General features: G+C 45.0%; 1 protein-coding gene, 2 long non-coding RNA genes and 1 pseudogene across 3 annotated transcripts; 1 reads left to right on the forward strand and 3 right to left on the reverse strand.

The window, feature by feature from the left end:
• Positions 1-3,328: 3,328 nt before the first annotated feature.
• LOC118472160 (uncharacterized) lies at positions 3,329-10,037 on the reverse strand. Its single transcript, XR_004850076.1, has 3 exons — positions 9,112-10,037; positions 4,457-8,045; positions 3,329-3,391 (listed from the first exon to the last, which is right to left on the reverse strand). It is a non-coding gene; the product is annotated as an uncharacterized lncRNA (long non-coding RNA).
• Positions 10,038-10,630: 593 nt separating this feature from the next.
• LOC103629070 (uncharacterized) lies at positions 10,631-12,441 on the forward strand. The gene is made up of 2 exons (XR_554095.3): positions 10,631-10,804; positions 11,824-12,441. It is a non-coding gene; the product is annotated as an uncharacterized lncRNA (long non-coding RNA).
• Positions 12,442-13,603: 1,162 nt separating this feature from the next.
• Positions 13,604-57,890, reverse strand: LOC103630882 (probable serine/threonine-protein kinase PBL28; annotated as a pseudogene).
• A 7,924-nt stretch (positions 57,891-65,814) lies between these two features.
• On the reverse strand, positions 65,815-66,691 carry LOC103629071 (Bowman-Birk type trypsin inhibitor). The gene is made up of 2 exons (XM_008650267.3): positions 66,562-66,691; positions 65,815-66,346 (listed from the first exon to the last, which is right to left on the reverse strand). Exons 1-2 carry the CDS (start codon positions 66,626-66,628, stop codon positions 66,114-66,116), a joined length of 300 nt encoding a protein of 99 aa, XP_008648489.1. The 5' UTR covers positions 66,629-66,691; the 3' UTR covers positions 65,815-66,113.
• Between the last annotated feature and the right edge of the window lie 5,398 nt (positions 66,692-72,089).

Genomic DNA, 72,089 nt, shown 5'->3' on the forward strand with positions numbered 1-72,089 from the left:
GGTTTTGGCTTGGATTTTCATCATGTGCCTCTGCTTTGCGATAGCACGAGTGCCATAAGTGTTGCCAAGAATCCTGTGCTGCATTCGAGGACCAAGCACATTGAGGTTCGCTTTCACTTTCTTCGTGATCATTATGAGAAAGGTGACATCGATTTGCGACACGTTGATACCCATCGACAGCTTGCTGACATCTTGACCAAACCCCTTGATCAAAAAACATTTGTTCATTTGCGAGGGGAATTGGGTGTTTATTTCCCTTTTTGATTTGAGGGCACCCTTTTTGGTCTTTTCTTCTTTTCTTCTGCTTTTTCATGTAGATTTTAGTCTTTCATTTTCTTTTGTATTATATCTGCATATCATATTATTTTGAGCTTCACTTGTATAACTGCTAGAATGTGATTATGCTCCTAGTAGTATGTTCTTTGTGTTCATGATGATGCTATGGCATGCTTAGGCTCCTTTTGCTCATGTTGATACAATATTGTTGAGCTAAGCCGTTTTCATAATTGTGAACTTGACTATTACTTGCTCAATTTAAAATTGTTCACCATTGAGATTGGCACCTAGCATGTGTAGGATGTGTTGAAATCCTTTTTGCTATTACTAGTATGCTAGGTGGCTATGTCTCATGCTTTGAGTCATTTACTTGTCTTGATTCATTTATTCTGTGCTTAAATTCAAAATCAAGATAAGTGAAAAACAGCAAGATCGAGATGGGTTTGCATTTGTCACCACATCACTGTATCGAGACTGCTTCCATTTGCACGTTTGGATGAACTTGAGCAGTGTAGTGGAAGATCGAAACCGGTGTTTTTAGCTTCTGATTGCTTTTCTGCATAGGCTACACCCGGTTGAAAAGTTAGACAAAGACAATACTTACAACCTCTCGCACTCACATGCTTTTCAATGAATTTGGAATCCGCTGCCAAATCCGATAAATCATGAAAATTTCAAATGATATCAATTTCAGATATGTTTCTAGCATGATGAGTGACCGCTGTTTGGGGTAGTTCACCTTGTTTACCTGTGACTTGCACTTAGTTGATTTCCTGCTTACTATATGCTTAGTGCTGTCTTTGTGGTGAATGCCTCTTCAAAATGCTTAAAACTGAATCAAAATGCTTACACTTCACATATCTTGTGCATATGATCAGTTTGAGCATCTGCTAGCACGTGCATTTATTGCTGCACACTTAGCACAGCACCACTTAGAGCATTTTTACACTCTGACTGGTATACCCCTGAAGCTCCTGCATTTTCTCCATATTCTTCCCTTCTTTTGCATTTCTGCATTTTCTCAGAGGGAGTTCTCTTATTAAGGGGGAGTCTCTTTTTCTACCCTTATTTTTGCATGATGAGTTCACTTGTCAACAAGGGGGAGAGATTTTGGAGAGATTTTGAGATTTTCCGGATTTTAAGATTTTTCGGTTCCTCTGTCAAGGGGGAGAAATTTGGTCTTTCGGTCTTCCTCTCATTCAAGGTGGAGAGATGTGTTATTTGGAGCTATTGGTCTCTGAGAGAGATTTTAGGGAGTATTGAGACAGGGGGAGGAGATTCGAGCCGCTTTGAGCTTTTTGCTAGTTGTGTTGAGCCGTTTGCCTCTTTCTGGAGGAACTAGCTTTGTTTTCAGTTTCTGTGCTGATTTTATGCTCTAAATTGGTTTTTATGCTTCGACAAAGCTTTTTAAGTTCTGATGAGTTTTTGGCTGCTGGCTAGTGGTGTTGAGCCCTACTTTTGCCTCTTATTGAGGGCTAGCCTTTTCCTGCTTGGTCGTGTTGAGCCGTTGCCCATGTCTTTGGGGACCAAGCTTTGCTTACTCTAAATGACTTGATTTGGCTTTTATCTGGCTTTTGGTCATTTGAGTGAGTTTCTCTTCTTCTTCCTCTTTCTGCTTTCATATGCTCATATGGTGGCGTTGACAATGCACTCATTAAGGGGGAGATTGCGAACACAAGGTTGATGTGTCCCTTGTGGTTCGGGTTGATGATGAGTGATTGTCAACGGGTAGCACTCTGGGGTAGTCAGTGGACTGACCAGAGTGTGAGATTATGCTTGTGCAACCATGTGGGTCGGCTTGTGGTGTGCAGGTGTGGAGCACATGTCACACCCGGATTTTAGGGATCCAAAGCCCGGGCGCAAACATAATCACCAGGTGTGCTGGGACCAAGTCTCACACATATGATGAATCATGGCACATGATCGAATGTCACATCTTTACTATATAATCAGAGTTTTGTACAAAATAAATAAATAATTACATTATATGGAGACAACGGTCCAGCAACCCAAAGTTGACTGGGAGACGACGACCTAGACCTCTCACGAACACATCGCAGCATCCTCCACGCGCCTCATCCTGTGGTACCTGTTCTTGACCTGTGGGGGGTGTGAGACAGCAAGAGTGAGCTCACATACGTTCATCGCTCAACAAGTTGTGGGGAATAATGTGAATGAACTCGCCAAAGGTGGGAGTTCATGTGAAGTGTAAGGCTTACCAAAGAGGATGGTTAGAGCTGAGCATTGCTTTTAAAGTTGGTCAAAATTTTATTAGCAATTACTAAGTATAAGTAAATACCAACCCAATTAAGCAGTAGAACCAAAGTAACAACATCACCTGCGATGCAATGCATATGACAAATTGAATTTAGTTCCATAAATTAATCATGTGAGGGTCCGAGCTGCTCATGACCGTGAGCACGGCTAGTATACCAGTTTTACACTCTGCAGAGGTTGCGCATCTTTACCCACAAGTCATGTTACCCATCTGCCAAGGGATCGCGACTTCCCATACACCTCTACCGAGGAGGCGAGGCAGGGTAACACTACGAGGCCTTTACAAAGTTCCACTAGCTTCAGAAAACCCGCTACAGTTTATAGGAAGCTCCAATGCAGGAATCCCTTGCAGGACCGCCATCGCAGCAAAATCCTCCCGAGGGCCTCCCTACACTGACCACTCCCCTACTGCCCTTGCCCCTTTCGGGTAAGGTAGTCCTCCACTAGCTTTCCTAATTAATCAGCCAAGGGCGTCCCATTATACCCTTGTGGTAGCACTGTTTTCCCGGGTGGTCGCTCCATGTTCCAATTAACATAATGATCTTATCATGAACAGTAAATAACAACGGATAACAAAAGTATAATCTTGAATAATGTATCTTCATACCCAAAACCACATAAAGCACTAGCAAGTACTACCCAAAAAGTTCAGTGGTAAACAAGGTATAAAGATAATCAAACTAGGGTAACCTATTGGGTCCCATCAAAATTAACCTATGTAGATCATTATGATTAATCAGAACATGAGTAGGTAAAAAGAAGTGATCAAGGGCACAACTTGCCTGGGACTTGAGATTCCAGGTACCAGGATGATCTTCGGATGACACGTGACCTCGCACTAGTCGTAGCAATACAGACAAACATGGTGTAGGCAAAATTAACATCACACCAAACATGTAAACAAAATACATAATAATAATCTACACATTAAAATAAGATTCTAGGAACAGGAATCGTTAATTTTGGAGTTATAGATTTTAAGTTATGGATTTTAAAAGGTTTTATGTGTTTAAAATAAGATTAAGTGTGGGATTAATTTTATTACTGTGGTTATGATAAAACAGAGACACTAAGTGCTAGAGAATAAAATTACAAAATTTTAGGAACTGGAATGAAGTAATTTAGAGTTCATATGCATTTTCTATGAATTATTGAAGTTCCAGCAATTATTTTCCTATTAAAAATCTATTTTCTATTTCATTTATTCAATTTAAACGATTTCTAGACTAGGCCTCATTTTCCAGAAAACCCAGGGGCTATTACAGAAGAATTCCTGAGACTCAGAACCTAGCTAAGTGGACGGCGGGTTCATTTACAAAAAGAACAGGGGCTCTTTTGCAATTGATCGGTCGCGAAGGGGTATCAGTGGTTTCTGGCCGTTAGATCACCAACCGATGGTTAGGATTAGATCACTACGGTAATGAAACGGTACGCAGTGCAGACCATCAGATTCTAGATCGACGCACACGATTTAAAATGTGGACCCGAAATCGTGGCGCGGACGATCACCATCCGACGGTTCAACTACGGTCGCGAACCGATCCCCCATCCTCTAATCGTGGCCCTTGCTTTCAGATCAAGCGACCCAGACACCACCCATGCCCCCCCGGCGGCGCAGGCCACTACGCCAGACCCACCCCGGCGGCGGCCATGGCCGGAGTTCGCCATTAACGCCCACCAGGCTTCAAAGCGTGATCCGGATGGCTTATATGCGTAGCCCTATCAACTTCTAACTTGATTACGACCCTTTCTTCACAGGATTTCGCACATAGAGCACCGGCCGCAGCACCTGGCGGCAACACGGCGGCGCCCATGACCGGAACTCACCACGCCGGCCCCCAACGCTCCAATTCTTACGCGAACGAGCGAGGTTGATCGAGCGAAGTCTAGGAAGTTCTCGTACCTTGGATCGACGAGTCTGGGGACGAGTACCACCGGACCGCGGAGAAATCGCACCAATTCACCCAGTCCGGCGAGCAATTTCCCAATTCCTATACGGTTCATGCGCCGAGCCCAAGTTGACAAAGACAACCACACGCGACGGCGAGTCCCGCGAGCTCACGCCCGAGGACGAGGCAGCGGTGCGGACGGACTTCACCGTTCTCTCTTCTCTCTCATGTTTCTCTTTGTGTGCTCAGCGATACGGATCACGGCGGCCCTCCCTTTCTTCGCATACTCAGCTCACCGCACCCCCAATACGCGGCTGCAACGGCGTAATAAGTCACGATCCTATTTATAGTTGAGGGCGGAGTCACTATGACCGATCCCCGCGCTGAGAAGGTCGGTTGCGAAGGATTCGGGCAGAGCCTAGACGTCTGGTCGCGAGATTCCTGGCCATGCATAATTGTGCAGGCACCGGACCTGTAGGGATAAGGAGAGCGCAGGAGATTAAGCCGCCGGGGTCCCATGTGTCAGCATGGTTGAGCAAAGACGCTAGCGCGTGCGGAAGCACATGAGGCTGCGATACAACTGTTGGTTAATTTGCATGCTTATGTCATGCTGATGATATGGTGACACAGGTTCTGGCAAATGAATAAAGAAAAGGGATTTTGGAGGGGGTGGCCGACGGAATGGGATGAGGTGATGGGCTGAGCAATTTTGGCCCATACACAATTATGCTCTTTCTTTTTTTTTAATTTTCTATTTCGTTTTTTTTGGATTACTATATTCAAATATGATATGAATTTCAAGTCTGAGATTAGATTTTAAATAAAACTAGATACACATTCAAAAACCAGCATGATGCACAATTTAATGGCATGACTTTTATTAATCCTTTGTTTTTAAATGTGGTGTTCACATGAGATGGTGAATAGAGATGGCACATATAAAAAAATAATATAATTTCCCTTTTTAGACTTTTCTTACAAAGTGGGTATTACAAATCCTACCCCCCTTAAAAATAATCTCATCCTCGAGATTTGTAAGAGGATGTAGAAGAAATTGTTTGTTGTCTATGGGTTAGTTTCTAATTGATTTTAATACCAAAACTCTTCTCTTTTTTTATCGCAAATTATCAGGTGATTAGAAAAGGCATGGGTATATGGGTATAGCCACTTTATTATGCAGGATAAAAGATATCTTTAAAGCATTTATAGGTTTGGGTAAGAAAGAGTAGGATAAGAAAAGACTCCATCCAAGATTGTGGCTCTTGATTCTTTTGAAGATCTGGCTTGAATCTTATCCTTCCATGCTTGATTTGATGTTGATCTTTTCTTCTCCAGTCTTGGTCTTACTGATTCGACATTAGTGTATATTATCGGAGTGGGTAGTATGGTTAAGGTAGATATAGGTGAGATAGACTACATGATGTTGGTCAAAACTTGTTTGATGTTAGGTGGGGTAGACAGATTATGCAATCCACCATGACACTATTGGTTGGGTTAGCTCTCATGCTCACGGTTGAGTTGGTCTAATGCACTAATTTAGGTTTAAGTGCATAAGGGGAGAACAATGTTCATAGGAGTAGAATCCAGTTTATTTCTCTAGTGTTAACTTGTTAAGTTACTGTCCTTAGGTTAGCTCAACTTAAGGTTAGACTTCGTTAGGTTAGATTAACCTATTAGATTGGATCAGATCTAGAATAATTGATATGACTATTTTAGAATAGATAAGATCTAAATAAATTCTTTGGATTAGCTCACGGTTGTTACTTTAGGATGAGATAAGTAAGGTGATTAGGATAAGATGAATCTTTCAAGATAAGATGAATCTATTAAGATAAGAGAGAATCTTTTAAGATAAGATGGATATTGTTAGGCTAGATACTTTAATGAGGGATAATCTAGTTTGTCTAGTTATTTTAGGAATTTTATTTATTTATATTTATGCCTATATGTATATGCAAATGTAATTGTGGACATTACTCCACAACTCATCACACTCAATCAAAAATCCCAATCAAACATGTATCATAAGAACAAGCATTCAAACACATAGATACCTATAAAAATAGTTTTGTTTTTGTTCCTAAGATTAGGTCTCCTATTCCTAAAGTCACCTTAGTTACAGGATTTCAAAGTGTGAAATCCAAGTTTGTCTTTAGAAGGAAAAGGTAAGGATAATCAGAGTAAAGCGGAAATAGATGAGAAAAGATTAAGATAAGTTTAGAAAAGAACCAGAGTAGGGTAAGTAGATAATGGTTGTCCAGTTCTATCTAGGTTTCGTCCTACAGTCAACATTCCTCTGATACCACTTCTGTCACACCCGGATTTTAGGGATCCAAAGCCCGGGCGCGAACATAATCACCAGGTGTGCTGGGACCAAGTCTCACACATATGATGAATCATGGCACAGGATCGAATGTCACATCTTTACTATATAATCAGAGTTTTGTACAAAATAAATAAATAATTACATTATATGGAGACAACGGTCCAGCAACCCAAAGTTGACTGGGAGACGACGACCTAGACCTCTCACGAACACATCGCAGCATCCTCCACGCGCCTCATCCTGTGGTACCTGTTCTTGACCTGTGGGGGGGGTGTGAGACAGCAAGAGTGAGCTCACATACGTTCATCGCTCAACAAGTTGTGGGGAATAATGTGAATGAACTCGCCAAAGGTGGGAGTTCATGTGAAGTGTAAGGCTTACCAAAGAGGATGGTTAGAGCTGAGCATTGCTTTTAAAGTTGGTCAAAATTTTATTAGCAATTACTAAGTATAAGTAAATACCAACCCAATTAAGCAGTAGAACCAAAGTAACAACATCACCTGCGATGCAATGCATATGACAAATTGAATTTAGTTCCATAAATTAATCATGTGAGGGTCCGAGCTGCTCATGACCGTGAGCACGGCTAGTATACCAGTTTTACACTCTGCAGAGGTTGCGCATCTTTACCCACAAGTCATGTTACCCATCTGCCAAGGGATCGCGACTTCCCATACACCTCTACCGAGGAGGCGAGGCAGGGTAACACTACGAGGCCTTTACAAAGTTCCACTAGCTTCAGAAAACCCGCTACAGTTTATAGGAAGCTCCAATGCAGGAATCCCTTGCAGGACCGCCATCGCAGCAAAATCCTCCCGAGGGCCTCCCTACACTGACCACTCCCCTACTGCCCTTGCCCCTTTCGGGTAAGGTAGTCCTCCACTAGCTTTCCTAATTAATCAGCCAAGGGCGTCCCATTATACCCTTGTGGTAGCACTGTTTTCCCGGGTGGTCGCTCCATGTTCCAATTAACATAATGATCTTATCATGAACAGTAAATAACAACGGATAACAAAAGTATAATCTTGAATAATGTATCTTCATACCCAAAACCACATAAAGCACTAGCAAGTACTACCCAAAAAGTTCAGTGGTAAACAAGGTATAAAGATAATCAAACTAGGGTAACCTATTGGGTCCCATCAAAATTAACCTATGCAGATCATTATGATTAATCAGAACATGAGTAGGTAAAAAGAAGTGATCAAGGGCACAACTTGCCTGGGACTTGAGATTCCAGGTACCAGGATGATCTTCGGATGACACGTGACCTCGCACTAGTCGTAGCAATACAGACAAACATGGTGTAGGCAAAATTAACATCACACCAAACATGTAAACAAAATACATAATAATAATCTACACATTAAAATAAGATTCTAGGAACAGGAATCGTTAATTTTGGAGTTATAGATTTTAAGTTATGGATTTTAAAAGGTTTTATGTGTTTAAAATAAGATTAAGTGTGGGATTAATTTTATTACTGTGGTTATGATAAAACAGAGACACTAAGTGCTAGAGAATAAAATTACAAAATTTTAGGAACTGGAATGAAGTAATTTAGAGTTCATATGCATTTTCTATGAATTATTGAAGTTCCAGCAATTATTTTCCTATTAAAAATCTATTTTCTATTTCATTTATTCAATTTAAACGATTTCTAGACTAGGCCTCATTTTCCAGAAAACCCAGGGGCTATTACAGAAGAATTCCTGAGACTCAGAACCTAGCTAAGTGGACGGCGGGTTCATTTACAAAAAGAACAGGGGCTCTTTTGCAATTGATCGGTCGCGAAGGGGTATCAGTGGTTTCTGGCCGTTAGATCACCAACCGATGGTTAGGATTAGATCACTACGGTAATGAAACGGTACGCAGTGCAGACCATCAGATTCTAGATCGACGCACACGATTTAAAATGTGGACCCGAAATCGTGGCGCGGACGATCACCATCCGACGGTTCAACTACGGTCGCGAACCGATCCCCCCATCCTCTAATCGTGGCCCTTGCTTTCAGATCAAGCGACCCAGACACCACCCATGCCCCCCCGGCGGCGCAGGCCACTACGCCAGACCCACCCCGGCGGCGGCCATGGCCGGAGTTCGCCATTAACGCCCACCAGGCTTCAAAGCGTGATCCGGATGGCTTATATGCGTAGCCCTATCAACTTCTAACTTGATTACGACCCTTTCTTCACAGGATTTCGCACATAGAGCACCGGCCGCAGCACCTGGCGGCAACACGGCGGCGCCCATGACCGGAACTCACCACGCCGGCCCCCAACGCTCCAATTCTTACGCGAACGAGCGAGGTTGATCGAGCGAAGTCTAGGAAGTTCTCGTACCTTGGATCGACGAGTCTGGGGACGAGTACCACCGGACCGCGGAGAAATCGCACCAATTCACCCAGTCCGGCGAACAATTTCCCAATTCCTATACGGTTCATGCGCCGAGCCCAAGTTGACGAAGACAACCACACGCGACGGCGAGTCCCGCGAGCTCACGCCCGAGGACGAGGCAGCGGTGCGGACGGACTTCACCGTTCTCTCTTCTCTCTCATGTTTCTCTTTGTGTGCTCAGCGATACGGATCACGGCGGCCCTCCCTTTCTTCGCATACTCAGCTCACCGCACCCCCAATACGCGGCTGCAACGGCGTAATAAGTCACGATCCTATTTATAGTTGAGGGCGGAGTCACTATGACCGATCCCCGCGCTGAGAAGGTCGGTTGCGAAGGATCCGGGCAGAGCCTAGACGTCTGGTCGCGAGATTCCTGGCCATGCATAATTGTGCAGGCACCGGACCTGTAGGGATAAGGAGAGCGCAGGAGATTAAGCCGCCGGGGTCCCATGTGTCAGCATGGTTGAGCAAAGACGCTAGCGCGTGCGGAAGCACATGAGGCTGCGATACAACTGTTGGTTAATTTGCATGCTTATGTCATGCTGATGATATGGTGACACAGGTTCTGGCAAATGAATAAAGAAAAGGGATTTTGGAGGGGGTGGCCGACGGAATGGGATGAGGTGATGGGCTGAGCAATTTTGGCCCATACACAATTATGCTCTTTCTTTTTTTTTTAATTTTCTATTTCGATTTTTTTGGATTACTATATTCAAATATGATATGAATTTCAAGTCTGAGATTAGATTTTAAATAAAACTAGATACACATTCAAAAACCAGCATGATGCACAATTTAATGGCATGACTTTTATTAATCCTTTGTTTTTAAATGTGGTGTTCACATGAGATGGTGAATAGAGATGGCACATATAAAAAAAATAATATAATTTCCCTTTTTAGACTTTTCTTACAAAGTGGGTATTACAGCACAGGGACGGTGGTCGATGGCTGAGGTGAAAGTCATGTGGGCTCGTGCTGATGGACCGGGAGCGGTGAAGGGCGAGTGCTGGGTCTTGACTGACGGACCGGAGCAGCCGAGTGACTAGCCGTGGTGACTGACACCTAGGACACGCACTCGTGCGAGGACGTGGTGGAGTGGACCGTGTTGCCAGCGTGGTCGAGGACTAGCGGGACACGAGTCTGGTCGTGGAGATGCGCACGCGGTGTGGTACTCACGATGGGTTTGGTGATTTGGGTCTCAAAACCACCCAGCGCTACGGATGGCGGGTTTTGCTGAGTTTGGGCCTCAAAACTCAGCGGCGGCGGTTCCGGAGGGAACCGGTGGCGGCACGTGGCATGATCGCGGAGGGTGCGTCAAGGCGAAGCAACTCCGTGAGAAAGACGTGGCCGTCGGATCAATTATCCAGGAGTTGGTCCAGTTCGCCCTCAGTGGAGTGGATAGACTCTATGTAAATAGGGTTAGTTTAGGAAATAGAAATAACCCTCTATGGTCTATAAATAGAGGGGTAGGGCTGATTATTTCAGCATCTCTTGGCTGCCATTTGTTTTGGCTTAGGGTTTTAGTGCTCTCACATCTTCATCCCTAGACTGCTCTAGTTTAGCCAGGGATCCGCAGCGATTTTGTACTTCGACTGTGTTCTTGTGATCTGAAAGTTTAATCTGAGGAAGGGTCGCCGGTATGGCTCACAGCGTTTGTTTACATCTCAATCTCAGTTTTACATACTTGCTGAAATTTGGAGTTGTTTTGGTCACTTGTTCTTCCGTTCCCCCTCTCTTGTGTTTTTGGTGGAAAATCTTTGATTCTTTTGAGAGGATTTGGTTTGGGGATTGATTGGTGGTGAGTTGCAATTCTCGGATCACTACATACGCCCACTCGGTGCAGTTTTTGGTCGTGATTTGAGAAGAACTCAGTTTGAACTCGTTCTAGAAAACCCCAATTTCTGGCTGTAATTTTAGATCTGCGGTTGACTCACAAGTCCGATTGAGTTCAAAATTTGTGGAGACCTTGGAAACATATTTGCTCAGGTGTGTGCAAAATTTAATCTCAATCGGAGTTTGTTTGGTTCAGTTTTGGATCCAAGAACAGAATTTCATGCTGCTGAAAACAACACTTGTTCGCGATACTGTTTTGGACCGATTCGGACTTTCTGGTGTCCGATTTGCGATCCGTTTGCTTTGCTGGTCTCATGTGAGTATAAGAAACATTTTAAAATCATGAGATCACTGGTTCGCTGATGTGTTCTTGGTTTGAGCGCTTGCTTCATGTCAATTGAAGTGATGCGTTTATTTTCAGTGTTTGGAAGCAAAATTTGATTAGCTCCCATTCACCCCCCTCTGGTCGCCTCACCGGTCCTACACAGAGCAATGCATCTTTGTTTAACATGTTGATGCTTAAAGTATAAAGTTTAGTGGCAGATCATATATATACAAATAACCATATTCTAGCATGCAACAAACTGGTTTAGTTGTGAATCTTATATAATGCCCTGTTAGGTGCTAAATACTTGTCCAGCTCCGGCATATGGCTACATGAGTGACTCCAAAGACCAAATACAGGGTTTCGTGGTGCTGTTTGCTGTGCTTGATTTTGCTATATATCCGTCAAAACCATTGGGGGTTCTATTTCTCATTAAGGTTCCACTTGTTATTGTTGGCAACATTTTATCATATTTGTTTGTTTGTTTGTTTCTGGTAGGCAAAATAACTATGTGAAGAATATATGACGAGGAGCAACATTCAGAAAAATATTTTCATGCAATGATGGAGGTGGAGAGTGGCACAATGGTTAATGATCTTCATGTAGCTTATGAGACGAGGGAGCCTTAAGATCAGTGGATGCACACGCACTGGAGCAAACAGCAGCGGATAACTTGGATTATTGGTAGCTCATTACTGTTAACCTAACGCTTGCTGCTCCACATGGTTCCCTCAACCTCAAGGACCAGACTCGCTTTGCTTCCTGAAAGTCCAAGAAGAGTCGGTACAACTGCTATGGACATTTGCAATGTACTGCATGTATGTTCTCGTGATTTTTGAGTCATGTGCGAGAGAATAATCAAGTGCGGTTCAGGTAGATGTAAAGTGCAAAGGCAAGTAGTGGTTGAATGCTTTCCGTCGACGAAGAATGAACTCTCATGATGCCAGATACAATGTGCACTGAATACAACTATCATCCTGGACTCAAATGTTGTTCATTTTTTTTTTACCGACACGGTGGCACTTGTTACCCATGCATGTTCTCCGCATATACATGCCGTTGCTAACTAAAGAGTCATCTCTCTCTCCCTCATGAATAAACGATAAGTTTGTATTCTCCTCTGAGAAAAAAAAAAGGGACTGACATTCCCAAATACTAACAATTCAACTATTGCGAATGGGCCTGTGGTCCAGTGGTAGAGCAGTCCAGTGGGACGCTACCTAGGGTTCAAACTTTGTATGTTTCATCTTTTTTTGATTTTTTTCATAAAATTTAGGGTACGCACATGTGTGTGGTACTGCGCATTTTTCGCGCACTAGAGGCTGGAGAAGCCTTCCAATCTCTTCTTTGCATGTGTATGGACACGCACACATGTTTGTGCGTGTGGTGTGAGTATAGAGTGTGTGAGTTGTGTGCGTCCAAATTGTACCCGATAAAAAAATAATTTAAGTGCATGCACACTACACATGACAATGAATTAGTTTTGGGCTTTTCATAGATGGGCTGGTCGACTTATCCACAGATGTTGCTTCTAGCCTAATTTGTGTGTACGTGAGGTCCAATTAAGTTTGTGATTCAATAAAAAAAAAAAGGCTCAATTAAGTTTGGGCCGGTATTGGGCCTATTCCGTCAAGTGATACTGACATAGGTTGGGCTGGCCTTCTGGCTTGTATAGCCCGTACTTATTATGAAGCCTAGTTACTTGGTCCTTACTTGATTTGATGATCGATGCCCCAGTTTGATTAATTCGACTACATTTATCTGACCGATTACTTGAGTTAATAATACTTTGACAGGCTACCAAAAATCTGTGTTGGAATCAAGAAACAATAGACCAAAGTAAAAGACGACTGACAGCTCATCATCACAAGGACAGGTTAGAACATTAGGGTGCTAACGCACAGAAATGTGTTAGAACTCATCATTTAACCAAAATAGGAAAATCTATAACAACTGATCTACAACAAGATGCTGGATTAGTGGTTACCTAACATACTTATGCGAAGTTTGCAGAACGTGACTCTGAAAAGCCAAAATTCTGAATGAATTATACATCTATGTTCCTGGAATATGATTTTTTTAATTATTAAAAGTAACTACAAAAACATGTTAATACTAATGTTTGCACCCACCTAACCCAAAATTTGACTGAATTTTACATATAGGTTCTTCACTTCATTTAATTACAAGAACCTTAAGTATCAACATTGGGCAACCGCGCAAGGCAGTTGTTATCGTAGAACTAATAGTGTTGTAGGTACATCAATGCAACCACACCTTTGTCAAATCTGTTCACCGCGGAGCATCTGTGTCAGAACCTTTTTAGCCATGTGATGAAAGTATGGCCATGGAACTTCCATGCGGTTGTTGTAATATCTGAAGGCATAATGCGATCTATACATCCACCACTTTTGCATATTGACCAACCAAATTTGCTGCATTCATCTCCTTCCTTGCTTTGGTCTGCAAAATGACAATATTAATATGGCCCATCGTAGCTAGAACGCAAGGATTTTGTAGGCAACAGTGTTACTCCAGTGGGAGTAATGTGAGACTGCGAGAACAAAAAATAAAAAATAAAGAAAAGAAAGATCTGGCGACGAGGACAAGTGTAGGAACCATAAACTATGTATTTCATTAATCATCGGAATTACAAAATACATAGTTCGCCTGAACTTGTCTTTCGCTATCTTCTACGCCATTGCTCGGAGAAGGTTCTGACTTGTAAATTGTGTAGTTTGCTGATTCCCGGGGCCTTATGCGAGAGAGGCTCACCCGGTTAATTACATCTACAGAGTAAAATCTGTAGAACACCTCCGATTAAGCTGCGCATAGTGGTCGTCGTGTCTCCAGGATGAATGCAAGGTGTATGATGTGAGTGGCTTTAGAATTGCCAAAACTCAATCATGACTATGCCATTGTCACGTTGGTTGGTAAACGGGATGCTGTTGATGAAGAGGATGACTTTCGCCTCGTCGGTGCTTAGTCACGTGTCCGCTGGTCTTTATCAGCTCGAACGGAAGTGTTGCCTTCGCCTCGTCGGTGCCCAGCAACAATGTGTTCGGTCTCGTTTACACAAGACGTGTCGTCGGAATAATAATGATAAGTTTCACCAATAATTTGGCCATCACTTTATCAAGTTTGGTCAATATTAGGTGTAGGTGGATAGCTTCTTCAGCCCATCAGATGTCGCCCTTTTAGGTAGCGATAGAAGAAATTGTTAAATCAATCTGGTATGCAACATCGGATGATCAAATCAATTCAACCCGGCATAAACATCGGATTTTAGATTAATCCGGAATAACCATCAGATTAGTAGATCAATCCGGCATAACCATCAGATTTTTAGACTAATCTAGAACGCAAGCGCAACGTCAGATTATCAAATTAAATTAATCCGGCATAAACATCCGGAATAAATCATCGGATCTTCCTGGAAGCATTGCTTTGCAACGCAAGTCCTAGGGTGCTTCCATATCTGGAATAAATCATCGGATCTTCCTGGACGCATTGCTTTGCAACGCAAGTCCTAGGGTGCTTCGACATCTGGAATAAATCATCGGATCTTCCCGAACACGTTGCTTTGCAACGCAAGTCCGAGGGGCTTCGACATCAGGAATAAATCATCGGATCTTCCTAGACGCGTTGCTTTGCAACGCAAGTCCGACGGGCTTCGACGTCCGGAATAAATCATCGGATCTTCCTGGACGCGTTGCTTTGCAACGCAAGTCCGAGGGGCTTCAACATCCGGAATAAATCATCGGATCTTCCTGGACGCGTTGCTTTACAACGCAAGTCTGAGGGGCTTCGACATCCGGAATAAATCATCGGATCTTCCTGGACGCGTTGCTTTGCAACGCAAATCCTAGGGCGCTTCGACATCCGGAATAAATCATCGGATCTTCCTGGACGCGTTGTTTTACAACGCAAGTCCTAGGGTGCTTCGACAGGCTAGACACTGTAGGGCAGATAATAAGTAAATAATAGATTAAACATTAATCTCACCATTGAATACGAATGCCATCTGGTGGATTGGATGCTGGCTGTTGCACGTGCTGCTAATGATCTGCTGCGTGAGGCTGGCGTGCGACGTTGGCGACTGGGAATTGTTCCTGGTGGCGGCTGGCTCCGATCTCCTCCCTGGTGCTCCCTCTGGCGCTGTCGGCGTGGACTGGCCATGCGTGGTGGCTAGGCGGTCCTCTGGTGGCTGTTGCGCGTTCGTCCGTCCCCCCTCCCCCCTCCCCCCCCCCCGAAAAAAAACCCTGGCAGCTGCTAGGGCTTTTCTTTTATAGGTAGAAAAATATGGATATTGATAAGCACGTATTTGATTAGATAAGATCCTTCCCTTTAATCAGATAAGCTTTATTCATCTAATCAAAAGACGCGTCGCGCGAGGTGGCGATGGATCTTCTGCCCTGACCGATCTCCATCTATCATTGGCTGTTGTTACGTGTGTGTATTCATAAATTTATATATGTATTGTGTAATATATTTAATTTTGAGCTGCTCAAACGATTAAACACTTTTTAAATATTAGTAAAAAATTATCAAACAACTGTTGTTTCCAAAGAAAAATAATTTAGTTTTAAAATTGATTAGTTAAAAGAAAATTTTTACATTAGTTAAAGAGTATGGATCCATCATAGAACAGCTTAAAAGACTATGTAATAGATGATAAAATTTGAACCTTTATGGTTGTATTTCTCAAGGCTTTCTCCATCTCCTCGAACACGTCCTTTATGGTGGGGCGCCCTACACTTGAACTCGCAACACAAAGGACTGCGATTTTCAGTATTAGCACGAAATCTTCTATGATAACATCATCCCTAACACGTGGGTCTACTAATTCCTCCAGTGGTTTTTTCCCAGTCACTACATCCTTGGCCTTCAGACGAAGAAATAAAAACTTAACATTGTCAAGTATTTAATGGAAATAGGAAATGTGTTGATAGAAGGATAGTACAAGGGATCATAATACTATAAATGAAGATAACCGGGCCTTGCTCAGTAAACATGGGAAAAAACAGTTGCTGCTTCTGAAGTTTGTAGAATCATTTCCTCATGCTTGGCGTATATATCATCTGAGAAATATATGAGAAGCTGCAGAGTTCTATGACCTTGTTACCTTCTTGGTAAGTGAATCACGCGCAACAATGTCGAATTCTATGACCTTCCTTCCTGATGACAGAAGCTGCAGAGCGACAACACCAAAACTGTATATGTCACTCGTGTGAGACCCTGTTTGGTTTTGGTAATTGATTAACAACTTATGTGGACTAATAAGTGTTTATGTTGAGATACACAGGTGATTAGTCCACAGGTACACTAGTGTGAGTTATTTTAGCCATGGTGATGATGTGGCTTGGTGATATTGAGATGCTCAACTAGTGTGATAAAGGAGCTCATTGCATATGAAGACATGACATGGTGTCATGTGGCTATATGGAGAAGATCAAGAGATATGGCTTGGCTTCGATGGACCAAGTGGCTAGTGTGAAGGGCAAGTCAAAGGCTCATGTGTGAGGGACCGCGTGGCGGTGAAGCAAGAGCAAGGACTTAGCACCGATGGACATAAAGCAATGGTGAAGAGCAAGCTATGTTGAGATTGATGAACCAAGAAGGCCATGTGATAACATGGAGTGGATCATATCATTACAGAATTATCAAGCCATGTGTTGATCTAGGCTATTGATCAAGTGGCTTAATGATGATGGTGGAGGAACTTCATGCTATGAACAAATGGTAAAAGGTATCATGGTTGGCTACACTTATGGATGCCCATTGTTCATCATTTAAGGAGATGGAATTGAATGCTCAAGGCAAAGGTATAACAATAGGTTTTTGTTTTACCGGTCAAAAGGTGCTTAGAGGTTGATAATTGACCGGGTTAGTAGGCTAGATAGTCGTACTATCAAGAGGGGTCAATTATCTTACTTGACATGTCTTTAGTGCCTCATTGCTCATATAGTTGGTGCATTTGCATGAGGGCTAACAACGCTTTGGTTCGTGAAAGAAACTTATTCAAAAGCGATTTCTTGAATGTGGGCTGAATTGAGGTACCGCGGACCGTCCGAGCCAGCATGGCGGACCGTCCGCAGGTCTAACTTGAGATGATGGTTAGAAACGCGGAGTTTCTGTGTTTCGTGAAGTTTTTGCACTGCAGACCGTCCGAGCCTTAGGGCCGGACCGTCCACAGTCATGACCCGAGAAGGGTGGCTTCGGGCCAGTCCCTGGATTTATAGCCGGACGGTCCGCCTGTGAGGGGCGGACGGTCCGCAAGTATCAAAATCGTTTTTGGACAGGGACTGTGTGTTTTTATTGATTTGTACTACGGACTGTCCGGGGGGCCAGTCCGGACAGTACAGTATCAGGTCACGGACCGTCCGGGATTTATAGCCAGACGGTCCGCGTGTGTTAGCTCAGTTTGATCCGAGGCTCGGGTGTTTGAATTTGCCAGGTCGCGGACGGTCCGGCCTTGAAGGGCGGACTGTCCGGACCCACCTTTTGGGTCAGCTCTGACATGTTTCAACGGTCATTATAGCCGTTATGTTGTACGGCGGACCGTCCGGCCCTAGGGCGCGGACGGTCCGCATGTGCGCAGAAAAGGTGAAATTGGCCCATAACGGCTAGTTTTGGAGAGGGGGCTATATATCCTTGTGTTGCCCGGGTTGAAAGTAAGGATGAGGCCATTTGGAACACTTGTGAGCATATTGGAGCCCTTCCTCTCCCTCTCTCTCACTCATATTGGTTGGGATTGCATTCTAGTGAGATTGAGAGCCATCTAGTGCATTGCATCAAGTTGTTGATCTTTGAGGCACTAGGGAGATCATCAAGTGAGGTCGTTGGCTTGTTACTCTTGGATGTTGCCGCCTCCTAGACGGCTTGGTGGTGGTTCCCCGTGAGCTCTTCAAAGGAGATTGTGAAGAGGCCGCGGTGGTGATTGTGAGAGGCGTTGTGCTTGCCTCGCCAGAGCGGTGAAAAGCAACTCTAGTGGAATCGAGGTTTGAGGGTTCATTGACCAATCCGGCTCAAGAGATCAAGTGGAGACTTGATAGAGGAGCGGTTGGGAGCTTTGAATCTACCTCAACGTGGACTAGGGGTGACCGGCAAGTCATCGACACCACGGGAAAAAATCATTGTGCAACGTGTCATCATCTTCTCGTTGGTTTGCAACTTTCCTCACTAGCTTGTATTTACTTGTTCATATACTTATGCTAGTGAGTATTTGTTGCTCGTGTATGCTCTTGTATATCTAGTCATACCTATAATAAAATAGTTGCTCACTTGTTGTTAGCTTGTGTAGCTAATCTGTTTTACTTAGCTTGTGTAGCTAAGTAGTTGCTTCTCTCTAGTAGTGCTTGTGCTTTGTGCTCTTTGCTTACTAGTATGTTTAGGAGCTATCGTTATGCTTAAAATTACATTTGCATAATTTATATGTCGTTGCTAACTAGATTTGTATGGGAGAGCTCTTTCACTATCTTGGCACCTTAGTTGTTTCAATTAGAATCTTTTGTCAGGTGTTTGTAATAGTTAGAGGAGTGTAGTCTTGGCTAAACCAAAATAGTTTTAATTCCGTATTTATTTGTGTTAGCCATTGTAATTAGTTTTAGAAAGGACTATTCACCCCCCCCCTCTAGTCCGCCATCTCGACCCTACAAGTGGTATCAGAGGCTGGTTCTCTCATTTGGGGGTCTTAACCGACCCGAGAGTAAGCTGGATGGCGACTAAAGGGCTAGAGATTACTTGTGAACCACATATTTTTGATGGCACACATTTTGCACAGTGGAAAACTTGCATGAGTCATTATTTTCATACAATTGATGCAAAATTGTGGTGGATCATAAGTGTAGGTTTTTATAAACCCTTTGATGAGAACACAAAAGATCTCACCCAAGAAAAAGAGAAATGCTTACATCTTGAACACCAAGCTACTAACATTTTATATCAATGGATAAGTGATAAGGTGTTTAAGGAAATTATGTATATGGAGACCGCCCATGATATTTGGACATATCTTGATGGCGTATATGGAAGGATCTCTAGCGAGGATGTGGAGCACATCCTCAACACGGTGGTTGTGGAAGATCGCTCCACCTCATGGTCAAGTGATAAAGATGAAAGACATACCACAAGTTCACTTGATAATCATGATTGTGTTGGCTCAAACTCAAGTAATGCAAATGATTGTTCTATCTCAAGCATACTTGATGATTATGGTGATTGTTCATGCTCGGATGATGATATTGCTACTACAAGCCCATCCATTACACCACATTGCTTGATGTCACAAGGTAATACGAATGTATATAATGCTAATGTGACTAATCATTCATATTCATATGATGAGCTTGTTGATAGACTTGCTAGCATGAACATTGATTTAGAAAATGAGAAAGATAAAACAAGAAATTTGGAAAGTGAAAACTCATTTCTAAAGTATTCATGTGAACAACAAAAACATCTACTTTATGTTATTACTTGTTCACATGAGGAGCTAAAATTGAGTCATGAGGAACTTAGTGTTGCTCATGAAAATTTGATACAAGATCATGTTTTTCTCACTAACAAGATTTATAGTGAAGAAATTAAAACTAGTGAGAACTCATCACATGATTTATATGATCAATTTCAAAATGATGCTAATCCATGTGATGAAGATAAGAAGAATGTATCCACCTCTTGTGATGATTTATTAGCTATGTCATGTTCTTCAACTATAGATTATTATTATTCTTCCTTGTCTTGTGGAACTAACCTTTTGAAGGAAAATAATAAGCTCAAAAACAAAGTGAAGAATTCAAGCAACATGTTTGAGAGGTGGCATAAATCAAAAGTTAGTCATGATCTTATAATGAAAAATCAAATAAGATATGATGACAAGAGTGGCCTTGGTTTCAACAAGAGCAATATCAAAGGCAGGCAATTGAAATTAAAAGGAAATAAGATATTTCACTTCATGTGCTATAAATGCCATGAGATGGGTCATCTTGCAAAGGCATGCCCCAATAAAAGGAAGCTCAAGTTGAAGAAGGAAGAATGGAGGCTAAAGCATGACAAGTGCTTCAAGTGCCACACTTGGGGTCACCTCACCTCAATGTGCCCAACCAAGAAACTAGTGAATCCACAAGTGAAGCCTCAACCAAAGTCACGAGTTGAGCAAAAGAAGAATGCCCAAAAGCAAATCAAGATTAACCATGAATATAATGGTGATGTGGGGAAAACAAGAAGAGAAAGAAGAAGGCATTCAATATATAATCAATATGACATGATGATCACAAATCAAAAGAAGAAGGATGATTTGGCTCAAATCAAGTGCTACATGTATGATGATATGGGTCACTTTGCCTCAAGGTGTCCCAACAGTCTTGAGAAGAAGGCTCAAGCAAATGAGAAGAGGCAAGACAATGTGAAGCAAAATTTGAGAAAGAAAGAGAAGGCTCAAACAAAGAGAACTTGCTACACATGTCGGGAAAGGGGACACATGGCAAATTCATGTCCCTTAGGTAACAATTCGAAGCCTATTTTAATTCATAAGAATATTATGCTTAGAAAGGATGGCAATGGCACCTCATTTGTTGCAATTGCAAAACATCCCGCTATTCATACTAAGGCAATGCCTAAGTATGTTGCTCCTAACTTAAGAGGACCCAACTTAGTTTGGGTACCATCAAAACGTGGATGATCATGAACAGGTACCTTGGGCGTTGGAGGCTTGATTCAATAATATTCATTTAATCATCATATGTTGAATTAAGTGTTGAAGACTTATAAAATTCTATCCCAATGCCAAGTCAATAATAATTGCAGTCCAAATTCTACCAAATACAAGTGCTTTATTCAAGTTGGTTAAATTATGAATGGATTGCAAATAAGTTAAGCTCAAACTTGCTATTGGATGATCATGAGGTATATGAAGTATAATATCTGTTGATCAAATTCATTTGAATGCATATGAGTTGATTGAATTGGATATATATGCATATGTTGCTTGCTATAAGATGATTGAATGGACAATTTGCTAAATAATCAAGCTTGGATTGATTTATGTTGAATAAATTCAAGAGACTTCATTTACCATGTTTGAATGATCAAATCTATTTGGATTGGCTTGAAATTCAGTTTACTTGCTCTATGCATATGATAGCAAAGTCTGTGCAAATTTCATAATCATTGGATAAGTGAAACTTCTTGATTAAGTCAATCTTGTCAGCACAAACACAGCAGTTTTCAGCATGTACCTACCGTGGGAGATGTTATGGCTGTCAGCACATATGAAGTCAAATGAGTCTCAACTTTTTACAGCTGTTAGCAGACCTATTAAAGCACATCTCCACCAATTGTCGTGGTCATAGGATCTGTACATCAAAATTTATGAATGTTTCTTTGGAGTATACAGAATCTGTCATAAGTGACAAGTATTTGAAATATTGAAAGTCACTTTGATTGGAAGGCTCTCATATAGGATAAATCACATAAGTTGTCTGAGAGACCATAGTTTGGTTTTTAATTGATCTATAATCATGGAAAGTGAAGGGGTACAAGGATATTTGTTGAGAAATATTTTGGCACTTATCTTGGTACTCCAAGTTGAAGATCAAGACCAAAGATGATCAAAGTCGAGGTTATCATATAACCGATTGCATAATCTTCTTTCTTACATATGGCAATCCAAATGCTTAAATTGGTTGTAAGTATTTCTTGGCACATTTCAATTTGATTACTCTATTATTGCCATGATCTAGACATAAAAGAAAAAAAACCCGTGTTCGTGAATGAATAAGGTGCTAAGTAAGAAATTCAAATTCTTAAAGCACTTATCAAAAAGGGGAATTCTCTATATGACTAGAGTTGTGAAACTAATGTTTTTACCTAAGTGATCTATGTAGTTTCACAACATGAGAATGAGTTTCTCAATGGACTATGCAATTAAACGTATAAAGAAGAGCAATCCAAAACTATGTGATGTATTCTCTCCTGTACATTTGGATTTATTTCTTCTACATTAAATACTCACCATGATATGATTTAAAATTAGCCTTTGAACTTAATCAATTTATCATGCATGTTTAATTTGTTAAAATTAAGCATTGAAGATTAAGAGAATTTTAGTTCATATAATAAGGTTTCCTTGTTTAAGTATCTGCCTACTTTATATATTCAAAGTGTTATAAAAGAGAATTTTGTGCTTGTATTACTAACGACATCTCTTTTGAGCTTGTTCATGAAGTTCAGTGAAAAGAGATTCCATATGTTCAAATTGGTTACTCCTCACCAAAAAGTAAGAAAAGGATTGCTAGAGGCAAAGTGGTACTTAATTGGAGCAATCAAAAGATTGACCGAGAAAGAGAGCAAGCAACACATTCAAAGGCAAATCAAGCAAATATGATTGATGTTTCAAACATGGATTGATTTTGAGTATTTTCCAAGTATTTTTGGTTTGACATCAATTCATGATCACTTATACTCAAATCATGTACATTCATGCAAATTATTTATATATGGTTGAATACTAATGCTTGGTGCAGTCATAAAGTTCAATGATCCTATTTTAAAATTCAACTATTGAGAAGTTAACAGTCAGCTCAATGGAATGCAAGTTCCAGGTCTCGGACCGTCCGGTCCTAGGCCACGGACAGTCCGAGAGATCAGGCCACGGACAGTCCGAGCTCCCACTGCGGACCGTCCGTGAGTAGCAGTCTTGCATAAACAAAGGAATTTTCTGGACCAATATCTCCACAAGTGGTATCATCCTTACAAGTGATATTCCTATATTCCGTGCAAATTCATAATTCTCTCACATACAAGTGGTATTGAAGGAACAAATGCATGTGAACTACAACATTCAAATTGTGCACTTGATCTTAAATGGGTTCTCGACTTCATACTGGTGAAGAATGGATTTCTTATTGATAATTGGTCTTCACCAAGCTATTAAATTGGACTTCACATTGCTATTGGAGAGCTAATCAAAAGAATCTTGACTATCCTCTACTCCAACATAGCAAAGGTATCATTGTGATGTGCATGATCATATCATCCCCTACTAGTATGTGGTTAGTGCATATAGTACATACTTAATAGTATCATGCATATTAAATGAAATATTTAAATTCATGTTCTACCACTATTGGTTATTTTCATTGATTGAAACTAGTGGTAGCATATGAGTTTGTTCATGAGCAAAGTGAACCCATGTACTTAATTTATTTTGGATTGCAACAAGCTACAAGAACAACCTCGATAAGATAACCGCTTAATGCGTGTGAAGAAGCTTAAAGAGGGTTCAACCCGAACTTGGAAGCTTAAGCAAATCTATTTGGTTAAGTCACATATTGAGCTGCTCATGAGGATGACTTATGAAGAAGATACCAATGCAAATGAATATCAAAACCTTCAAGTGGCATCAATATCTACAGAGAAATGTCTAGGCCAATATTATTCCTTCAATTGGTATTCACTAAGTGGTTTCTAGATCAATCATACAATTGATATCCTTTGAGTGGTACAAGACTTCAAGTGATCCACAACCTTAAGTGATCATCAACTCAAGAGATCAACTCTCTCCTAAAATAAGTTCATGCAAGTGATGTCAAGGATTTTTGTCATGCATATGGTGTCCATCAAAAACTTATTGAGTACTTTCAAGTTGATATAATATTCACAAGTACATTTTTAGAACAACCCTTTTTATGGTAATTAATGACAAAGGGGGAGAGGTTGGAACAAAGATATGTAAATGTACAAGTTGGAACAAAGATATGGAAATATGCACAAGAGAAAATTGGACATGAACTCAGGGGGAGCTTTTGGTCAATTGAGTTAGAATGAATACAAATGGATCAAGAGCAAAGTATACTGGTATGATATTTTATTGAACAAGAGATGCACACAAGTAGGGGGAGCAAGCTCGTGAATGATGCATTTGTTTGTGCACTACATTTCTTGCTTGCATCACATTTGTCTTATATTCCTACATACTTGTGTGTAAGTGTTTGCTAGAACTAAGACTTGGATGATGATTGATTTAGTGATATTTATAAGACTAGTCTTAGTGTGAAAGGAGTAACTAGAATCCTATTTATTATGATCTCATGTGGTATCTAGTTTCACTTGTTTCTAGCAAGATGATGCTAAGGAAGAAATGAAAAGTAGTAAACACGCTACAAAGGTACATTTCTATTTTGTATACTTTAGCATCATGTGGTAGTGATAATGTCCCCTCAATTTTCATATCTTTGCATGTGTGTAAGCTTGAAACCAAACCATCCAAGCACACATGTAGGCGAGGATATCACTACCAAACCGTTTTTATGGTGCTTATCCAAATCTTAACAAATGAGCTTAAAGTTGGATAAGGAACATAAGAACTTTGACAAACTAGCAATTTACACTTGTGTGAAAAGCTAGCTTTGAAAAGAACAAAAACGACAAATCTTTGTAGAGTTGTCATCAATTACCAAAAAGGGGGAGATTGTGAGACCCTGTTTGGTTTTGGTAATTGATTGACAACTTATGTGGACTAATAAGTGTTTATGTTGAGATACACAGGTGATTAGTCCACAGGTACACTAGTGTGAGTTATTTTAGCCATGGTGATGATGTGGCTTGGTGATATTGAGATGCTCAACTAGTGTGATAAAGGAGCTCATTGCATATGAAGACATGACATGGTGTCATGTGGCTATATGGAGAAGATCAAGAGATATGGCTTGGCTTCGATGGACCAAGTGGCTAGTGTGAAGGGCAAGTCAAAGGCTCATGTGTGAGGGACCGCGTGGCGGTGAAGCAAGAGCAAGGACTTAGCACCGATGGACATAAAGCAATGGTGAAGAGCAAGCTATGTTGAGATTGATGAACCAAGAAGGCCATGTGATAACATGGAGTGGATCATATCATTACAGAATTATCAAGCCATGTGTTGATCTAGGCTATTGATCAAGTGGCTTAATGATGATGGTGGAGGAACTTCATGCTATGAACAAATGGTAAAAGGTATCATGGTTGGCTACACTTATGGATGCCCATTGTTCATCATGAGGAGGAGAAGAAGAAAAAGGATGCGGAGAAGGCTCGGGCCCGCAGGCGGAGGAGGGCTCGAGACGCCCTGGAGAAACGCCGTCGTCAGCAGGAAGGAGATGGAATTGAATGCTCAAGGCAAAGGTATAACAATAGGTTTTTGTTTTACCGGTCAAAAGGTGCTTAGAGGTTGATAATTGACCGGGTTAGTAGGCTAGATAGTCGTACTATCAAGAGGGGTCAATTATCTTACTTGACATGTCTTTAGTGCCTCATTGCTCATATAGTTGGTGCATTTGCATGAGGGCTAACAACGCTTTGGTTCGTGAAAGAAACTTATTCAAAAGCGATTTCTTGAATGTGGGCTGAATTGAGGTACCGCGGACCGTCCGGGCCAGCATGGCGGACCGTCCGCAGGTCTAACTTGAGATGATGGTTAGAAACGCGGAGTTTCTGTGTTTCGTGAAGTTTTTGCACTGCAGACCGTCCGAGCCTTAGGGCCGGACCGTCCACAGTCATGACCCGAGAAGGGTGGCTTCGGGCCAGTCCCTGGATTTATAGCCGGACGGTCCGCCTGTGAGGGGCGGACGGTCCGCAAGTATCAAAATCGTTTTTGGACAGGGACTGTGTGTTTTTATTGATTTGTACTACGGACTGTCCGGGGGGCCAGTCCGGACAGTACAGTATCAGGTCACGGACCGTCCGGGATTTATAGCCGGACGGTCCGCGTGTGTTAGCTCAGTTTGATCCGAGGCTCGGGTGTTTGAATTTGCCAGGTCGCGGACGGTCTGGCCTTGAAGGGCGGACTATCCGGACCCACCTTTTGGGTCAGCTCTGACATGTTTCAACGGTCATTATAGCCGTTATGTTGTACGGCGGACCGTCCGGCCCTAGGGCGCGGACGGTCCGCATGTGCGCAGAAAAGGTGAAATTGGCCCATAACGGCTAGTTTTGGAGAGGGGGCTATATATCCTTGTGTTGCCCGGGTTGAAAGTAAGGATGAGGCCATTTGGAACACTTGTGAGCATATTGGAGCCCTTCCTCTCCCTCTCTCTCACTCATATTGGTTGGGATTGCATTCTAGTGAGATTGAGAGCCATCTAGTGCATTGCATCAAGTTGTTGATCTTTGAGGCACTAGGGAGATCATCAAGTGAGGTCGTTGGCTTGTTACTCTTGGAGGTTGCCGCCTCCTAGACGGCTTGGTGGTGGTTCCCCGTGAGCTCTTCAAAGGAGATTGTGAAGAGGCCGCGGTGGTGATTGTGAGAGGCATTGTGCTTGCCTCGCCGGAGCGGTGAAAAGCAACTCTAGTGGAATCGAGGTTTGAGGGTTCATTGACCAATCCGGCTCAAGAGATCAAGTGGAGACTTGATAGAGGAGCGGTTGGGAGCTTTGAATCTACCTCAACGTGGACTAGGGGTGACCGGCAAGTCATCGACACCACGGGAAAAAATCATTGTGCAACGTGTCATCATCTTCTCGTTGGTTTGCAACTTTCCTCACTAGCTTGTATTTACTTGTTCATATACTTATGCTAGTGAGTATTTGTTGCTCGTGTATGCTCTTGTATATCTAGTCATACCTATAATAAAATAGTTGCTCACTTGTTGTTAGCTTGTGTAGCTAATCTGTTTTACTTAGCTTGTGTAGCTAAGTAGTTGCTTCTCTCTAGTAGTGCTTGTGCTTTGTGCTCTTTGCTTACTAGTATGTTTAGGAGCTATCGTTATGCTTAAAATTACATTTGCATAATTTATATGTCGTTGCTAACTAGATTTGTATGGGAGAGCTCTTTCACTATCTTGGCACCTTAGTTGTTTCAATTAGAATCTTTTGTCAGGTGTTTGTAATAGTTAGAGGAGTGTAGTCTTGGCTAAACCAAAATAGTTTTAATTCCGTATTTATTTGTGTTAGCCATTGTAATTAGTTTTAGAAAGGACTATTCACCCCCCCCTCTAGTCCGCCATCTCGACCCTACAACTGGCACAAGTGAGCTTGGAGTGTGTGATGTACTCGGGATCCATGTACCCAATGGTTCCCCTCACATCTGTGAACACCTTGGTCTCCTCCATTTGTAGCATCTTTGCCAGCCCAAAATCAGCCAGCCTTGGCACATTGTTCTCTGTCAGCAAGATGTTTGTGAGCTGCAATGCAACAATGAGAAGAGAACTTGAGATCGATCCCATTATTTCAAGATCGAGTTCCATTTCCATTAGCAAGAGCACGTTATGGATGGTTCAGAATGAAGCAACCTCATGTTGTTATATATGTAATATGCCTGCAAAGTGCAAACTTCAACCAGCATTATTCTCACCTTGATGTCTCTATGGACAATGCATCCATCAGGGTGTGTGTGAAGAAACCTCAGGACAGATGCACAATCCCTCAGGATCTTCACTCTTGTTTCCCATGGTAGCACAGAGTCACTTCTGTTGGGATGTGTCCTCTACACGAGCCGGTTAACAGGAACCGAGGTAGAGCAAATCCTAGCCGTCTAACCGCGCCCCTGATCGGGGGGGCTATCCTAACCGTTGGTTGCAGCCCTCCGGTCACACGACGCCATATAAATACGATTAAGGGGGCCAACAGGTTTAGCCAACGCTAACGCTCGACCACAAAACCCTAATCGACATTCCACCAGGTTCCCATCACCTAGGCGCTCGGAGTGACTGGAAGACTGCGATCTATGGCGTCTGATCCGGTGATCTCCCCAACGGGAACCGGATCTGACCCTCCCCCTGCAGGTGCCACTGGAGGAGACGATCCACAGCCGACCAGCGACGGGAACCAGTCTCCTCGCCGGAACACGCAGGGAAGCGGAGGAGGAGGCGGGTCTTCGATGCAAGACACCGCCGCCATGGCTGCTGCGATGAACAACAACGAAGGTATGTACCCCTGTTCCTCTCAGTAGAATAGATCTACTCGTCATTGAGGATTTGCAGTTACGGATTGGTATTCTAGGGGCTTAGGAGTCGATCCTAGGCACCATAGAATCTAACAATGGTATCGGAGCCAACCTAAGACCCCTAGATCTCCTAATCCGCACATCGGTTTTGAGATCACAGAAAGGTCTCGGGACAAAGTGATTGAACTCAGTTTTTTTTCATCATCGTTCATCACCCCGAGAACAGAAAGACAGTTTAGATCGAGAAATGAGATTAGGTTCTCTCGGGTTAGGGTTTTCACCTAACCCTAAGTTCTAGGGTTTTAGGCCACAATGAGACTTAGTCTCGGCCATACCCATGGATCCGAGAAAACAAAACAGAGAGACGGTCTAGGGTTAGGGTTTACAACCTAACCCTAATCGTTTTATCCGCATCACAGGGACCGCACAAGGCACGAGATCTTGAGATCCACGGCCAGAAACAGAGAACAGTAATAGAAAGCGTAGAACAGATTAGGGATAGAAAACTAACTGTTTTCCCCATAAACCGACCGGATCGAAGTGCACAGATGCACTGACCATGAACAGGAAATGCATAAGGGCCCCGGATCTACGTAGAAACCTCCAAAACTCGATTCCAAGTTACATCAAGGTACATTTCTTACAAGAATTCATCACAGAAAAAAATATGGAATCGAGTAGAGGGTTAGATCTAGGGGAGAGAAGGTTTATGGAGTTGACCACATAGCCGCCACTTACCCTCGACGCCGGCCAACACAACCAAACGCTAGCCACCGACCGACGGCGGCACACCCTCCCGTGGGGACGCGTCCACCGGCGGTAAGGGCCCGCGAGGTCGTTTCTTTCACCGGTGAACAGATCGCCGGACAGAGGGAAGAAATGATGGCCTGAGCAAGGTACAGAGAGAAACACACCGGCTACAGCACCCGTCGAGTTCTCCTCCGACGGCGGCGAGCTCAACCAGAGGGAGCTCGCTCGCCAGCGAAGGGGCTCGTGGGGCCGGCGCGGCCCACCTTCTCACCGGTACAGACAGAGAAGAACGAGGAACAGGGAGCGACGAACTCGGATAGAACCGGAGAGACAGAGAGATGGAGTCGGCCAAGAATAGCGGCGCGGGCGTGGAAAACCCTAGGGTTTCCCAAGGGTCCGAGATTTCCGCCTTATATAGGACCTGCTACAGTGCACGGGCAATCCTGGCCGCCGGATCAGATCCGACGGCTTAGGGTAAGGCGGGGCGTGAGCGCCTGTGCCCGAGCGTGGGCCAAATGCGCGGCCCAAGCCCAGGTTGCGGCCTGGGCGCGCACACCCTCTCCCGCGGGCCGAAGGAGGCCGGGCCAAGTGGCCGACCAGGCCGATTTGGCCTTTCCATTTTTCAGCGAAATTACGAATTCTTTTATTATTTCCTGGAATTAGTGAATAGTAAAGAAATTAGCAAAATAGTAAAGAAAATTCAGAAAATTCTAGAAACATTTTTCTCAGATGAAGAGAATTACAGAGAATATTTTGGACTATTTTATATTCCGCTGCGTACTTTGGTACATTTTTGTTTATATTTTATGCAATTTTCAGTTAATTATGAAACCAACGTGGATTAATTATTGTTTAAATTGCATAGAATTCAGAAAATTTGTGGTAATTGAATATTTTAACCAACGTTGGATATTGTTACCACATTTTATACAAGTTTATGTTTTCTAGATCATCCAACGATGGTTTAGAATTTGTGACTAGAAATTTTTTGTAGATCAGGCATGGTTATTATTTGACCAACGTTGAATATTTAATTCATGCAAGTTCTATGATTAAGTATTTTATTTCAGATGTCCTAAATATTTTTCTATTTAATCTTGCAAAGGTGCACACACTGCCATGCTGATTAGCCAGATTTCTCAGATCAAACCGCTAGATGGTAATAATTACCACTCTTGGCGGGAGGATATTGACATGATAACCACAGTGGGTGAGATAGATCTCGCACTGCGTTTTGATAGACCAACAGAGCCCACAGTGGGCACTCCCAACTATGACCATAAGATGCTACAATACAGCATCGACAAGCTTAAGTGGGAGAGGTCAAATGACAAGTGTCTAATTGTCATCAAGAGAACTATCAAGGATCCTCTTAAGGGTTCTATACCAGATTGTGCGACTGCCAAGGAGTACCTTGAGAAGATAGCTTCTCACTTTAAGGGGTCCTCCAAGGCATATGCATGTTCTTTGATGACAGAATTTGTCAATGCAAAGTACGATGGAAATGGTGTTAGACCATTCATAGAGAAAATGATCTCCATCGTTGCTAAGCTTAACAAATACCTCGATTCTCCCATGCACGAGGAATTAGTAGTGTTTATGATAATGAAGTCTCTCCCTAAAGAGTTTGAGACTTTTCATATTCAGTACAATACTAGTGTAACAGATAAATGGAACCTTGACCAACTCATGGCACAGTGTGTCTAGGAGGAGGAAAGGTTGAAGCAGAAAGGAGACTCTCTCAATTTTGTCAAAGGCAATATCCCAAAACAGAACAAGAACTCAAAGAAGAAGTTCAAGAAGCAGGCTAAGCAGAATAACCAGGCTTCTACTAGCAACAACCAGCCAAAGCAGGCAGGCAGCTTCTTAGTCCCCCTGATACCTGCCTCTACTGCAAGAAGACAGGACATTACAAGAGGAAGTGCCCTGATTTCCTGCAGTATCTTCTGGAGAATGGTAAGGACCATGTAACTTTTGTAGATGAGTCTTTATACTTGGAATATCCTAGTTATTCTTGGTGGATTGACTCTGGTGCAACTGTTCATGTTGCCAATTCTCTACAAGGATTCCGTTCAAGCCGAAGGCTCCCAAAGGGCCAAAGAACAATTAGAGTGGCGAACGGAGTCGAAGCAGCAGTTGAGGCCATTGGAGATCTTCATCTTATTTTATCTGATGGTTTTGTACTGTTGTTGAGAGACGTACTCTATGTTCCTTCCTTGCGAAGGAATCTTATTTCAGTTTCTAGACTAGATGATCAGGATGTTCATTGCCACTTCGGTGACAGACAGTGTATCATTCGATTTAGTAATAAAGATGTTGGTCTCGCCGTCCGATGAGATATGTTTTATTTACTTTCACGTAGTGATGTTGTTAACGTCTTAGATACACCAGAAAACGATCCAGCCATCAGTGGCAGGAAAAAAAACGAAGTGATGGAGAGACCTCGTCGAAATTATGGCACTATCGTTTGGGCCATATTTCGAGGGGGAGAATAGAGCGTCTTGTTAAGGAACAAATTCTCCATCCCTTAGACTTTACAGACTTAGAGCAATGCAGAGATTGCATTAAGGGTAAATTTGCGAAGCAGATTAAGAAAAATGCTAAGCACAGTACGAGAGTGTTAGAAATTATTCATACAGATATCTGTGGTCCTTTTCCAGTTAGGACAGTAGATGGGTTCGACTCGTTCATAACCTTCACAGATGACTACTCTCGCTACGGTTACATTTATCCTATTAAGGAAAGATCAGAAGCTTTAGACAAGTTTAAACAGTTCAAGGCTGAGGTAGAAAATCAACACGATTTGAAGATAAAGATTGTTAGATCAGATCGTGGGGTGGAGTACTACGGGCGCCATACTGAGTATGGACAGGTCCTAGGGCCTTTTGCGAGGTTCCTAAGAGATAATGGTATTGTTGCTCAGTATTCTACACCTGGTGAACCACAACAGAATGGGGTTGCCGAAAGGCGAAACAGAACGCTAATGGACATGGTAAGGAGTATGCTTAGTTCCTCCAGCTTACCATTGGGTCTATGGATGGAGGCTTTAAAAACCGCTATCCATATACTCAACAGAGTCCCTAGTAAATCAGTGGCTAAAACTCCATATGAGTTGTGGACTAACAGAAAGCCCACGCTCAACTACTTTCACATATGGGGTTGTCCAGCAGAAGCTAGAATATTTAATCCTGGACAGGGAAAGCTAGATGAGAGAACCACTAGCTGCCATTTTATTGGCTACCCTGAGAGATCGAAGGGTTATAGATTCTACTGCCCGGGTAGACAGACTAAGTTTATAGAAACCAGACATGCCATTTTCTTAGAGGATGACATGATCAAGGGGAGTAAGGTACTCAGAGAGGTTGACCTTCAGGAAAAGAGGATGCATGTTCCAATTCCGATGGTTGAAGAACCATACTTCTCGATACCCGCTGAGGTTCCACCAGCAGTCATACCGACTGTGAGTGAAACCCCTGCTGCAAATGTTGCATCACCTAGTGCAACTACTACAGAGCAAGATGCTTCACCTTCTGCGCAATCTGGCCCTTCTCAGCCGGTTGCACAGGAGAGTTCAAATGACAGTGGTAGTGTTGCGCCAAGTGACGCACCATTGCAGGAGCCCGAGATCGAACCAGAACCAAGTCTCAGGAGGTCGCAGAGGATCAGAAAATCTGCGATCCCTGATGACTATGAAGTCTATACAACTGAAGACACAGAAAGTGATGAGATATATATGAGTGAGGACATTGATGCAGAAGGTGATCCCACTACATATGAAGAAGCTATGAGAAGTGAAAATTCATCCAAATGGGTTTCAGCCATGGAAGATGAATTAGAATCCATGAGAATGAATAAAGTTTGGGACTTAGAGGTCATTCCCCAAGGAGCCAAAACAGTAGGCTACAAGTGGGTCTACAAAACCAAGCATGACTCCAAAGGGAATGTAGAAAGATACAAGGCAAGACTTGTGGCCAAAGGGTTCACACAGAGAGAAGGCATTGACTATCATGAAACCTTCTCACCTGTCTCAACGAAAGATTCATTCCGGATCATTATGGCTTTAGTGGCCCATTTTGATCTAGAGCTCCATCAGATGGATGTAAAGACAGCATTCCTAAATGGAGAGTTAGTAGAAAACGTGTACATGGCACAACCAAAGGGTTTCGTCGTGCGCGGTAAAGAACACATGGGATGTCACTTAAGGAGGTCCATTTATGGATTAAAACAAGCCTCCAGACAGTGGTATATCAAGTTTGATCAGACCATCAGAAAGTTTGGTTTCGAGGAAAACAAGGAAGACAACTGCATTTATGCAAAGTTTAAGAAAGGAAAGTATATCTTCCTTGTTCTGTATGTCGATGACGTACTTTTAGCTAGTAGTGATAAGGATCTACTGGCTGTCGGTGTTTTGGGTCCGACCGCACACCTGGGGTTGCCCCTCAAGGTGTTTTAGGAGTAGGAAGGTGTCGACAACTGTAGCAAAATGGTTCGTGCCGATCGCACGAGAGACAGTGGACAAGGTTTACAGGTTCGGGCCGCTTGGAGATGCGTAACACCCTACGTCCTGGTGAGTATGCTTGGTGGATATGATTACAAGAGAGCTCTCTGGATTAAGAATACAGAGAGTTGGTGTAGGTGGCTAAGTAATGGGTCGATCGTTCTGAAGGGGTGCCCCCTAGGCCTTATATACTCGACCGTGGGGCAGTACACCTGGATAAGATAATAACAAGTGGCTAAAAGATAGTGATCCTCTCGAGATTATCCTTTACGTAACCCTCGCCGACTTATCCTCGCGTGGCTTCGTTGCATGGAGGCCCCGACGCGGGAAAGTCGGATCTCTGTTGCGGCCAATGGCTCGACGCTATGGGCCATCTGGGTTTGTACCAATCCGGCCTCATGTCGCCCTGCGTTGCTGGTTGTCTTTCCCCAGGCCCACGAAAGAATAACCTTACGATTTATTGGGCCCTTGGGCCTTTCGTGAGGTCCTTTACTCTTTTAGTGGACCCGGGGGATATCTATCCCCCACAAGCCCCCGATCTTTGGGTTAATTTAGAGGTAATCAACCCTAAGATCCCAGGTCCAGCTTGTAGGTGATTTGAAGAAAGATGACTCCTTGCTGTTCTCTCCTGCTTCGATCACTTGTTGACCAGATCCTAGCTTTGTGCTTGTGCCTTAGAGATCGGCATTCCTGTTTTGTAGGATTCTGAACCTCATTGGGTGCACCGGAGGTGCACCCAATGGGTGTAGCCCCCGAGCTTCGAGTAGATTTTAGAAAATAATCTACTCGAAGGTCTTCATCAGAGATTACTTCCATTTGTGTTCCTTTATTCCGGTTGAGGATTGGCTTCTTAATCTTGTCCCATGCCCTTAGAAATTGGTGCTATCCTGGCTTAGAATGACAATCCATGGGGTGCACCGAAGGTGCACCCAATGGGTGTAGCCCCCGACCTTCAAGTGGATTTTTTGAGGATAATTCGCTTGAAGGTCTTCTTTTTATGTCCTTTTGCTGTAGAATACTCTTTCTGCTTAAAAAAGTTGGCATGATGTCATCCGTGCTATGTCATCAATATTATGCTTCGGAGGTCAGCATGTGTTTTGTCTTTTGCAACTGAATTTGCAATCCTTCCATATCTTGCTGAGTAGCATAGTGTATTTGCTCTGCGACTGATTGGACGTTCGATGGACGTTCTCTGTCTAGTCTTCAAGTCATGTCTGTCGACCATATTTTGCACTCTGCTGACTATATTTGGTTTCCCTTTAACTCTTGTTGATATCTCATTTTTGTCTTGAGGCATTCACTGCATGCTCTGCACATATGTGACCATTTTGAAAAATATACTGACAATTCCTGGGCGTCCCCCCCCCAATGGGTGTGGGCAAGGGACGGCTTGGTACGCTGAGTGTTTTAACCGGCTGCTTCTGAGTTGTAATGTGATGGGACGGCGAGTGTAATCATATCCTTTGCGCTGTTGATTGGAGTCCCAATGGGTGTAGTGCTGCATGAAACGGCGTCCGCTGCCTGACGTGTCTTTGGACGGGTGGAGGTGTATATTGAATGCTTAGCGACTGTTCAGTGACCGCGGTTGGAGGTGAGCAGTTGCCTTTCTCTTCTATAAATAACGCTGTTGTTCCTCTGGTTTCTTCACATCCCTTCGCTATTACTTACTGCCTCCTTCTCTTCTTTTTCTGCTTGCCTCCATGGGAAAGAAACGCAAGCGCGAGCCGACTCCTCCATCGGAGGACTTCGGCGACTCGGAGTACTCGGAGGAGGAGTTCTCCTCCGAGTCCGAGAGGTCCCCGGCCCCCGTCTCTCCCCCGGCGTCGTCCGATGACTCGGACGACTCCCGGGGGTTAGCCGCGGAGGTCTGGTCGTACATCCGGGCCGTCGAGCGCTCCGGGCTCGAGGGCTCGGATGAGTCCGAGTACTCCTCGGAGGAGGAGGACTCGGACGACGGCGGCGAGGGCGGGGACGAAGACGACGACGACGACGGTGACGACGACGACGACGACGACGACGACGACGACGACGACGACGACGGCGGCAGTGGCGGGGGCTGCACCAGGGGCGGCGGCGACAGGGGCGGCACCAGGGGCGGCGGCGGCGGAGGCGGCACCAAGAGCGGCGGCGGCGGCAGGGGCAGGGCCAGTGGCTAGATGCCACTGGTCCTTTTAAATATTAGTATAGATTAGAAGTAGTATAGTTAGATAATGTAGTAGTATTAGTAATGTAGAGTAGTATAGTGTAGTGTAGTAGTAGTAGTAGTAGTAGCAGTAGAGTGTAGTTTAGTAGTTGAAATAGGGAAGTATCAACTCATAATGAGTTGATTTGTAAATGTTGTCACTTCCCTTGAATGAAGAACGAGTTTGGTTTCCCTTTGATGAATCGTTTCGTTTGACTGTGAATCTGAGTCTTTTGAGGCCGTAGACGAACATCTTGATCGTTTTATTGATGCTTCCAAGCAATATTGCAGTCTGTATCAATGTTTTTAGAAGTAATGCCGAGTGATCGGAAGTCGCCGTCGACATTTTAGAAGTAATGCCGAGTAGTTGAACCCCAGATCGTCGTTTTAGAGGCAACGCCGAGTGTCTAAGTAGTGATTTCGGCATTTTAGAGGCAATGCCAAGCAATTAGACTTGAGGTAAGCGTTTTAGAGGCAACGCCGGGTGATTAAGTAGTGACTTCGGCATTTTAGAGGCAATGCCGAACAATTTAACTCAAGGTCAGCGTTTTAGAGGCAACGACGAGTGATTGAGGGTCAACGTTGGTATTTCTAGAAGTAACACCGAACGGTTGAACCCGAGGTCAGTGTTTTAGAGGCAACACCGAGTTATTGAACTCGAGATCAGCATTTTAGAGGCAACGCCGAGTGAGTGAAGGTCAACGTCGGCATTTTTAGAAGTAATGCCGAGTGACTAAACTCGAGATTAGCGTTTTAGAGGCAACGCCGAGTGACTGAATAGTGACGTCGGCATTTTAGAGGCAACGCCGAGTTATTGAGCTCGAGGTCAGCGTTTTAGAGGCAACGCCGAGTGATTGAAGGTCAACGTCGGCATTTTAGAAGTAATGCCGAGTGATTAAACTCGAGATCAGCGTTTTAGAGGCAACGCCGAGTGACTGAGTAGTGACGTCGGCGTTTTAGAGGCAACGCCGAGTTATTTGAGATCGAGATCAGCGTTTTAGAGGCAACGCCGAGTGACTGAGTGGTGACGCCGGCATTTAGAGACAACGCCGAATTATTTTGAGGATTAACACCCGAGTGAAGAGATGGCCCACCAGTTTTTGGAAATAACTGCCGAATGACCACGTGGCATGCTGGGCTTTCGGAAATGACTGCCGAGTGATGACTGGGCACTTTTTGAAACGGTATCTGGTCCGAGAATATCCCATAAGAGTTGCACTTTTAGCCGCCTTTGCTTTCCGCGCCCTAGTTTTTGCATTCCTGCTTCCAAATCCTCTCTGCGCTTGCCTCCAATTTGCTTGCTGGTGAAATCGAGATGGCTCCCAAGAGGAAAATCGCGAGTTCTTCCGCTGTGGTGATTCCCCCAATTGATCCCAACAGCCAGTTGCCTTTCGCAGGTAACCACACGTCCATCATCTCTGAAACCGAACTCCCTCACCTCGTGTCCATCGGGGTTCTTCCTCCGCGGGAACTCTGTTCTTGGCGGATTTGCCACGGGACTACGGTCCCGACGGAGGATACTCACGAGTCTGTGGTTTACGCTCCCTTTCTTCTCCGTGGCCTTGGCCTTCCTATTTCTCCCTTTTTCCGTGGTCTTCTTGATTTCTACCACATCAACCTAACCCATCTGAACCCTAATTCAATTCTGCAAATTTCTATCTTCGTCCACTTATGTGAGGCCTTTCTTGGCGTGCTGCCGCATTTTGGATTGTGGAAACACCTGTATCATTGTCGCCCTGGGATGGCCGGGGGACAACATCAGTTGGTTGGAGGTGCCATCTTGGAGATGCGCCGGGGACGGAAAACTGAGTATCTTGAAATCCCTCTTAAAGACAGCATTAAGGGATGGCGCCTGGAATGGTTTATAGTTGATAACTATGGAAATTCTCTCCCCCCCCGGTCAGGAAGACAGCCAGATGTTCGCACTCCGAGCTGGACCGAGTCTCCTACAGACGAAGAGGTGGCTGAGGCCAGTGTGCTGCTAGCTGAAGTTGGGCTATTGAAAGAGAGGGGTTTAACTGCTGAAGCTATAGTTGCTGACTTCGTTTTCAAAAACATTCAGCCACTGAAAGACAGGGTCCACCCGGCTTATCTGTATCAAGGGCTAGCCGACCCAACTCGAGTTACCAATAGAAGGATCCCTTCTGCAGATTTGGTGAGCCGACTGGAGATGATTCTCAGAGGCAAAGTCTCCAATGTTGGTGCTCCGGTGGCGTATTCAGCCTGGAATCTGCCTCCTGCCAAGGCCTTCACTCGTTTCGTGTCAAACCCACCTTCAACTGATGGCAATTTGGGCCTTAGAACGCGGCCCTCTGATGAGGAGGTTAGTGCTTTGGTTGCTTCACTTGGGAAAATCCCTGATGATGAAAGACAAACCCATTTCGAGGTACCTTTGGATCCTACTGATGCTGAAATAAATGCCGTGCTTGACATGTTGGCTGAGGATTCTTCTGACGCTATTCCTGCTGAGACATTGGCAGTGGCACCTCTCCCAGAGGTCGGTATAATCTTGGATGCTCAGAGACCTGTCCGTGCTCGCTCGAAGCGTCCCCGCCGAACCAACCAGACTGATCTTTCTGTTGATGAGCAGAAGAAGAAGAAGAGACGTATTCGGCGAGTATCTAGTTTGGATCAGGGTGCTGGTCCCTCGGTTCCTGCTGATGAGGAGGTTCCCGCGCCTGAATTTGCTGATGCTGATCCCAATGGGTGTGGTATGACTGTTGCTGATCCCAATGGGTGTGGTATGACTGTTGCTGATCCCAATGGGTGTGGTCCATCTGTTGCTGATCCCAATGGGGGTGTTGCCAGTGTTGCTGATGAAGACGACGAAGAGGAGGAAGATGAGGTTCCTCTGACTCGGAAGAATAGTCGGCAATTCCTCGCCAGTGGGGAAAGTAGTGGGGTTCCTTCTCCGGCTTTGTCTGCTCTTGTTGGTCTGCAAAACATATCCCTGGCCGACTTTGATCAAACTCTCGAGGACATGGTCCCAGAGGATTTGTTATCAGGGCCAGTGGATGATGATGTAGCGGAAGCTTGTGGTGCTGTGCTGGATGCTGGGTTGAGGTCGTCCCGCGCCTCGTCAACCTTAGAGCGCGGTTTCGAGGGTCGGGGTGCTGACTTGGACTGTCCTGATTTCATGGAAGTAACCGAGGGTCCGTCAACCTTAGAAGTGGTTACTGCAGAGAGTTTGGACCTTAAAGCTGGTGCTGACACATGTCCAGCCCCCGAGGGTGTCATCGGGGATGACTTAGCTCAGGTGAAGGGTGCAAGCCACTGCCCAGCCCCCGAGGGTTCTGCCGGGGATGATCCAGCTCAGGTGGGCAGTGCCAGCCACAATCCAGCTCCCGAAGGTGCCCAAACGGGGACTCCTTCCGGCACTTCCATGGATGTTCACGCAGGGTCACCTCCACGCTCTAGCTGCATGGTGGTGGCTCGAACTTTGGACCAGGGCGTCGCTTTAGAGGGCAGCGTCCCCACTGATCGAGTGTCCGGCTCTGGTGAAGGCGCTGAACTAATTCCCACTGTTCCGTTGCAAGCTGCTTCGGGTGATGACCTTGTGCCTGGTTATCATCTGACTTCTTCTGATTTGGGGATCCCTTCGTTCTTCTCCAACCTCCAGGTACTGTGCCATTTCTTAGTTTGATTTTTACACTGCATGAACTTCTGCCCTTGTGCTCATCTGTTCTTCTCATCAGGCTTTGGTGGACGGGATGACCAGCCAGCTGAAATTGCATGGTGCTCCTATCCCAGAAGTAGCTTCATCCTTTTCATGTTGGAATCCGGTGTCTCTTCATCGCCGTGTATCCGAGTTGGAGGCGACTAACGCTGGTTAGTGCCCTTTTTTCTTTTCTTCGCGCTTGATGTAGGCTGTTTTACCTTCTGATCTCGTTTTATTTGGTTATCCTTTGCTAGGAATGACTCGACAGATTGCGCTTCTTGAGGAAAAACATTCTCAAGAACGGGCTGAACTGTCTCAGCGATGCACTGATCTTGAGGAAAAGTACTCTCAAGGTCAGATTGAGCTGAGTCAGGTCTCTGCCGCCTTGGATGATGCCAACACGTTGAGTTCTTCTCTGTATGCTCAGCTTGACTGTGAAAAGGTGATATACGAAACTGCGTTTTTGTCCTGCTGTACTCCTATTGTTTGCCCGGTCTTCTGAAGGAATTGATTTGTGCTTGCAGGAGGAAAAACGTATCCTTGCCGCTTCTCGTGACAATCTTGATAGGTTGTATCGAGATTCTAGCAACTCGTTGACTATTCTGGAGAGGAGTCATCGCTTTTCCATGGAGGAGTTGAACAATCTTCGCTATAAGCTGCAGGAGTCCTTGGATGATGTGATTCGCCTTCGGGAGTTGATATCAGCTAAGGACGTTGTCATCAAGAATCTGCGTGCTTCCAAGAAATCTGTTACCCAGGAGCTAGAGGCTGCTCAGTTGGCTGTCAAGGCCGCTGAAGAGACTTCCAATACTCTGAGAGCCCAGCGCGATAGGGCCATGGATAAGGCCATTCGAGCGGGACGAATTCTGATGAGGAGGCCTGGCGTAGTCGTTCCTGAAGATATAAGGGCTGACGTGAACGCTGCCCCTGATTCCTCGAGTCGTCCTTCCTCGTCAATTGCTCCTGAAAAAGACATTGCAAAATAGAGAAAACATTTTGCGTGCTCCAAGCGCACAGCTTGTACGACTGAACATTTGTTAGAGGACACCGGTATTATTTGAATAACATAATTATTCATTCATTGTATCAGAATTTTTTAGTTAATGAGTTTGGTAGTTATGAAGGATGATGACTATGAATTTTGTCTATGGGATATGGAAGTCATCCCCTGAATTAAATAGGCGAGAGCAGGTTGCATTAGTCTTAAGTTGCTGCCGTCTTAAGTTGATTGCTTTATTAGCAGGGCATAGTGGTTACCCCGAGTCAGGTAAGCGTGAGCATGTCGCACCGACTTAAGTCATTGCCGACTTAAGCCGATTGCTCCGTTAGCAGGGCATAGTGGTCACCCCGAGTTAAGTAAGCGTGAGCATGTCGCACCGGCTTAAGTCGTTGCCGACTTAAGCCGATTGCTCCGTTAGCAGGGCATAGTGGTCACCCCGAGTTAAGTAAGCGTGAGCATGTCGCACCGGCTTAAGTCGTTGCCGACTTAAGCCGATTGCTCCGTTAGTAGGGTATAGTGGTCACCCCGAGTTAAGTAAGAATGTAAGTCAACCGTAAACAAATTGAGTATCCTTGAAACCTTTTCTTTATTGATAACATATTTCCACTTTACAGAGTACATCATCGTTATCCCAGCAGTTTTGAGGTGCAGCTAGGGATAAAACTTTCTCAGGTGTTCTATGTTCCAGGAGTTCCCAACTTCCGTGCCATCCATCTGAGTGAGGCGATATGATCCGGGCCGGGTGACTTCTGCTACTATGAAGGGTCCTTCCCATAAGGGCGATAACTTGTGTCGTCCTTCTCCCGTTAGAATTCGGCGAAGGACGAGCTCCCCTACTGAGAAGAATCGTTGCCGCACAGCCTTGTCGTGATAGCGCCTTAGAGTCTGCTGGTATCTTGCCGATTGGATTACTGCGTTTAACCGTTCTTCCTCGAGTACGTCTATGTCCTCCAGTCTGGTAGTCTCAGCTTCTGCTATACTTTCAAATATCAGCCTTGGCGCCCCAAACTTGAGATCAGCTGGCAGCACTGCTTCTGACCCATAGACCATGAAGAAAGGAGTGTTTCCATGCAAAGCTCGGCTAGGCTGTGTTCTTAGGCTCCAAACAACATAGGGTAATTCCCTTATCCACTTTCCTGCAAACTTTTCATTCTTATCGAAAATCTTTTTCCTGAGTGCATCCAATATCATCTCGTTGGCTCGCTCAACTTGCCCGTTGGCTCTTGGATGAGCTACAGATGCATATTTGATCTGAATACTTTTTTGCTCGCAGAAGTCAAAGAATTCTGAACTCGTGAAATTGGACCCTAAATCAGTTATAATGCTGTTTGGTATCCTGAATCTGAATATTATGTCTTGTATGAATTCCACGGCCTTAGCAGAAGTTAAGGAGGCAATGGGCTTGAATTCTATCCATTTAGTGAACTTGTCAATTGCTACCAACACATGAGTATATCCCCCTTGAGCTTTCTTGAAAGGTCCAATCATATCCAGCCCCCAGCATGCAAAAGGCCAGGTCACTGGTATGGTCTGCAGCTGCTGTGCTGGCAGGTGTTGTTGCTTTGACAAGTATTGGCAGGCTTCGCACCTCTGAACTAACTCGGCTGCATCATTCTTTGCTGTTGGCCAATAGAATCCTGACCTGAAGACCTTTCCGACTAGTGTCCTGGAGGCTGCATGTATCCCACACTGCCCCGCATGGACTTCCTCCAGAAGTTGCTTTCCAGTGGATGGAAGAATACACTTCATGAAGACGCCTGATGCACCCCTTCTGTATAATGTCTCCCCAATAAGTGTATAGTGAGCCGACTGTCTTGCAATGCGCTCTGCCGAGTTCTTGTCGTCTGGTTCTTCTTCATTCTTTATGTACTTAATGATTGGTCTTCTCCAGTCATCAGGATCTGACTCGGGTTGATCTATGATATTGCACTCTTCTACTTGATCTATTGAGATACTTGGCTGCAGAATTTCTTGCATGAACACCCCGGGTGGGACCTGAGTTCGACTGGACCCCAGCTTGGACAGTACATCAGCTGCCGTGTTCCGATCTCTTTCCACATGATGAAATTCCAGACCTTCAAATTTATCCTCCAGCTTTCGGACGGCAGTGCATTATCTTCCCATTGAATCGTTTGAACAATCCCACTCTTTATTTATCTGGCTGATGACTACCAGAGAATCCCCATATACCATCAATCTTTTAACGCCCAATGATATGGCGATATTCAATCCATGGATCAAAGCTTCATACTCGGCTGCATTATTGGAGGCCGGGAATAGCAACTGGAGAGCGTACTTGAGGTGTTCGCCTCCAGGTGCAGTGAAGAGAATCCCCGCTCCTGCTCCCTGCAGCTTCAGTGAACCATCAAAATACATTCGCCATACTTCTGCAATCTCCGGGTTGTCTGGTACTTGTTGCTCAGTCCACTCAGATACGAAATCCACCAGTGCTTGAGTTTTGATGGCAGTGCGAGGTCGGAACTCAATGTCATGAGATCCCAACTCACAAGCCCACTTGGCTATTCGACCGATGGCTTCCTTGTTGTGAAGTATATCCCCTATTGGAAAACTTGTGACTACTATGACTTTGTGATCATCAAAGTAGTGACGCAGCTTGCGGGCAGTTAGAAGTACTGCATACAATAACTTCTGAACTTGAGAATACTTTTTCTTTGAGGGGCCAAGGACTTCACTGATGAAGTAGATAGGATGTTGCACTGGATAGGCGTGCCCTTCTTCTACTCGCTCGACTACCAACGCGGTGCTTACCACGTGAGTCGTGCAAGAGATGTACAATAGCAAATCTTCAGCTGGTTGAGTTGATGTAGCTCGCCGAGGTGGTTTCAGTACCGGTGGTGTTGTCAGGAATTTTTTCAGAGCATCTAGAGCCTCTTGCGCTTCTGAAGTCCACTGGAATTTATCCACCTTCTTGAGCAACTTATAGAACGGCAAACCTTTCTCTCCCAACCTGGATATAAATCTGCTTAATGCTGCCATGCATCCAGTAAGTCGTTGAACCTTCTTCTGCGATCGAGGTGCTTCCATCTTCATGACAGCTTCAATCTTATCCGGATTAGCCTCAATTCCTTGGTGGCTGACAATAAATCCGAGCAACTTTCCGGCTGGTACCCCAAAGACACATTTCTCGGGATTAAGCTTCCATCTATACCGCCTCAGGCTGTTGAAAACCAGTTGCAAATCTTCGATGAAGTCTTTTGAGTCCTGTGTTTTGATCACCACGTCATCCACATAAGCCTCCACACGCTTGCCCCAGTGATCGGCTAAGCATGTTTGAATAGCTCTCTGGTAAGTCGCTCCAGCGTTTTTGAGGCCGAACGGCATGGAGGTATAGCAGAAAGCACCAAACGGAGTAATGAATGCCGTTTTTTCTTCATCTTCTTTCGCCAGACTAATCTGATGATATCCAGAATAACAATCCAGGAAAGACAGCATAGAACATCCAGCGGTGGAGTCCACCACCTGATCTATCCTCGGGAGCCCGAAAGGATCCTTCGGACAGTGTTTGTTGAGATCAGTATAATCAACACACATGCGCCAGTCCACTTTATTCTTTTTGAGTACAAGAACAGGATTGGCTAACCACTCGGGATGTAATACTTCTCTAATAAATCCAGCCGCAACCAAGCGAGCTAACTCGGCGCGAATGGCTTCTCTCTTATCAGGCGTGAAACGACGTAATTTCTATCGAATCGGCCTCGCCTGGGGAAAAACCTTCAGTTTGTGCTCGGCCAGTTCTCTTGGGACTCCCGGCATATCCGCAGGTTGCCATGCGAATACATCTCGGTTATCTTGCAGAAACCGGACGAGCGCGCTTTCCTATTTGTCATCCAAACTGGAGCTGATGATGGTCGTCTTGCGCTCGTCAGCGAACCCCAGGTTGATTCTCTTGGTTTCTTCAGTCGACCGCATAGAGGTCGCGGTCTGAGCTTCATTTGCCGGTACTGTGAGGTCCTCCTCAGGCTTAGAGTTTGCCACGGTGGAGGGAGCTGTTGATGGCTTGGCGGTGAGGGCTGCTTGAATAGCCACTCGGAAACATTCTGCGGCGCCTTGGAAGTCGGCGCGCACAGTTATGATCCCTTGCGGCCCTGGCATCTTTAGTATCATGTAGGTGTAATGCGGAATAGCCATGAACTTGGCCAATCCAGGCCTCCCGATGATGGCATTGTACCCGCAGTCGAAGTTCGCCACTTCAAACCTCAGGAACTCGGTCCTGTAGTTCTCCGGAGTTCCGAAGGTGACCGGCATGTAGATGTGGCCCAGCGGGTATTCTCCTTCCGTCGGCACGATGCCGAAGAAAGGAGTGTCCGACTCGTGGAGTTCTTTGAGGTGAACTCCCAAGCCTTGGAGTGTCCGGGGGAAGGTGATGTTGATGCTGCTTCCCCCGTCCACTAACACCTTCTTCACCCGGCTTTCTCGGATCACCGGATCGACGAGAAGCGGGTACTTGCCCGGGTGGTCGAAGTTGAGCCATTGATCCGTCCGAGTGAAGGTGATCGGGTGCTCCGACCACCGGTATGGAGCGGGAGGGCCGGTGGTCGCCACCAGTATTTGGCGATCGTTGAGCTTTTGTTGTCTTTTGCTCTCCTGCGATCCGTGTCCGCCGAAGATGACGTTGACCTCCCTGTCAACGCGTGGAAAAGCTGCTCCTCCTCCTCCCTCCTCCGGCCGATGAGGTTGTCGTGGTTCATCTGGTCCTCCCCTCGGCGGAGGAGGAGGTAGAGGTTGGAAGGGTCGGCCATGTCCGACTGAGTGCTTGAAGTCTCGGCAGTTACGAAGAGTGTGGCGCATGTCCTTGTGGTATGGGCACTGGGCGTCGAGGATGTCGTCCAGCGTACGTTCGCCTCCACGAGGTCCTCCTCGAGCGCGGGCGGCAGGTGGTCCGGCGGCGTGTACTTCTTCGCGTGGCCTCTTCTCCCATCGCTTGTCAGGTTGCTGGTTCGCGTCGCGCCGTGGTGCTGCCGGCGCGGGCTTTGCTCCTCCGATGAGGTCCTGGGCTCGCTCGTCGGCGGTGATGTAGAGGTCGGCTTCCCGGAACAGCTCCTCGGAGGTAGTTGGCGCCTTCTGTAGTATGGCTCGGACAAAAGCCGAGTCATTGGACCCTCGGTAGAAATCCTCGATCACGGCCGCCTCCGTGACTTCGGGTATACGATTTCTCATGGTTTGGAATCTCTTGAGGTACGAACGGAGAGTTTCGTCCCCCCGGCGCTTGATAGATTTGAGGTCCCACGGTTGTGCTGGCTTGTCGGAGAGGGACTGGAAGTTGGCGGTGAAGCGCCGACTGAAGTCGCCCCAGACGTCGATGCAGTGTCGGGGTAGATGTCGCAGCCATTGCAGCGCGTCTTGCCCAAGGACAATGGGCAAGTACGCGGTCATCACGTCTTCGGACGCCCCGGCAGCTCGAGCAGCGGTGGTGTAGACGGCTAGCCAACCCCACGGATCCTGTTTAGGTTCATATTTGTCAACATTGGATACCTTGAAGTTGGGAGGCCACTGGATGGCCCTAAGGCGCGGAGTGAGGGCGGACACGCCGCATGTGTCCTCCTGTCGTCGGAGATGACGCCTGTCCCGGGGAGGGGAGTCGTGATTGTGATTCCTCGACCGTCCCCGGGTGGATCCTCCAGTCGAAGCCGTAGCCGACTCAGTCCTGGTGGCTTGGCTCTGAGTCGGGACGCCATGATCCCTGTCGTACTCCTCCCGCCGGCGAATCTCGTTCTCATGCCGCCGTTCGCGCGAAGCATTGATGGAGCTCCGCGCGTCTCGGCGACTGTTGATGGCGTGTCGTAGATCGTTCGGCGGGTGAGCAAGCGGTAGAAGGTGGTTAGCCGCCTGAGTGAATAGTCGCCGGTAGCCATCGGCGTCGGGAGTCCGAGGTAGTCCTTCAGCTATCCGGGCCAGTACTCCTCCGACCTCGCTCGGCGTGTTCATGGCTCGGGCGAAGTCGGGGTTCAGGTTGCGCCCGAAGAGCGGATTCTCTCGACGTTGCCCTGCATCCTGTTCAGCCCGTTCCTGAGCTCGTCGACGATCGCGTCGTCGAGAGTTCCTTTGCTCTCTGAAGACGCGTTCTTCCGGGGTTTCTCCCACCTCCGAGACCTCATCCCGTGAGACAGGTTGTTCCGGGTTGCGCTCTCCGGCCGCGTGATGTCGTCGAACGTTCCTGCGCCGGTTCCTCCGTCGACGGGATTCTCGTTGGGGCGGTTCCTCCCCGGGTACAGTCGGCTCGTCGTCGGAGATGGCGGGCGATTCCACTCTTCCGATGAAGAGGACGTCGGGGTAGAACGGTGCTGCCGTCGTGGTGACCTTCTTTCGGAGAGCTGGAGGTTGCACGTCTCCGATATCTTCGGAGTTCGTTGGGGAAGATTCCTTTTCCGGCGGATCCGCGATACGGTGCAGAATTCCTTCTTCGTCCGCTACGAACGAGATTGTTCCGAAGCAGAACATAGATCCGGGGCGTAGGGTGATCTTGTTGTGGAAAAAGATGGCCATTGAGCTAGCTTGGATTGTCGACACACCCCCTACCTGGCGCGCCAGCTGTCGGTGTTTTGGGTCCGACCGCACACCTGGGGTTGCCCCTCAAGGTGTTTTAGGAGTAGGAAGGTGTCGACAACTGTAGCAAAATGGTTCGTGCCGATCGCACGAGAGACAGTGGACAAGGTTTACAGGTTCGGGCCGCTTGGAGATGCGTAACACCCTACGTCCTGGTGAGTATGCTTGGTGGATATGATTACAAGAGAGCTCTCTGGATTAAGAATACAGAGAGTTGGTGTAGGTGGCTAAGTAATGGGTCGATCGTTCTGAAGGGGTGCCCCCTAGGCCTTATATACTCGACCGTGGGGCAGTACACCTGGATAAGATAATAACAAGTGGCTAAAAGATAGTGATCCTCTCGAGATTATCCTTTACGTAACCCTCGCCGACTTATCCTCGCGTGGCTTCGTTGCATGGAGGCCCCGACGCGGGAAAGTCGGATCTCTGTTGCGGCCAATGGCTCGACGCTATGGGCCATCTGGGTTTGTACCAATCCGGCCTCATGTCGCCCTGCGTTGCTGGTTGTCTTTCCCCAGGCCCACGAAAGAATAACCTTACGATTTATTGGGCCCTTGGGCCTTTCGTGAGGTCCTTTACTCTTTTAGTGGACCCGGGGGATATCTATCCCCCACACTGGCGGAAACAAAAAGGTTTCTTTCCTCGAACTTTGATATGAAAGACATAGGAGAAGCCTCTTATGTTCTAGGAATAGAAATTCACAAAGACAGACAAAAGGGAGTATTAGGACTCTCACAAAAGTCATACATAGAAAACGTACTAAAGAGGTACAATATGCATAAGTGTAATGCCTCGCCTAGTCCAATAGTCAAGGGTGATAAGTTCGGGGAATATCAGTGTCCCAAGAATCAGTATGAGAAAAACAAAATGAAGTCAGTACCATATGCTTCAGCTATCGGAAGCATTATGTATGCTCAAGTATGTACTCGCCCTGACTTAGCATTTACCACCGGGATGCTTGGACGCTATCAGAAGAATCCAGGCATAGATCATTGGAAAGCAGTCAAGAAGGCTCTAAGGTACCTGCAAGGTACTAAAGGTCTCATGCTTACGTACAGAAGATCTCGTTCCCTACAAATAGTTGGCTATGCAGATGCTGACTGGGAAGGGTGTAAAGATACACTGAAGTCCACTTCGGGGTATATATTTATACTCTCTGGGGGAGCTATTTCTTGGAACAATTGCAAACAGACAGCGATAGCATCGTCGACAATGCACGCTGAGTTTGTGGCTACGTATGAGGCAACTGGACAGGCGATGTGGATGAAGAAATTCATACCCGGATTAAGAGTGGTTGATAGCATAGAGCGACCACTGAGAATTTACTGCGATAATGAGCCAGCGATATTTTTCTCCCATAACAATAAGTCAAGTGGTTCTTCCAAGTATATTGACATTAAGTGTTATATTGTTAAGGAGAAGATTCAGGATCAAACTATTGAAGTTGAGCATATAAGAACCAATCAGATGCTTGCGGATCCGCTCACAAAAGGCCTTCCACCCCGCGTGTTTAGTAAGCACGCAGCCGGCATGGGTTTAAGGGAGTGCCTATGATCTTGAATCACAGGGGCTACAGATTGCAACCTAATAAAGTTCTTTCGTTCTAAAGCAGGGGAGCATGTTGTAGTCAATGAGTGCGGTGATACTTAATTGATCATTGTCACGCATTGGTCTCTATGTGTAAACTTGTCGAAGGATGGAATTCAGAAAAGTTTGAGTGTGAGGTATGTAGAGAACAAAGGGGAGATTGTTGGGATGTGTCCTCTACACGAGCCGGTTAACAGGAACCGGGGTAGAGCAAATCCTAGCCGTCTAACCGCGCCCCTGATCGGGGGGGGGGGGGGGGGGGGCTATCCTAACCGTTGGTTGCAGCCCCCGGTCACACGACGCCATATAAATACGATTAAGGGGGCCGACGGGTTTAGCCAACGCTAACGCTCGACCACAAAACCCTAATCGACATTCCACCAGGTTCCCATCACCTAGGCGCTCGGAGTGACTGGAAGACTGCGATCTATGGTGTCTGATCCGGTGATCTCCCCAACGGGAACCGGATCTGACCCTCCCCCCGCAGGTGCCACTGGAGGAGACGATCCACCGCCGACCAGCGACGGGAACCAGTCTCCTCGCCGGAACACGCAGGGAAGCGGAGGACGAGGCGGGTCTTCGGTGCAAGACGCCGCCGCCATGGCTGCTGCGATGAACAACAACGAAGGTATGTACCCCTGTTCCTCTCAGTAGAATAGATCTACTCGTCATTGAGGATTTGCAGTTACGGATTGGTATTCTAGGGGCTTAGGAGTCGATCCTAGGCACCATAGAATCTAACAACTTCCTGCATGCCAATCAAGAACAGAACATTGCTGCATTAGTTTCATTCAGAATGAACCGAGAAGCGCTACTCTCAAAGCTGAATTCCCCTTACTGAGCAGGTTCTGGGCAAGGTTTCCATTGGCACAGTACTCATAGACCAGGTACTGATCTCCCTCCTCATCACAGTAGCCGAAGAGGCACACCAGGTTGGGGTGCCTCACCTTGGACAGCTGCTCCACCTCCCGGACATGGCCGTCTTGTGGATGTGCTTGATTGCGACGAGCTGACCACTGGGTAGCACCCCCTGGTACACCTGCCCTGCGCTACCGGAGCCGAGGTAGATCCTGCTGCGTGCTCGCGTAGTTGATCGCCCTCTCGACCTCCTCCTTGGTGAACTTGTACAGGCCTGACCACCTGCTACTGCTGCTCACCTCCCTGCAATGTACCCTGTAGTTGCCTTGTGACAGTTTTAGTGATGATTATCTAGTGCTTTCGTTTGCTTTCTTCTTGGTCCTCAGGTATTTGGTGATCGCGATGGCGACGCCGACTAACAGGAACGCAAAAACTATCAGGACTGCAAATGTGCTACCTGAAATATAGTTTGTGAACATGGTAGAGTGAGGTCTTTTAGTGTTGAATGTTGGTGAGGTGCGCAGCATGGATGCATAAAACAAGGGCTTGGACTTACGTCTGATCAGGATGTATTCACCATCTGCAAGTTTAAGGAAGATTTTCATTAGATATATAGCATTGTCGTGGTTCCGTCATTGAAGGCCAGAGGCTAGAACTGTTATAACGTCGTTTAGTCCACTATTTAAAACCTTAACTATAGTAACTTTTTTTTTTCCCTTTTTTAGTACAAGTTCGAAGCACACTCACGAATATTGTAATCCAATATAAGCTGATCATAATGCTTGGCATTTTGGTTTCTGCCGGAACAGGGATGAAACGTATTATTCTCCCTCCATTTGTTTGACTTTTTTGAATACATAGTATTTGTCATGCATCTAGATATACACTATATCTACATATATAAGAAAAGCAATGTACTTAGAAAAAAATAGAATATCTTTTAATTTGGAATAGGGGAGTAGACCTTTACAGCTCAAAGACCCAGGTCCTATACCAGTCAAGAAGAGGTAATGCAAACTCTACTAATTTCGAAAACGATGCAAATTTTATTAGGTTCAACTTGATTTGGTTAGAGCCCTATAATTAAATGTACTATCTAATTATTACAAATTTATAAGTATATAAACAACATAATATAAAATCAATAGAAACACAATGTAATATATGACAGACGTGTCATGTTAAACCGCGTCTTGTGAAAGGGAATTGGGGAGTATTAAAAAGGCTAGGTGATTATAAATCTAATACACCCTCGTCCTCGTGGTTACCTAAGCTCAGCTACTTCAATCTTTTACTACTATATTTTATATTTAATATACTATGTATAAAATATAGCAAATTTATGAAACTACTCCCTATGATCTTGAATAAGTCAATATTTAGAGTTGTCTTGAGTTATCTTTAAAAAAAAAATTAACTGAATTTTTAGGGAACTAACAACAAATTTCTTTTGTACCAAATTAGCATCATTACATACACCATTTGATAAATCTTTGGTGTGATAAATATTTATGCTCTTTTAAGGTAAATCTACCCAGCTGTGCCATTTCTAAACATTAGAACTCAATGTGCGAGTTAATTTAGAACAGTTGACCATAACTGCAAAACATAACTTATTTTGAGGCCTCAAAGAGTATTCAATAATATTCGATATATAAGTGAACCGTAGCGATCGAACCTGCCAGAAAATCATGATGATGAGCCTTGCAGCCATCACCAAAACCAGAATCAGCCGCAACAACCCTCTCATCTCCATGCACCTCTTTTGAAGTTGCCAAATCGATCGAGTTAGCCAACCTTTTATTTGCTCCTCTTCCCTAGCAAACTTCGCTGGATATTCTCCTCGGTAGCATCTGGCACATCACTAGTTTAATGTTGTCTTTGTGTGTATAGGTCTTGGAGTTTTTGTTTTATATTTGATTGATAATTTGTTAGGGAGAAAAGGAATTATGGTAGTATAACAGCTATATGACTCTTTCGGTGACATAGTTTTCATCACCTGTTTCGTCTCTTGTAAGAGGCTGTAAGTTTCGTGTTCTCTGTTGTTTAATTAATCGGAGTAACTTTTATGGGTTGCAGCACTAGCTGCCAGATTAGGACGACGTACAGGGAGTTTTGATTGGGTTCTGGCGTTGTTACGCATGCTCAGTGTTTTGCCCAAGTGCCCGTGGCATCGATCGTGTTGACACAAAAAGAAAATCGCGACGTAGCATGTTTTTCATTGAACATGACAAAAATTTTGTTACAATAGTGCCTAATCACCGCAATCCCATGATTACCGAGATCAACAGAAACCCAGATTATTACACACGGTTGTGTGATTTTCATGCATATTGTTGTGTTTCGCAACCTAAATTATTCCACCACAGCAACCTAATTAAATTCCATGAGGAGCCGATTCCAATCGCCGCCTCCTCAATCCTGGCTGCCAACCGCTGTGCTGAAGACGCCAATCCATTGAAATTTTTATTAAGTTTTAGATATTTTTTTTTTATAAAATATGATATTCCTAGTTCGATTAACCTCAAGGAATTTTTAACTTAGGAGGTGTTTGGTTCTGTGGACTAAAGTTTAGCCCTGGTCACATCAAGCGTTTGACTTTCAAATAGGAATATGAAATATAGACCCAACCAACTGTACTAGATTCGTCTCACTTTTTAATCTTTGGCTGAGAAATTAGTTTTATAATCCGACTACATTTAATACCCAGAACGAAGGTTCAAACATTCGATGTGATATGAGCTAAATTTTAGCAGGGGCAAACCAAACACCCCCTTAGTCCGATTTGCCTCTTCTAACGTGATGTCACATCAGCAAAATGTAGCACCTAAAATTATATTTTGGGAAATGACTTCCAATAACAATTTCATTCCTCTATAAAATATATCTCTCTAAACTAAACACATAATGATAACTAAGAATTTGGTATTCAAGATTTATCTCTAAAACTTAAAACTAAAAGGTTGGAGCAACAAATGAAAGAGAGACTTTCAAACTACTTACTCTTTCCTTTATAAACTATACAAATAATACGCCCCTTAAAAATATAGTTAAACTAAAAATAATTCATGGGACATTATGTATTAACTTCCCCTAAGTAGATATGTGATGAAGATTATCTTTTCTAAGTGTGCATTCAAAGTTATGTTTTCTAAGTAAATAAATGAATACCATGTGTATATTCCATTATTGAAGTGTTCATCTAAATAAAACAAATAATAATATGATAAACAGTAGAGTTTATATGTCCATTAGGGTTATGTTTGATTTTTGGAGAACTGAAATCCAAAATAAAAACAAAATGACTTTGGTTTGAATACATAAAATTTGGAATTTGAAAACAAAGCAGAAAATTCATAAAAGAAAAGGAAAATGGCTCACCTATACCTACCTGGGCCGAATTCCCCGTTGGCCGGCCCATTTCCTTGTTCCGCACTGCTGACCCTGCTCGTCCAGGCGCGATCTCGCCCTGTGCCACTGCCTGTGGGGCTGATGCTGCAGGATCGGGAGGGGGCTTCTTCCAGCTCCTTCTCTCTGTTGCGTGCCGCGGCGGCTGTGTCCTCATTCTCAACAAACTCCGCGCCATCTTCCTGATTCCGCTGGGGTGCTTGACCATGGGGCCATAAGAACCGGGTCGTCTGGTGCTCGCGTCGTTGCCCCTCGCGTTGCTGGCTCACTGGTGGTGGGGCCGCCCCGTTGGGTGACCTTCTTCCCCGCGAGAATCGGATTCCGCTGACCGGATCGGCGTGGTTGAGAACTCCGCACGCGCGCGATTTCCGCAGACCGAGCGCAATTAACCCCGGACCCGCCTCCTATAAGACCTAAGCCTTTCCTCGGTACCCAAGCCATAGCCGGTCGCGCGTTCAATTGGAGTTTTGCGTCATTGTGGTGTGCGAATTGCTCTGCGCCGTGACCACTGCAGGCGAGTTCCGCCCCTCCCCGTGGGCGAGCGTCTCCTTACCTCGGCCGACCATTGGTGAGTCTCCACCGTGTCCGTTCCTCCTTCCTCCGAGTTATGCTCTAGCGAATTGCAGAATGGTGTAGCTAAGCTTCTAGGTCCGCTGCCCGTCCATGGTGCCACCGCAGCGCGCCATGTACCGAGTCCAGCGCTTGCCGTTGACCAAAATTGGTTGGGGGATTAAGTTTAGGGAGGCATCAATCGTGTGTGGTGCGAGTTAATTGGCCAAATGGTGCTCGGGTTGGCCGAATTCGAAACTCCGGCGATGCTCCGCCGAGTGGGTGGTATGCGCCGCCGTCTCGGGGTAGGAGGAGAGGGGGGAGGTTGTCCGGGCGCCGTTGGATGCAAGGCGAACGACTCTGATTAGATCGGCGCTAGCGTTTCACCTCGGGTCAATCTGAGTCGTTGATCTTGCATCGTGCGGTTGGGGCGTGATCTCGGGATATTTAAATCCGAACCACCGGTCCTTGATCCAACGGCTAGCGTAGCGGGCAGGTTCGGTTTGATGATAGGTTCATCGGTGCCGTTCAGATCTAATCCAACGGCTCATATCTAACGATACCCCTTCGCGGGTCAACTTTACTAAAGAGACCCTATAGTTTTAAGTATTCAACCCGCCGTCCTCTCCACTGTTTCCTGAGTCTTAGGAGTTTTACCCCGTAGCCCCTGACTTTTCTAGAAATCGAGGCCCAGTCCAGAATAGTTTTTAACCCGAGAATTTAAATTTCAAATTGATTTTCAATATATAAATAATGTCTAGAACTTATAAAATCCATAGAAAATGCATATGAACTCCAAATTACTCCATTCCAGTTCCTAAAATTTTGTAATTTCATTCTCTAGCACTTAGTGTCTCTGTTTATCATGACAACAGTAAGAAAATTAATCCCACACTTAATCCTATTATAAGCACATAAAACATTTGAAAATGCATAACTTAAAATCTATAAGTCCAAAAATTATGATTTCTGTTCCTAGAATTTTATTTTTATGTGTAGATTATTACTGGGTATTTTGCATATATGTTTGGTGTAATGTTAATTTTGCCTATACAATGTTTGTCTGTATTGCTACGACTAGCAGCGAGGTTACGAGTCACCTGAAGATCATCCTGGTACCTGGAATCTCAAGTCCCAGGCAAGTTGTGCCCTTGATCACTTCTTTTTACCCACTCATGTTCTAATTAATCATAATGATCTGCATAGGTTAATTTGATGGGACCCAATAGGTTACCCTAGTTTGTCTATCTTTATACCTTGTTTACCACTGAACTTTTTGGGTAGTACTTGCTAGTGCTTTATGTGGTTTTGGGTATGAAGATACATTATTCATGATCACACTTTTATTATCTGTTTATTATCACTGTTCATGATAAGATCATTATGTTAATTGGAACATGGAGAACCACCCGGGAAAACAGTGCTACCACAAGGGTTTAATGGGACGCCCTTGGCCGATTAATTAGGAAAGCTAGTGGAAGACTACCTTACCCGAAAGGGGCAAGGGCAGTAGGGGAGTGGTCAGTGTAGGGAGGCCCTCGGGAGGATTTTGCTGTGATGGCGGTCCTGCAAGGGATTCCTGGGAAGGCCCTCGGGAGGATTTTGCTGTGATGGCGGTCCTGCAAGGGATTCCTGGGGAGGCCCTCGGGAGGATTTTGCTGTGATGGCGGTCCTGCAAGGGATTCCTGCATTGGAGCTTCCTATAAACTGTAGCGGGTTTTCTGAAGCTAGTGGAACTTTGTAAAGGCCTCGTAGTGTTACCCTGCCTCGCCTCCTCGGTAGAGGTGTATGGGAAGTCGCGATCCCTTGGCAGATGGGTAACATGACTTGTGGGTAAAGATGCGCAACCTCTGCAGAGTGTAAAACTGGTATACTAGCCGTGCTCACGGTCATGAGCGGCTCGGACACTCACATGATTAAATTATGGAACTTAAACTCAATTTGTCATATGCATTGCATCGCAGGTGAGGTTGTTACTTTTGTTCTACTATTTAATTGGGTTGGTATTTACTTATACTTAGTAATTGCTAATAAAATTTTGACCAACTTTAAAAGCAATGCTCAGCTCTAACCATCCTCTTTGGTAAGCCTTACACTTCACGTGAGCTCCCACCTTTGGCGAGTTCATGCACATTATTCCCCACAACTTGTTGAGCGATGAACGTATGTGAGCTCACTCTTGCTGTCTCACACCCCCCCCACAGGTCAAGAACAGGTACCGCAGGATGAGGCGCTTGGAGGATGCTGTGGCGAGTTCGTGAGAGGTCTAGGTCGTCGTCTCCCAGTCAACTTTGGGTTGCTGGATCGTTTCCTCATATGATGTAATTATTTAATTATTTTTGTACAGAACTCCTGTTATATAGTAAAGATGTGACATTCGATCCTGTGCCACTATGCATCATATGTGTGAGACTTGGTCCCAGCACACCTGGTGTTTATGTTCGCGCCCGGGTTTTTGACCCCTAAAATCCGGGTGTGACAGAAGTGGTATCAGAGGAAATGTTGACTGTAGGACGAAACCTAGATAGAACTGGACAACCATTGTCTACTTACCTTTGCTACTCTGATTCTTTTCTAAACTTACCTTAATCTTTTCTCATCTATTTCCGCTTTACTCTGATTATTCTTACCTTTTCTCTCCAAAGACAAAAGTGGATTTCACACTTTGAAATTCTGTACCTAAAGTGACCTCTAGGAATAGGAGACCTACTCTTAGGAACAAAAACAAAACTATTTTTATAGGTATTTGTATGCTTGAATGTTTGTTCTTATGATACTTGTTTGATTTGGATCTTTGATTGAGTGTGATTAGTTGTGGAGTAATGTTCACAATCACATCTGCATATACATATAGAAAAAAAACGGTTATAAAAATATCTAAATGAACTAGGTTATCCCTCATCAAAGAATCTAGCCTAGCAAAATCCATCTTATCTTGAAAAAGTCTATCCTACACTCATAGATCCATCTTATGTGAAAAGATCCTAACTTATCCTAATTAAAATATATCTTATCTTAAAAGATTTTCTCTTATCTTAATAGATTCATCTCATCTTAAAAGATTCTATCCTATCTGATCTTGTCATATCCTAACTACTTTGCTTATCTCGTACTAAGTGTAACAACCATGATCTAGCCTAAAATAAATAAGATCTTATCTAATCAAACTAGTCACACCAATCTAACCTAGATCTGATCTAATCTAAAGTGACTTATCAAACATGTTAGATAATACTGATGAAATAGATTAGACTCTACTCCTATAGAACGGGTCTTAACTTAGTTCACCCTGCACTAAATTAAGAATAACAGAAGACTTGGCCCTATGCAACTACCTTAACCATCCAATAGTTGCATAACCCCACAATTTTAACCTAGCAAGAGATTCTAACCTACCTACACCATACAATCCATCCTACTCACATATGTCCTAGCCATATGTCCTTAACCCGGATGACAACTCCAAGAAATAAAGGCCAAAGAAGACCAACCATGTCAAAGAAGGATAAACATCAACTCAAGACTTCAAAGATCAAGTTGAATCACCAGCGGAATCAAGATCCATAGTTCAGGATGAAGTCTTTTCTTATTATACCCTTGCCACAACCTCTACTTGCCATAACCGTACCTGACCTAATGACAAACAATATTCATATCATCTACTAACTGTAAAAAAAAACTTGAACAAAACTTTGATTCCCAAAACCAAATGAGAAACTAAAATTCTAGACCAAACCTATTATATCCTTTTTTTTACAAATCTCGAGGACGAGATTATTTTTAAGGGGGGTAGGATTTGTAGCACCTAAAATTATATTTTGGGAAATGACTTCCAATAACAATTTCATTCCTCTATAAAATATATCTCTCTAAACTAAACACATAATGATAACTAAGAATTTGGTATTCAAGATTTATCTCTAAAACTTAAAACTAAAAGGTTGGAGCAACAAATGAAAGAGAGACTTTCAAACTACTTACTCTTTCCTTTATAAACTATACAAATAATACGCCCCTTAAAAATATAGTTAAACTAAAAATAATTCATGGGACATTATGTATTAACTTCCCCTAAGTAGATATGTGATGAAGATTATCTTTTCTAAGTGTGCATTCAAAGTTATGTTTTCTAAGTAAATAAATGAATACCATGTGTATATTCCATTATTGAAGTGTTCATCTAAATAAAACAAATAATAATATGATAAACAGTAGAGTTTATATGTCCATTAGGGTTATGTTTGATTTTTGGAGAACTGAAATCCAAAATAAAAACAAAATGACTTTGGTTTGAATACATAAAATTTGGAATTTGAAAACAAAGCAGAAAATTCATAAAAGAAAAGGAAAATGGCTCACCTATACCTACCTGGGCCGAATTCCCCGTTGGCCGGCCCATTTCCTTGTTCCGCACTGCTGACCCTGCTCGTCCAGGCGCGATCTCGCCCTGTGCCACTGCCTGTGGGGCTGATGCTGCAGGATCGGGAGGGGGCTTCTTCCAGCTCCTTCTCTCTGTTGCGTGCCGCGGCGGCTGTGTCCTCATTCTCAACAAACTCCGCGCCATCTTCCTGATTCCGCTGGGGTGCTTGACCATGGGGCCATAAGAACCGGGTCGTCTGGTGCTCGCGTCGTTGCCCCTCGCGTTGCTGGCTCACTGGTGGTGGGGCCGCCCCGTTGGGTGACCTTCTTCCCCGCGAGAATCGGATTCCGCTGACCGGATCGGCGTGGTTGAGAACTCCGCACGCGCGCGATTTCCGCAGACCGAGCGCAATTAACCCCGGACCCGCCTCCTATAAGACCTAAGCCTTTCCTCGGTACCCAAGCCATAGCCGGTCGCGCGTTCAATTGGAGTTTTGCGTCATTGTGGTGTGCGAATTGCTCTGCGCCGTGACCACTGCAGGCGAGTTCCGCCCCTCCCCGTGGGCGAGCGTCTCCTTACCTCGGCCGACCATTGGTGAGTCTCCACCGTGTCCGTTCCTCCTTCCTCCGAGTTATGCTCTAGCGAATTGCAGAATGGTGTAGCTAAGCTTCTAGGTCCGCTGCCCGTCCATGGTGCCACCGCAGCGCGCCATGTACCGAGTCCAGCGCTTGCCGTTGACCAAAATTGGTTGGGGGATTAAGTTTAGGGAGGCATCAATCGTGTGTGGTGCGAGTTAATTGGCCAAATGGTGCTCGGGTTGGCCGAATTCGAAACTCCGGCGATGCTCCGCCGAGTGGGTGGTATGCGCCGCCGTCTCGGGGTAGGAGGAGAGGGGGGAGGTTGTCCGGGCGCCGTTGGATGCAAGGCGAACGACTCTGATTAGATCGGCGCTAGCGTTTCACCTCGGGTCAATCTGAGTCGTTGATCTTGCATCGTGCGGTTGGGGCGTGATCTCGGGATATTTAAATCCGAACCACCGGTCCTTGATCCAACGGCTAGCGTAGCGGGCAGGTTCGGTTTGATGATAGGTTCATCGGTGCCGTTCAGATCTAATCCAACGGCTCATATCTAACGATACCCCTTCGCGGGTCAACTTTACTAAAGAGACCCTATAGTTTTAAGTATTCAACCCGCCGTCCTCTCCACTGTTTCCTGAGTCTTAGGAGTTTTACCCCGTAGCCCCTGACTTTTCTAGAAATCGAGGCCCAGTCCAGAATAGTTTTTAACCCGAGAATTTAAATTTCAAATTGATTTTCAATATATAAATAATGTCTAGAACTTATAAAATCCATAGAAAATGCATATGAACTCCAAATTACTCCATTCCAGTTCCTAAAATTTTGTAATTTCATTCTCTAGCACTTAGTGTCTCTGTTTATCATGACAACAGTAAGAAAATTAATCCCACACTTAATCCTATTATAAGCACATAAAACATTTGAAAATGCATAACTTAAAATCTATAAGTCCAAAAATTATGATTTCTGTTCCTAGAATTTTATTTTTATGTGTAGATTATTACTGGGTATTTTGCATATATGTTTGGTGTAATGTTAATTTTGCCTATACAATGTTTGTCTGTATTGCTACGACTAGCAGCGAGGTTACGAGTCACCTGAAGATCATCCTGGTACCTGGAATCTCAAGTCCCAGGCAAGTTGTGCCCTTGATCACTTCTTTTTACCCACTCATGTTCTAATTAATCATAATGATCTGCATAGGTTAATTTGATGGGACCCAATAGGTTACCCTAGTTTGTCTATCTTTATACCTTGTTTACCACTGAACTTTTTGGGTAGTACTTGCTAGTGCTTTATGTGGTTTTGGGTATGAAGATACATTATTCATGATCACACTTTTATTATCTGTTTATTATCACTGTTCATGATAAGATCATTATGTTAATTGGAACATGGAGAACCACCCGGGAAAACAGTGCTACCACAAGGGTTTAATGGGACGCCCTTGGCCGATTAATTAGGAAAGCTAGTGGAAGACTACCTTACCCGAAAGGGGCAAGGGCAGTAGGGGAGTGGTCAGTGTAGGGAGGCCCTCGGGAGGATTTTGCTGTGATGGCGGTCCTGCAAGGGATTCCTGGGAAGGCCCTCGGGAGGATTTTGCTGTGATGGCGGTCCTGCAAGGGATTCCTGGGGAGGCCCTCGGGAGGATTTTGCTGTGATGGCGGTCCTGCAAGGGATTCCTGCATTGGAGCTTCCTATAAACTGTAGCGGGTTTTCTGAAGCTAGTGGAACTTTGTAAAGGCCTCGTAGTGTTACCCTGCCTCGCCTCCTCGGTAGAGGTGTATGGGAAGTCGCGATCCCTTGGCAGATGGGTAACATGACTTGTGGGTAAAGATGCGCAACCTCTGCAGAGTGTAAAACTGGTATACTAGCCGTGCTCACGGTCATGAGCGGCTCGGACACTCACATGATTAAATTATGGAACTTAAACTCAATTTGTCATATGCATTGCATCGCAGGTGAGGTTGTTACTTTTGTTCTACTATTTAATTGGGTTGGTATTTACTTATACTTAGTAATTGCTAATAAAATTTTGACCAACTTTAAAAGCAATGCTCAGCTCTAACCATCCTCTTTGGTAAGCCTTACACTTCACGTGAGCTCCCACCTTTGGCGAGTTCATGCACATTATTCCCCACAACTTGTTGAGCGATGAACGTATGTGAGCTCACTCTTGCTGTCTCACACCCCCCCCACAGGTCAAGAACAGGTACCGCAGGATGAGGCGCTTGGAGGATGCTGTGGCGAGTTCGTGAGAGGTCTAGGTCGTCGTCTCCCAGTCAACTTTGGGTTGCTGGATCGTTTCCTCATATGATGTAATTATTTAATTATTTTTGTACAGAACTCCTGTTATATAGTAAAGATGTGACATTCGATCCTGTGCCACTATGCATCATATGTGTGAGACTTGGTCCCAGCACACCTGGTGTTTATGTTCGCGCCCGGGTTTTTGACCCCTAAAATCCGGGTGTGACACAAAATCACTATCAAAACTGTCTAGGTGCAAAAGTGTACGGTTTTAAAAGTTTGATAGAGATTTAAAAACTACACTCACGCCCTAGTGATGATACGCGTTCGATTTCAATATATATTAGGTCATGTCCTCTGTGTCTTATATATGATCCAGACTAGCTCATGACCCATGTTACAAGTTAGGATAACTCGTATCTAGCGATGATATGGAGTTCGATGACCTATCACAAAAATCCGATTTACCTATCTCTCGTTGCAGATAAAAATAAAACCACTTATAAACCGCTTAATGAGGTAAATCGGACTATTCATAGAGTCGTTGGATTCTAAAATTCTGGTTTCCGATTGAAGGAAGCAAATACAAATTGGACTTCTACAATAGTTAATGTAGTCATAATTTGAGTTTTTTTTTGTGGGGTCGGGGGTAGAGATGGCAACGGGGAATTCCCCGTCGGGTTTTAGCTCCCCAAACCCGTCCCCGCGACAAAAAAATTTCCCCGCGGGGATCCCCACGAACGCTTGTGGGGGACATTTCTTCCCCATCCCCGTTCCCCGTGGGGATAAATCCTCGTCGGGGATCTCCATCCCCGCTTAAATTATAATTAAATCGTACTTCATTTGTTATTAATGTAAAATATTGTCACTTATACACATTGTTAGATGTAAAATTCATTATGTGCACATTAAAATCAATGTATTTGTACAACGGGTGATCTCTTGACAAGGTAATTCTTTACTTTTATCATTAACTATTACATGAAAACATTGTCACATGTAAGTTTAACGGGTCCCCGCGGGGAACGGGGATGGGGAATGCTTCCCCATCCCCGTCCCCGTTTACCCATCGGGGGAGAACTTTTCTCCATTTACATCCCCGTGGGGGAAGAAACTTCCCCATCCCCATCCCCTAATAGAGGAATTCCCCGCGGGGAATCGGGGATCGGGTCCCCATTGCCATCTCTAGTCGGGGGGGGGGGGGGTGATGTAGCCTTAATTTGAGTGAGCGCATGCACACAAATGTATCTCTGAATTAGTTCTGGGCCTTCCGTAGATGGGTTGCTCGTCTTATCCACAGATGTTGCTACTGGCCTAATTCGTGTGCAGCTGAGACCCACTGAACCTGGGCCGTTGTCGGGCCATATCAGCCAAGTGTTAATCACATGGGTCCAGCCCATAGCGCGTCACAGTCTGGAGAACTGCGGCGGCGCCGGCAAGGTCCATGGCGGCGGCGTGTTCCAGGGTGGTCCTGCGCGCGGCGATGGCGTCGTGGCCCCTCTCCGTTTGGATCAAGTGCTCTTCATTTGGAAAAGACAAAGGAGCTCAAGGCAAAGGTATAAAATCATAGGAGCTTCTTGGTTTAGTGATCAAGACTCTATACAAAGAGGGGAGAAATTCCATGTGAAATGTGATTATCAAAGTGCTGGTAGGTGAACTTCATCATGCACATGCATTAGGACCTAGTGAGCTAACCATCTAACCCTTTGGAAAATATTTGTAAAAATGCTAACACACTGCACATAGTGAATGAAACACTTGAGTGTTAGCGCATGTGAGTAAGGGCAAAGAAGAGGCGACAAGGAAACACATAGAAAGTGACCAGACGCTGCACCGGACGCACCTTCGATGCATCCGGTCAGCTCTCCGATCTGACAGCGTGTTGCGTAGAGGCGATCGGACGCTGGATACGTCCGGTCAGTGTTGATCGGACGCGTTCAGTCGACATTTGCCCTCTCTAGAACCTCTTTGGGATGTGATCGGACGCAGCGACCTGATGAGTGAATAGTAACTTAGGTGTATCCAGTCGTGGTGTGTTCATCTGTCGCGAGTGAGCGATCGGACGCATGGTGTGTCTGGTCGGTGTGCTCCTGGCGTGTCCGGTCGCCACTTAATACGCCAACGGTCGAATTCAAATAGAAAATCTGGCGGCCTCGATTGAACGTGATAGCCATGTGGACGGCCTGCAACGACCGGGCGCTGCTCGATCGGATGCGGTGCGTCCGGTGCACACGCAGAAAAGAGCAATGGCTAGTAAACTTGTGTGGCTTTATAAATAGACCATGGCCGGACTTTGCCCACTCTCTTGGCTCTCTAACTCATAGATACACCTTGTGAGCATACTCCACACTCTCCCACTCATCTAGATCATTGATTCTTTATCCTTGGTGAGATTGAGAGTGATCCAAGTGCATTGCATTAGCTAGTTCATCTAGTGGCACTTGGTGATTGTGTATCGCTATGGATTTCTCTTATTACTCTTGGTCATTGCCGTCACCTAGATGGCTTGGAGAAGCGGAGGAGCTTGGCGAAGGAAGAGATTGTCTCCGGCCACTACCGGTGTTGATTGTGAGGGGTTAGCACCTTACCCGGCGGAGTGCCACAAGGTAGCACTAGTAAATTGCTCGTGTCAATGAATACCTTGCTTGTTGTAGGTTCTTATGGCGCTCGTGTGTCGAGCTTGACGTGTATCGTCGATTAGTCACCGAACCACCAAGTGAAGGTTGACACAACGGGGACTAGCGTGCTGGCAAGCACGCGAACCTCGGGATAAATCTTTGTCTCCCGATGTCGACTTGATTGGCATTCATTGGATTTCATTCTGCTCATCACCATCGCGTGATTGATTGTCTTGATATTCATTTATCGGTGATTGGCATCATCTACACTACTCGGAGGAATAACAACCTCATCGCCATCTCTCGTATTACTTTCTTAGTTACTAGCTCCGTAGTTCGGAGAGCTAGTCCCTTTGCATAGTTGCTAGATCCTTAAATCGGTGAGCTAGTCTCTTCTAGCGGATTTGGTTGTTTGTGCATACTGTTGTAGAATTGTGTAGGTGGCTTGGCGTAGAATAGTTTAGAGCTAGAGCATTTTGCTTCACCGTGTTATTTACTAACAAGTTGCTTTAGTGAGTTTGTTGAAATTTTATTAGGCTATTCACCCCCTCTAGCCATTTAGGACGTTTCCAACGGCCCCACCCCAGCTCGGCCGACCCCACACAGAGTCAGTTCGCTCTCCCCTTCGACGTGGACTCTCCTACTGCCATTAAGATCTAGGCCGTTGCTTAAGTCGGTTTGATCCAAGGGCTCACGTTTGACGCTCTGGCCTATATAAACAGAGCTAGACCCTAGAGGCAGAAAAATCTCATAAATTATAATTGAGAGGTGTCCTATGAAAGGATTACCTCTCAAGAGCCAGCGTTCAAGAGAAGATTAGTCCTCCATAGGATCTAGTCTTGTAGATAGTAGTGAGATGGAGAGCAAGGGAAGAGTTTGGAGGTGCCGGCCAATCGGTGCTCCCTGTACGGCTTGTACTTTGGATACTTGAGTTTGATCTTGAGATGTCTTTAGTAATAAACTTCTGATTCAAGTTAGTTTATGTTTATATTGTTCATTTGGTTCACGATTCTTTTGAGTACTTTATTCCTGCTCATGAGGGAGTAGAGTAGTATCGTAGGTGTAAGCGTGGTGCTTAGACTTAGGTTACTCGTGAATGCACCCTGCATTCCGGATCGGTGGTAGATCACGATTGTGACATTCGTTCTATATAGCTTGTACTATATGGCATCGTTGATCCTCTGTAGTCTACCTCCCGTTTGTAGGACTAGTAGGGGTTTTGTTACTGGGGAAAAGCTTACCCAAGTCAGAATTAGTGCACCTTATCTACGCTCCTATTATCTGCATCCTTAATTGCTATCGAGTTAAACCTTACCTTAACCTAGTCTCTATCTTATCATTGTTCCTAGTTTCTATCCTCGCTTATTGCCGCCTCTAGTTAAGTTAGAGCGTAGTTGATCTCGCATGTTTCCCTGTGGATACGATATATACTTAGGAAGCTACAACGGTATCCATGCGCTTGCGGATTTATCTGTGTGCGTTAATAAATACCAACAATGGGAAGGAGGACATTGTTGCTGCGTTGCTTGCTCATGATCAAAGGAGGAAGAACAATGCAACGGAGGAGCCTTTTGGTGATGCTTTCCTAGTCAAGGGTGATCGTAGTGTGGAAGATAAGAAGAGCAACAAGAAGAAGGGGTTGCGATGCTATAAGTGCTAGGGTTGTGGACATGTAAAGAGGAACTATCTAGGACTGAAGAATAGAGGATGGAGAATCCATAAGTGTTGTGATTGCCAATAAGAAAGATGACTTGGATAGTGATGGTGACGTTCTCACGGTGTCAAGTAAAAAGTCTGGTGAAGTGTGGTTGTTGGATTCAGCTAGCTCGTTCCATGCAACATCGAAGGAGTTATTCTCGTCATACATTGAGAAGGACAATGGTTTCGCTTACTTGGGAGATGGTTCGGGCTATCTTGCCGTAGGAGTGGGCGACATCAAGTTCAAGTTGTATGATGGTGAAGAGATGCTACTTAATTAATGGTGTGAAGCATGTGCTAGGGCTATCGAGGAATCTGATTTCACTTGGTTTGTTACATGAAGAAGGCTGGTTGTATCAGGCGGTTCCTGATAAGAAGACCTTAAGAGTCATGTATGGAGGCCACACAATCATGATTGGTGAGAAGTCAAGTGCACACCAACAAAAGCTAAAAGAAGGGAGCGTTGTTAAAGGTAGGGTCATGAATAATGGCAATGCAAATGTGGTGGTGTTCTATTCTGGTGGTGACGCGGCTGTGAGATCAGCCTCATCAAGCTGTTCGAAGTGAGCGGCGGAGGAGACAGCTCAAGCCCGAGTACACGGAGGTCCGCACGTGGATGGCTTCAAGATGGCTTCAAGTTTGGTTACGCTAGGACTTGAGGTTTATTAGGGCTAGAATAGAGTTAGCTAGAGTCGAACTCTGTATCCTAGGGGGGTCATAAATATGAGGCAACCCCTGTTGTAACCATGAGACGACATGGCGGCTGGTTTAGGCGGTGGCGAGGCTGCGAGATCATCACGGCGTAGCTGCTGTTTTATGGGAAGGAGCGGCCCGTAGTCCTGCCCCGAGGATTAGGCATATCGCTAAACCTCGTTAAAAAACATCGTGTCTCGGTGTCGTTTTTGTTTGCATATTTGCTTCTATGATGGTTGTGCTTCCGTGTTTATCGGTTACTAGATCCGGTTAAGATATTGTCATGACTCGACACGATATATAACAGCTGCAAAGAGAACAAAAATCGAAGGACCTCACGAAGCTGGTAAACGAAAACCATCCAACAGTGCTTTGAGCATGGCATATGCATCATGCATGCATATGGCTCTTTATTCTAGAAAAAAAAAAAAAGAGAGAGAGAGAGACCGACGACGAACAAGAGCAAGCACCGAACAGAGCGGCCGGCGACATTTATTTATCTATTTCTTCTCTGACGAAGCTGGAAACTCGACTTGGCATGCATGCTTGCAGCAGATCGACGTACGGCGGCGTCCCATGCATGCCGTACGTCAGAAGAAGACACCACCCAGCAACGCCGCCTACGGCGCCGGCGCCTCCGGGCAGCTGGTCTGGCAGAAGTTTGTGAGAACGTCATCACAGCGGTAGGTGACGACGGGGCCGGGGCCCATGCCGGGACGAATTCCTGCACCGACCTTGACGCAGTTCTTGCACTCCGGGTGGCACCCGTTCACCGACACGTCATTGCACTGGCACTCCGGCGGCTGCTTCCTGTTGCAAGCACCGCAGTTGTCGCAGCACGGCCACGACGAGCCTGGTGTGCGGGCGGTGCCCACGCTTGGTTAGTCAAAAATCTCTAGCAGTTTGCATATGCTTGCATCCTACGTATAACAATTGACTTATATATATATATATATATATATATATATATATATATATATATATATATATATATATATATATATATATATATATATATATATATCCTGATGCAAATTAAACTAAAACGGCGAGAGGATTCGTGGTCACCTTCGCCGAGAGCTGCGAGGATAGCGATAACAGCCAGAGTGCCGACGAGTATCACCTGAGGCCTCATCGATCTTTGTTTCTCCTGGCAAGAACAGGCCAGAATGCCAAGTTTGTTGCTTGGATTTCCTTCCTGCGAGCTGAAGGTCTTCTTTTATATATAGGAGGGGACGAGGAAGGCTTCCAGCGTCACAGATGCCCCGGAACGCGTAACAAGGGGAACGAGAACGTACGGTGAGTACAGGAATTTTTCCAAGTACATTTTTTCCCAGTATACGGAGATTTGTTCCTTGCACGTTTTCTGGTATTATTGAAGTTGTGGGAACGTAACGTGGAACCAAGCACTTCTGTTCATCTCTGACAAGTTGCCGATCGACAATCACTAGTACACAGAAGCTCTATAGTGGCGGTTCTAAACATATTTATACTGGCGTTTTTCAGTACCGCCAGTGCTAGGGGTCAGCATTTCCACTGGCGGTTTTCTTAAGGAACCGCCAGTGAAAAGTGCATTTTCACTGGCGGCTGAATAAAGAAAACCGCCAGTGAAAATGCATTTCCACTGGCGGTTTTATAAAGCAAACCGCCAGTGGAAATGCACTTTTCACTGGCGGTTTTCTTTATTTAGCCGCCAGTGGAAGTTTTCCCGCCTTTTTTCAAAATTTCAAACAATACTGAATTATATATATATTTATTTACACACACACAAACATATATATATAGATCTATATTGATATTGAAAGCAACATGAAATTAAATTCTATCATACATTTATATACATCAAAGTATTCTGTTTACAACCATATATCCTTCATGCATTCTATACATCATAAGTTTTCACCTAAGCTCTAATAACTATCTCGGCTAAGAGATAATCTACTAATTTCTGTTAGTATTCTAAACTCTGGCAAAGCTAATGTTCCGGAAGCATCGTGATATTTTCCTTCTGCGGGAATGACCTCTTTCAATATGAATGTGCAGAGGTCCTCGACTATGCCATACAATGCAGCTTCGGTCAAGTTCTCCGGGTTTCCTCGTTGAAATTGCTGTAAAGGAATTTTATAAACATCATCTATTTATACTCAATAATAACACATTTGCATCTTTAATGACATAAATACATACTTGACTATTACTAATAATACCTTGTCAAGGTTCGTGATGTATCGTCCGTTCACTCTCATGAACTCGCACGCATAGAATCCACATAGGACCGATCCTTGTGGTTGCTTGTGGCACTACATAACAGGAGATTGGTTATTTAGTTGCAACATTGTGTATGATATGTATTCATAAAATCACATACTTACCGGCCAGTGATGATGGATGTCTAGTGGCACAAGTTTTTTCGACAGGTCGTACTTTCCACCTCTCATCTTATAGAATCTATAAGCACTGTGATCTCAAATAGAATCACCATGTTATTCTCAAATTTTAATCGATAAAAGTATGCATGCATAGAAAAGGCTTACAGCTCTAAGATGCTGAGGAATGTTGCATATGTCGAAGGGTCGAAGTTCAAGGAGTCGAGCACCAGCACCTTTCCAACCTTAGGATAAATGAGGAAGCATATCCAGTGGTCCCTGTACGAATCAAATTTGTGATGCATGTGTATTGAAATTATTAATTTTATTTATGCAAAATCACACTTACTTAAAGTTGTACGGGGCCATTATGGCTTCCCTGTCTTGAAATTGAATCATTGCATGTCCTATGTAGGTGGCGTATCGAGCTTCAAAATCCTTCTTCATATCCTTTATACGCTTCTCAACTTCTTCGTCCGTCTTTCCCCGTATTTCATCGTTGTCTTTCCCGATTCTAAAAGTGTGGCTTTCCTCGGATATAAGTATTGGGTTGAGATACCCAACCCTTTTACTGGCACTAGCATTGGGCTTGGTACCGTAAAGAATCTCCTGCTGATCATGTTGCATTCTGCAAGTCACACGTGCATGTCAGATATTGAAATTTTATACAGCTCACTAATAATAACACACATATGTGGAAGTATGAGCGACACTTACAATGCAAACATCATTACAAGTTGCACGTCGAGTCTCTGAAGGTTCATCATTAACCACATGTCCTCGAATGTAACAACGGCCTTTTGGTCCGAACCAATAAAAGCATGGTCTGGTATATGCACACTGATGGTGTCGATGCCAACCGATGATGCCCGCATGTACCAGTCATGCAACCTTTTAACACCAGCCGGGACCTTTCTTAGTTTCTCAAGAGGTAGCAGAGGTCTGCCCGGCACATACTTTTTAGGCACGTTTTTGTAATCTGCCTTAGTTGGCTTCTTTATCTTTGCGGCCATTGCCTCAGCCTTTTTTGCAGACTCCTCGTGCTCGGCCAAATCAACAGTTTGTGACGTGAGGCTCCATCCAATCCCTTTCAAAAACCGAACTGCGCCAGCAGTAGTAGCTTTACTCTTCTTTTTCTGATACGGGGACACCAATTTTGGTATAGGAAGTTTAGATTTCTTTGATGGCCGTGGATCGTTTGATGGCTGTGGAGAAGGTGGATCCCTTGATGGTGGCGTAGACAGTGGGTCACCAAGAGGATGGGGAGGAGAAGGTGGTGGAGCCCTGAATGGTGATGCTTGTGGCGGAGACGGTGGGTCAGAAAAAGGATGAGGAGCAGCATGTGAAGTTTGAGGAGGTGATGATGGATGTACAATAGGAACAACAATTTGAGAAGGCGGAGACGGTTGGGCCTGCGACGCCTGCGACGAATTCGACCAATCAAGCAATTCGACATCCCTTCGAGGCCAAAGGATAAAATTCTCGATAGCTTGTCCAAGTTTCTCGATACCTTCGGGCCCAGGGATGTCTAGCATGTCGTCCTCGGATCCTTGGACGACCGTCGTCACTTCTACTTTGCAATAATCATCTGGAATATCGTTTCCATGGAACTTGCGTCCTGGGATCGCAAGGCCTGTGGCTACTTTCTTTGTACGTTTATTGTTAATACCATATCTTATAACCATAACCCTAACCCTAACCCTAAACCCTAAACCCTAACCATATAGTATCGTATAGTCGTATAGTATCGTGTAGGACGGGGAGAGAGTCGCATAGGACGTATAAAGAGGGAGAGAGGGAGAATCGTATGGATATTATCGAGTTACGTATAGAGAGGGAGAGAGGGAGAGTCGTATAGGACGAGGAGAGGGAGAGAGGGAGAGTCGCATAGGACGTATAGAGAGGGAGAGAGGGAGAGTCGTACGGAAATTATCGAGTTCAGATCGAATTCGGATCGGATCGGATACGTATATTATCGAGTTGTGACGGATAAAATTACAATGTATATATTCAACATACATTTGAACACATATGAACACACATATATATATTGAACACATACATTTGAACACATATGAACACACATATATATTGAACACATACATTTGAACACATATGAACACATATATATATTGAACACATACATTTGAACACATATATAACACACATATGAATAAAAATAAGTATTGTATGAGCCCTTCTTTTGTATGAGCCCTCTATCTCTCTCCCTCTCTCTCTATCTCTCTCCCTCTCTCTACATTTGAATACATTTGAACACATTTGAATACATTTGTATGAGCCCTCTATCTCTCTTCCTCTCTCTCTATCTCTCTCCCTCTCTCTACATTTGAATACATTTGAACACATTTGAATACATTTGTATGAGCCCTCTATCTCTCTCCTCTCCCTCTATCTCTCTCCTCTCCCTCCTCTCTCTCTCTCACCCTCCTCTCCCTGCCTCTATCTCTCTCCCTCTCCCTCCTCTCTCTTCCCTCTCCCTCTCCTTCCTCTCTCTTCCTCCCTCTCGGCGGCGGCGGCGCGTGCGCCCTCCTCTCTCCTCCCTCTCCCTCTCCCTCCTCTCTCTTCCCTCTCCCTCTCCTTCCTCTCTCTTCCTCCCTCTCGACGGCGGCGCGTGCCTAGGGTTTACTAAAACGCGGTGGCGGCGGCGGCCCGGCGCGCGCGGTAGACGGCGGCGGTACAGCAGATTAGGGGAAAGAGAAAGAAAACCTGGAGACGGCGGTGCCGGGGCGGGAATGGCGGCGTGGGGACGGGCGCGGGGACGATCGCCGGCGAAACCCTCGGGGTCGAAATCCAGCAGCCTGACGGCGTCGTCTTGAAGTGAACTGGCGCCAGGGAGTTGTAAATTTTTCGGCTCCCGCGCGCCTCCCTTTATATAGGCGCCATTTCTACTGGCGGTTGACAACGAGAACCGCCAGTAGAAATGACTTCCACAGACTGTAGAAGCCATTTCTACTGGCGGTTGACAACGAGAACCGCCAGTAGAAACTATTTCTACTGGCGGTTGTCATAGAGAACCGCCAGTAGAAATGGCTTCTACAGTCTGTGGAAGCCATTTCTACTGGCGGTTGACTATGACAACCGCCAGTAGAAATTGTTTTTTATTATTATTTAACATAGTTTTTTATATATTGTTTTACTTCACTTTTTATATATTTTATTAAGTATACTTTTATATATTGTTTAGTATACTTTTACCTCTCTCCATCCACTCTCTCTCCCCTCTCCCTCTCCATCCTCTCTCTCCATCCCCTCTCTCTCTCCTCTCTCTCCATCCTCTCCTCTCTCTTTCCATCCTCTCTCTCCTCTCCCCTCTCTCTCCCCTCTCCCTCTCCATCCTCTCTCTCCTCTCCACTCTCCCTCTCCATCCTCTCTCTCCATCCCCTCTCTCTCCCCTCTCCCTCTCCATCCTCTCCTCTCTTTCCATCCTCTCTCTCTCCTCTCTCTCCATCCTCTCCTCTCTTTCCATCCTCTCTCTCCTCTCCACTCTCCCTCTCCATCCTCTATCTCCTCTCCACTCTCTCTCTCCCCTCTCCCTCTCCATCCTCTCTCTCCATCCCCTCTCTCTCTCCTCTCTCTCCATCCTCTCCTCTCTCTTTCCATCCTCTCTCTCCTCTCCACTCTCTCTCCCCTCTCCCTCTCCATCCTCTCTCTCCTCTCCACTCTCCCTCTCCATCCTCTCTCTCCATCCCTTCTCTCTCCCCTCTCCCTCTCCATCCTCTCCTCTCTTTCCATCCTCTCTCTCTCCTCTCTCTCCATCCTCTCCTCTCTTTCCATCCTCTCTCTCCTCTCCACTCTCTCTTCCCTCTCCCTCTCCATCCTCTATCTCCTCTCCACTCTCTCTCTCCCCTCTCCCTCTCCATCCTCTCTCTCCATCCCCTCTCTCTCTCCTCTCTCTCCATCCTCTCTCTCCTCTCTCTCCATCCTCTCTCTCCTCTCCCTCTCCTCTCTCTCCTCTCTCTCCCTCTCCTCTCTCTATAAAGTCAATAAAAAGTCATGTAAAATTGTAAATGGTAGCCACGAAAATTGAATGAAGACAATTACATGCTTCGGTTTGTCGCTAACAATAATCAATTACATGACAAGTTCCTAACAATAATCAATTACATGACAAGTATATAATCCAGGAAGCTATTGTTCTGCCTTGTCCATCGTGGCGTACCCAGGGCAACGAATTGCGTGGGATGCTTCGCTCAACGTTCCTTATCTTGG

This window comes from Zea mays, chromosome 6 (assembly GCF_902167145.1).
Source record: "Zea mays cultivar B73 chromosome 6, Zm-B73-REFERENCE-NAM-5.0, whole genome shotgun sequence".
NCBI classification, from domain to species: Eukaryota; Viridiplantae; Streptophyta; class Magnoliopsida; order Poales; family Poaceae; genus Zea; species Zea mays.

Coding starts and splice junctions, on each gene's coding strand:
- LOC103629071 (XM_008650267.3), bottom strand. CDS start 66,628: ATGAGGCCTCAGGTGATACTCGTCGGCACTCTGGCTGTTATCGCTATC. Junction 66,347..66,561: donor CCTCGCAGCTCTCGGCGAAG/GTGACCACGAAT, acceptor CCCGCACACCAG/GCTCGTCGTGGCCGTGCTGC.